Source organism: Rhineura floridana, chromosome 2, assembly GCF_030035675.1.
Source record: "Rhineura floridana isolate rRhiFlo1 chromosome 2, rRhiFlo1.hap2, whole genome shotgun sequence".
Classification (NCBI taxonomy): domain Eukaryota; kingdom Metazoa; phylum Chordata; class Lepidosauria; order Squamata; family Rhineuridae; genus Rhineura; species Rhineura floridana.
Genome location: NC_084481.1, coordinates 148,396,740 through 148,468,828, shown reverse-complemented (window position 1 = coordinate 148,468,828; position 72,089 = coordinate 148,396,740).

Sequence of the window (72,089 nt, the reverse complement as noted above, 5' to 3'; positions counted from 1 at the left end):
ATTGATGGACATATATCTCAAGGATTGGAAACTTCTCTTTGACTTTTTGTGGAAGAATAAAATGATATGATGTTAATGAGATTTGATACCAACTAAGATAACAGCTGGAGGAAGGTGATTTTATAATCTATTAAGAGACAGGCTTGTTATATATTATAGACGTATAGCTGAACTACGACAAATCGGAAGTCAATATTTTTTTTCCTTTTTTATTGTATTAGTTATTGATTTGTGTTTTTTCTTTTTGTATTGTTTTGGTTTTGAAAATTTGAATAAAAATTAATTGAAAAAAAAATACCTGTTTTAACTGTCTTGTTTGCTGCTTTCCCCCACATCCAATAATGCTGGCTTTCTTGACAAAGAAAAATGCTTTCAAACTTCTGTGCTTCCACGCTGATATGGCATTGAAACTGAACATCTAGGCAACCCTTGTTTCATTTCTAGATGTCCAATCTTAACATACCCTACTCATATAAATCCCATTAAAATGTTCCAGAAGTCAGCTCTAGCATTCGTGACATCCAAAATTGTTTTTGAAGTGTCTGAAAGCAGCCTTATCTTACTGTTTCCATAAATGTGTAGAGAAATCAAATAGCTCCTGTTACTATAGCTTTAAGGTCAACTTCACAAAAGCATTTAGAAAGCTAAAGTCTTGTTTTTTCTCTTTCTCTTTTTTAAATTTTTGAATTAGCGGGGAAAAACACCAACCAAAGTACAAAAAATATCCCTTTGATTATGACCAGAATGCAGAGTAAGAACACTGGACATAAAAATTAAGTGGGTGAACTTCATCATGTTATATTTATGTATTTATTTATTTATTTAATGTATATCCTGCCCTTCCTGCCAGAAGGAGCCCAGGGCAGCAAGCAAGCAAAAAAACCACAAAACCAACCCTAAAAACATCTTAAAAACAAAGCATCTTAAAAACATCTGTAAAACAAACATATTGAAAACACACATTAAAAATAAAACACCTTGAAAAAACATATTTAAAAATCTTTAAAAATATTTTGAAAGCAATTCCAACACAGATGCAGAATGGGAAAAGGTCTCTACTTAAGGCTTGTTGAAAGAGGAAAGTCTTCAATAGGCACCAAAACAACAACAGACACGGAACCTATCTAATATTTAACAGGAGGGAATTCCAAAGGGTAGGTGCCACAACACTAAAGGTCCACTCCCTATGTTGTGCAGAATGGTTATCTTGAGGAGATGGTATCTGCAGGAGGCCCTCATCTGCACAGTGCAGTGAATGACTGGGTATATAAGGGGTAAGACAATCTTTTATGCATCCTGGTCCCAAGCTGTATAGGGTTTGTACACCAAAACCAGCATTTTGAACTTAGCCTGATAGCTAATGGGTAGCCAGTGCAATTAATTCAGCAGTGGGGTAACATGTTGGTGATATTCTGCCCCAGTGAGCAGTTACCAGCTGCAGCTTCTGGACCAACCTCGAGCGCTGCCTCACATAAAACACATTACAGTAGCCTGGAGGTTACCAGTGCATGGACAACAGTGGTCAGGCTAACCCAGTCTAGAACCAGCCAAGCTGTCTTACCAGCCAAACCTGGTAAAGTCACTCCTAGCTATTGAGGTCACCTGGGCCTCTAGCAATGAAGATGAATCTAGGAGCACCCCAAGACTACGAACCTGCTCAGGGCCGGTTCTAAAGGGCATCCAGGTGGGGCACTGGCCGAGGGCCCCTGCAACTACAGAGGGCCCCTGCAGCTACAGGGGCCCCCTCAGCAGCCCCTCCACTCCCCTTCTGTGATCTGTGGCAGTAGCCATGGATCGCAGGGAAGGATCCGCCTGCCCGCCATTCCCTCGCCCTACCTACCTGTCGCCTGCTTTTTAGCATTGCCCTTAATGTAGATGGTGGCTGCGGTCTCACTAAGGTACTGAAGCCCCTGCCGCCATCTTAGTTGATGGCAGAGATGCGCATGTGTAGCACACATGTGTGACATCAACAAAGATGGTGGCGGAGGCTTCATCCCCTTAGCGCAACCGTGGCCGCCATCTTGATTAATGGCAATGGTAAAAGACAGGAGACAAGTAGGTGGAGGGGGCATGGGGAGTGCACCCGTGCATGCATGCCCATGCATGCACGCACACACACACCGGGGCCCAGGGCAAGCTGATGCCCAAGGGCCCCGGCATGCCTGGAGCCGGCCCTGAATCTGCTCTTTCGGGGAGAGTACAATCCCATCCAAAGCAGGCAATTAATCAATTATCTGGACTTAGGAACCATCTACCCACAGTGCCCCCATCTTGCAAGGATTCAGAGTCAGTTTATTGGCTTCATCCAGCCCACCACTGAGACCAGGCGGCGGTGCAGGGCTTGCACAGCCTCTTCTGATTCAAATAAACAGAGCTAGTATCATCAGTGTACTCCTGACACCTTGTCCCAAATCTCCTAATGATCTCTCCCAACTGCTTCATATAGATGTTAAACAACATTGTTTACAAGGTGGTTCCCTGCAGCACCCCACAGCAAGAGGGTCAAAAGACAATCACCCAATGCTATTCTCTGAAACCGACCCTGGAGCTAGGGTCAGATCCACTGTAAAACAGTGCCTCTGTTACACATCTCACCAAATCAACTCAGAAGGATACAATGGTCAGTGGTATCAAAAGCTGCTGAGAGATCAAGTAAGAATAACAGGATTGCACTTCTCCTGTACATGAATAAGTGCCATCAGCTTGCTAATATTTATGAGGCATGCCTGATAAGCTAGTAAAGGAACAATTGTAACTTGGAAGTTACAGCAGATATGCTACACATCAGTTTCCTGTTAGATCAGGTTTCCCTTAGATCAGGGATGGAGACAGAGCTTGGAAAAGTTACTTTTTTGAACTACAACTCCCATCAGCCACACCCTGCATGGCCACTGGATTGGCCTGATGGGAGTTGTAGTTCAAAAAAGTAACTTTTCCAAGCTCTGGATGGAGAACTTGATCTGGCCATCCCTTTGTCAGTCACCTGATGTCACAATGATGTTAGGTCAGCCATTTTGGTTTTTCCATAAGGGTACCACGCTTTGCAAGCCCCAACAATCAGCTGCTTATTGGAACTTCCAAAGTGAAGTGCATGGCTTAGGCTTAGATGCTAAGGGAGCATAACTCGATGTGCAAACTCTGGGAGCACAAATAGCAACAGTTACAACATCAGTACTAGGAAACATAAATGAGGTTGATGGTACAGTTTTATTTACAAAATGAGAGTAGAATAAGGAAGAAAAGGCAGTACTGATTCCATTTGATAACTGAACTGTAGCCCAATTCAGATGTAATGGAAACGATGAATTTCCACTAGGAGAATAAAGCCACAGTATATCTTGGGCTCGCACATTTATTTATTTATTTGCTTATTATGATTTATATCCTGGCCTTCCTTCCAGTAGGAGCTCAGGGCAGCAAACAAAAGCACTACAAACACTTTAACACATCATAAAAACAGACTTTAAAATACATTAAAACAAAACATTTTTAAAAAGCATTTTTTAAAAAGCATTAAAACATCTTTTTTAAGAAAAGAAAAGGTTTAAAAACATATTAGAAAGCAATTCCAACACAGATGCAGACTGGGATAAGGTCTCTACTTAAAAGGCTTGTTGAAAGAGTAAAGTCTTCAGTAGGCACTGAAAAGATAACAGAGATGGCGCCTGTCTAATATTTCAGGGGACGGGATTCCAAAGGGTAGGTGCCACTACACTAAAAGTCTGTTTACTATGTTGTGAGGAACAGACCTCCTGATAAGATGGTATCTGTAGGAGGCCCTCACCTGCAGAGCGCAGCGATCGACTTCTTCACATCCCCCTTCTCTTTCATGGCTACAGGAAGAGATCCAAAGCTTCTGTTTATGAATTTAAACTAAACACATCTTTCCATGATGTCAGAATAAGAGGAACTGTAGTTTGTTTAAATTATGTTTTTCTTTGAGAACAAGCCAAGATTTGAAACCATGGTTTGATCTTAGCTTGTTGTCATTAACTGTTTCTTAAACAAAACAGTTTCCCATTATATCTGAGTAGGGTCTGTGTCTGTCTGTTGTTGCATTATTCTGGTTGTTTTATTACATCACCAACATTACCCATTTTATTGCCAGTTCTTATTTCTTGGAGTCAGGAGCTGGTAAAAATAAGCTACCATATCTCATCTCCTTGGTCGCCTTCTGCATGGTTTTGCATACCCAGTGAGATCAGGATAGGCAATACATGCTTTCTCGTACTATTACTCTGCCACTATGAAGCATGTGGAGGGAAGAATAGAACTTGCCCAGAAGACCCTGTTTAAAAATAAAAAATGGCAGAAATGCCAGTATTACCACCCCTAAAAGTCCAAAGGCTATATTCTATTTCCAATTCACAAGAACTATTTTTGACTATATTTGATCCTGTTCACATATCCACATGTATTATTACTACAAAAAGCATGTATTTAACTTCACACATGTAAGTACCAGGACCTACAATTAAAGCAGATATCAGAAGGATGCCTTCACATAATACAAAATTCCATTGTATACTGTACCCCCAGGGAAGAGTTTCTGGGTGTTTGACATCTGAAATGCACATTCACTGCTGCACATAGACGTGTGCTGGGAAGCCATGGCCAGTCTTGATGCCTCACTTCCCTTATATATAGGGATTTTTCTCAGAGCTTGGAAAAGTTACTTTTTTAAACTACAACTCCCATCAGCCCCAGCCAGCATGGCCACTGGATTGGGCTGATGGGAGTTGTAGTTCAAAAAAGTAACTTTTCCAAGCTCTGATTTTTCAATGCATGAATCAGCTCTACGTTTCATGTGACTTGCGGTGATAGACCTGATAAATTTTGCATGAGTCTTTCCTGTTTAAGGCAACCCAATCATTAAATTCTTTTTTATTGGGCGTGGCCATCTTCAAATGGAAGGACTCCTGTTCCCAGAGGTAACTAGGATCTAGGAGAGGCTCCCTGCTGGAGGAAGATGGCAGTGGCTTTCACTAATTATCACTTACCCATGCAGACCCCAGGACCACCTCCTATAATGTTTCCCTATTATGGACTCAAGGTAATATGAACCCCATAAATATTTTTAGCAAGAATGTTTTAGGAAAGGAAAGGACAAGCCTTTTAAACACATAATGTATTGTCAAGATTAGACTTCCATGAGACTTAAACTGGGCAACTGTGGAGTTCAATGCATTCAGCTTACATTTTGAGACAGATGGCAATAACAACATTAAAATATTCTGCATCTGTGTCCACATAGATAGCACAGACAGATGCAGTGTGCATAGTGCCAATATTGCAAAAAGATTATCATAACAACACTCTGTAACAAATAGGTTAATCATTATTAATGCCTTGGGTTTCCATCATAAAATCATTAATCATGATGAATTAATTTGTCATTAAGGTAAATGCATGATTCATCATGCATGAATTACCCTTTCAGGGCCACCACCATGTTGTGCCATTCACAAAACCCAGTATTCCACAATGGATGCCCATTCAATGCTGCTGCCAACATTCATACAAGTTCATTTCACTGTTTAAATTCAATGCCATTTTACCATCTGTCTCTCCACTAACGAAGGCAAGAAAATGGTCAATCCAGTGAGTCACATGATCCCAAACTATTTGTCTGTCCCAAATGGTAAATTGCAATTGACTAATAATTGAGCTTCTATATCTGTAATTTCTTCTGGGAGACATCAGAAATATTCCAGCACTACTAATTTTGCTAAGCATAATTTAGAAAAATGCTAAATAAACCTGTCAGCTTTTTAAGATTCTCCTCCAGTTTGAATTGGAATTTAACATTAGTATAGATATCATCATCATCCCTTGTAAACGTAAGTATCACTTCATGCTCTGTGGCCAGTCACTGCACATTGCAAAACCCATAGCATAATGTGAGTGCATCAGCTGTCTGTGTTTCCTGAATTACAAGATGAATTGGAGCGATTCAGGGAAGGCACTCTTGTTTCCAAGCCAGATTGTACATAAATAAGGTGACTCAAGGTGATCAGGCACCTCCTAACTTTCCAAGTGGTTCTCTGACTTCGGTTCTGAAAGAAAGAAAGAAAGAAAGAAAGAAAGAAAGAAAGAAAGAAAGAAAGAAAGGGAATCCCGCCATCCCTACAAAAAAATGAAACCGAGATGACTGGAAAAATGACCAAAGCTCGAAGGATGGAATGGGAAGAAGTGTGTGTCTGTGTGTTTCATTGTGATAAGTCTAACTTTTAATCATGGTGATTTATTTTCCCAGGGCACACTAATCACAGTGATTTGGGGGAGATATTATTTAAAACTGTTTTTCACATGGACCTCTGCCTTCTCCTGTGAAAGTCAATAGATCTCCATTGTAATCCCAAAATCTGTGACAGAGTCCTTCCTCAGGGTGATATTTTCCCCACCCCTGTATTTCCTTGGGCTTCCCCACCTCCTTGCCATATGCAAGTCAATAGTGATATGTTACTCTACCAGGAATAAGAGATGAATAAGTATCCATAAAAATCAGCGTGGGGATGGGGGAGATAAATCTATGACCACAAAAGACCCTTGGGTACCAGGGCTCTTGTTGGAAGGGTGAAAATTTCCCCTCTCCATTGTGTTTTCCCCCCATCACTATCGCCTGTCCCATATGGTCTTTATTGTACTCATCCCAAAATAGTAAAGTCTGTCCTTCCTAGAGAACTACAGCTGCTATAACTTTGAAATTTTATAGATTTCCTTCCCTCAGAAGGGCTGGCAATGTCTGCAAATTGCATCCAATTCTGGCACAAAATGAAAAGGTTATAGACATTTTTGAATTTGGAAAAAAAATCAAATTATAGGAGCCCTGTACACACACCCACAAATCCTGGATGCTTATACTTTGGCAGGCTTAATTCACAATGGAGGGGCTCGTGCGCCTATAAATTTCATTCACTTTGGCCAAAAGGAAAAAAAAAGTAGCAATTTTTAGATCCCCCATTATATTGAGTAGGGAACACAGCTTTATTTTATACAGATTGGCTCATAAACAGAGCACAGACTGAAGTGAAGAGAACATAGTGACTTAGAAACATATTGGATATTTTTTTTAAAAAAAAATCACTTATACAGATTCAAGGTAAATCTTGGGGCTCATGCACCCCATATGTAAAGGGGTGGTAGCCATCATGATGCCTTCTAGAAGTTGCTGGGTTCAAACTCCCGTCAGTCCAAGCCAACATTGCCAATGGTCATGAGTGATAGGAGCTGTAGTGTAACAATATCTGGAGAGCATTACTTTCACTATCTCTGCCATACTATTTATTTATGCAGTTAGTTAATTTACAATACTGCCCTTTACCAAATGGTCCCAGGGCTGAGTATACATACAAAAGAACAAGAAGATTGGGTGGTATTCAGTGTTAGTCCTACTCAGAGTAGACCCACTGACATTGATAAACATGACTAATTTAATTAATTTCAGTGGGTCTACTCTGAGTAGGACTTAGTTGAATACAACCTATTAAGTACAAAATATAAAATAACTAAATATTAAACAAAGTACAAATCGTACCTTGTGCACAAAGGCAACAGGGTTAAGTACAAGATGTAAAAGAATTCTTTAAAAGTTAATAGAGTACAAAGAAACAGCATGTGGTTAAAAAAAGATATAGACCCTCTGGAATGATTTCCACCTAGAAGATGCTATCCAAAGGCCAAACATTTCCAGGAAAATTTACCCAAAGTTGCTAAAAAGTCCTTAGAAATCATATCTAAGGTCTCACTATTCTCCTTCAGCAGTCAGCTGCTTAGTTGAACGCTACCCAGTCCCTCCAGGGAAATTTAAATCTCTCAGTCAATGACAGCTGAGGATGGGGGTATGAAACCGTTGCCAGCAAAAGTCCATTATGACAACAGAGAAGTTCAATAAATGGCATCGGTTATGTATACATTTTAGGAATTGTGTATTTTATGTTGTTATTTTAATTTGGCTTTTAACTGAGTTTAAAAGCCTTTTTTTAAAAAAAGCATACAATATAGAATCACCATACAATATAGAATCACCATACAATACAGAATCAAAACCAGATCTGATTCTGATACAGTGAAAATGTAGAACATATTCATTATGATCATTCAAAACATATCTACTTCTGGGTTCAAATACATGCATGGAATTTCAGTTTGTTTCTCTCTGTTGACAGATTAAGATACTTTGCAGAACAAGATAAAGATAAATCGCTTAGTATGCACATTGATAGTGTCAATGGGAACTTCATATACTTGACACACCTGCCCACAGCAGACTACTAAACCAGTACAGAGTCTCACTCCCAATAAGCAGATGCTTCACAACTGAAATTAATTCTGATATAATGCTCAGCAATGTTCTTTAGGGTAGCAGTGTGAAATTCTGTATGTTTTTTTAAGGATACATATACAGTACTATTTAATAGAGTCCAGGGCTTTGCTTTGAAAAATGCAATGCCTTGAATTCAAATATCAGCTTCCAATGTACCCTCCCATTCTTTTTTCTACAAGCTGTAAGAGAGAGAGAGACCTGACATTCCCACCTGGAAATTGCTTGACATAAATGAAAAGAATTTTAATTACTCTGAGAAAAGATGATTGATTAGAGCTGCCTGGAGTTAATTGTAGCTTCATTCATTTAGGATCTGACACAAGTGATTATTTTTTAATTGCAAGAGCTTTAACTGTTTTTTGGAGGAAACCAAGCAGAATGGTAGGCCACCAGTATTTGTTTTATATGATTGTGCATGGCTAGCTCAAGGTATTTTGCTGCTCTAGGCAGATTAAAAAAAGCAAAAACTTCTATCCTTCAACATGCATTTTTTCCCTATGATGAGTGTAATGTTAACATCAAATGATTGTTTGCCAGGATATTATTTTATTGCAAGAAGGGAATGATTATAGAGAATAGCAGTTTTTAACATTCAAGTTTTAAACGCCACTGAATTCTTCCCCAACTACAGTGTCTTTCATTGTCCATTTAGGCTGTTATACTTGGATTCAAGCCAAATATGCTGCAATCATAAATACTTGGGAGAAAGTTGCCTTGCAAAGTGCGTGATTTATATTCCCAAAGCATGTTTGAGTATATATAAGTGGGGACCTACAACAAAATGCTGCAATATATTCGCAGTCCTGAACTTGAATACGTCATTGCTATATAATAATTCTGCCTCAAAGCATGTATTCTCCTGATCTAGTTCTTCCAGCATACTATCCTGAGAAATTCATACACGTGTGTGCGTGCATGTACATACACATGTACACATAAGATGCTTGTGTTGAGAGTCATGATCTCACCAGTGTACTGCCAGCAGGTGCCAGTGTGCCTGCCAGCACCTCCTATGCTGCCAGCAAAAGGTCTCAGTAAATATATCTTTAAAAATTCAGAATGCATAAGAGACTGTTAGTGTCACCTGCTCAGTTCATGTTTGCACTGGCTCAGCCTCTTCTACATTGAACAAACCCTCATAAATATGCCCACATTTTATTGAATGCTAGGATTGAGCCCACACCCTCTTTTCCATTCTGAACAAGGGAGAGGCTTCTCTCTGTGAATGAGTGCATTGGTGGCTGCTGTGTCTTTTTCCCCCTTTGATACAGCAGCTGATGTGGAGGTATGCCAAAACCATTTTCTGGCCCTGTCTCTTTTTCTGCCTTTTTAAATGTGGCAGCCATTTTGTATCATGCCATGCCCTCATGGCAGCCATGTTGTGTTTTGTCATGACCTCATGGCAGCCATGTTGTGTTATGCCACACCCACAACAGCCATTGGTGACTGGTACCTATGGCACTTTCTCAAAATCCTAAACATGTCCACTGGCCCAAAATGGTTGGTGACTCTTGATCACATCCATGCCTTACATTTAAAGCATATTTATATGACTTCAGCAGTTATGGATTCCCTCAAAGAATCCTGGGAACTGTAGTTTACCCCTCAGAAATCTATCATTCCCAGCACCCTTATCAAACTAAAGTTCCCAGAATTCATTGGGGAAACCATGACTGTTAAAGTAATATAAGAGTGTTTTAAATGTATGGTGTGGATATGGCTCATATTCCCCCTCAGAATAATTTGCAATAACTGTTTAAACTGCTGCCTAACAAAATCTGTAAAAGTTAGTAAAAGCTAAATCTGTTTTCAGTCTAACTTTGTCCAAGGCCTTGTTGTTCTTCCCACATCTAATTACCTCATTATCCAGTACAGAGAATTAGGCAGGCCAATAAATTAATTCCAGGGGTTAAAGGGCTGTTTAGTAGAGGCAGTGAGGGAATAAAGGTATCCACTCAGTGGCAGTGAGAATAAAAGGAGGGACTGAGTTAGCTGATCTGTTCTCCCTTCCTCCTTTCTCACTGTGCAAGCTACAGCCCATGCCCTCAGAGTAATTTTAAAACAGACATCTTTAACATTCCCCAACCATAGTCTCGGTTTTCAGACTCATAAAAGTTATTTTCAGTAGTCACCTCGGCTACATTGAATGTAATGTCATGAACTCCACCATCCCTCTTCATTCACATCCATGTTAGGGGTGTGTGTGTGTGTGCCCTAGCCAATCAGGATTGTCAATAGTATGGAGATCTCAGCATGTACAGCTCCATGCTCACTAGGGATGGAGAATCTATCAATTTCAGTTTCTCATTTTTCCACTCTTAATTTCAGGTCTCCCTATTTCCACATCAGTTTCAGGTTGGTTTTTTTTTTAAGTCCTCATGAAAATTCAGTGGCATTTTAGTGCTAATTTCTCCTAATACACACATTTTGAATGCAGCTTTTTCAAATAAACACATTTCTGCAAAGCCATTTTCTGTATTAATACATTTATGTGCACAGTTTACTCTAGCATTTTTGTACACATTACTTGGCTGGAGAACTGCATTGTAAAATTCAAAGAAGTGCAAATTTCAAAGGAAGGCTGTGTTTCAGTTTGCACATTGTTTCAGAAAGTACATTAGATAGGTTCACTGTTAAATGCAATCTGAATCAATTTTTTCCCCATCCCTAAATCCCACAGAGGCACACTGAATGTGTAGATTTGGATAATATAATATAATATAATATAATATAATATAATATAATATAATATAATATAATATAATATAATATAATAAATCAGTCTTCTGATCAGGGTGGCACTCTATTCAAATTCCAGTTCCTTCAGACCCCATTTACCATGAGGGGAAAATAAGAGCTGCTCATAGAAAACAATGGAGAAGGTTTAGAGTACACTGTGAACCTGGAAACTCTCTCTCAAACGATATGACTTACTCCACTGCTTCTTATCTTTTGTGCTTTCAAAATTCTGTTCCTCTTGGAAACTCACAGGTACTACACATTCATAAAAACCTTTTTTTTTAAAAAAAACCTCTTCTAATTTACAAATATCTTGAAGTCATTTGGATTAAACTTGTTCAACTCCCAGTACATTTGCTGACCTGAATGGAATTTTTGGTGGCTTTTTTTTTTCTGATAGACTTTGTAGTAAAATTTATCCTAACACAAAATTTGACATTACACTGGAGGTTACTCATCAGGTGAAATTTCTGAAAAAAAGTTGGGGAGAAAAAGAGTTTGGTAATGCAACAATGGGCATTTGAACATCCCTGGTAGCAGACATTTTGAGCAGAGCAATTCTACTGTGGGAGGAGAATTTATGGTAGAGAGGACCTTCCTACTTTGCTCAGGCTAGTGGGGTAGAAGGTGGGACATATCTTTTAACTTTTTTTGGAGGGGGAGACATGCTTTGCTGCTGTTTCCCCTTGCCCAAATGGAAGAGAAAGTCAGTACACCAGTTCCGGGACTGATATACTCCTAAGCTCCATTCTGTGGGGAATCCAAAGGCAGGTCCATTGTCTCTCCCAACCTAGCCCAACACAACCTGGAACAGCCCATTTTCTCCCTCTCCACTATCAGAACATTGACAACAAGGGATCAATAACACTGGACCTTCCCAACATCACTATGGGAATGCATCCAAAACTGAAATTTCCTCTCTGAGGCTGGGCCTCCCTCTGCCTGTAGAGAGGAACACCCAATGCATCCCATGATCCCTGGGATGCCCTCCCAGGAGACCACAAAACTGTCTCCTAAAATATTCAAATGATATTTCAATATCTTCTTGACTTGCACAAAACTCTTTGGTACCAGATAGATTCCATAGATGCATTTCAATGTACTTAATCTTGAAGGTTATACAGAATTTTATTTTGTGCTGCAGATTGATTGGCACAGTCAAGAATAGGTCAAGTTGTTTATTCTTTGTCACAAACAGATCTATACAATGTTTAATTTTGGCAATTTTAGATACCTATAAGGTCTGTTGGTTAATTGACATGGCCTTTAACATGAGATGCCATGGGAGGGGGTGGGAACTCTGATGTCATCTGTGAACACAATGCATGCCTCTGTTTTTATTTAATTCAGAAAATAAAAAGTAAATATTTCAAAGGAGAACTATTAATCACGCAGAATACTATATAGTAAATGTGAAAACCACCGATTAATTCTCTGAAAAAGAAAAGGCTACTTTGCTGAAGGCAGTGGAAAAAATCATTAAAGAAATGGAAGAATTACTAGAGTCACTTGAAAATACCATTTAAAAAACCCTAAGCAATTCTACAGAGACTTTATGGATTTTTACTTTATCCAATGGTTGAGGAATCAAGATCAGAAAGGTCAGTATCATAATACAAAATATGACCAGGTTTGGAAAAAAATCTGCTAATAGGAGCCATTTTTCCATATTATTCCCATATTGGCCTTCAGGATTCTATGCTTCTATAAATGGTCTTTTAAACCATGGTTTATAAAGCAACATGGAATACTATTGGTAATAATATTGCACTTCAGTTTTAAATGCATTTACTTGCAAGTAAGATTCATGCTTAACTGTCTGCCAACACACACACATTTAAAGCCATAGTCGGAAAGGAGTACAGCACATCAGTTTGACTCTTGGGCTTTTTAAATAGCGTGGAGCTGAGAATGCCTTCCTACTTTTGCAGGCCCATTTCCAGGCTACAAAAAATTGTGGGGAGTACAGCTATGTCCAGCTATTCTCTTCAGGCCTTGGTAGGGCTAGCTATCTTCCCCCCCCCCAACAGTGCCCCAGGAAATGATGTTCCATTGTGACTTGGTGTTGTTCCTGTTGGGCTACTGTATGGGAAATCTGAATACTGCTGGACTGTTGATTGCAGCTCTGCTTGATATGACAGGAAAGCGTTTTGTTAAGGAAGAAATGGGAGACAGAAACCAGGGTAATACTATTGTAACCTCTTCTTATCTCAGTATGCCTCCTCTGCATTGAGTTTTTGCCTACCTCTCAACAATCACGTTTGTAAGAAGGTGAACGTCTAAACCACCATTCTATCTACAGAAGGGATCATACTCATTAGTAGAGGAAGAATCCACATATCAGTGCTAGAGCACACATTCCTGTATACAGAAGGTCTGTCCAAGGTTCCTAATATCTCCAGTTAAAAGGACTACGTAGTGGTGTCAAACACCTCCATTTAAGAACCTGGAAAGCTGCCGCTAGACAGGACAAGAGTAGATAGTACTGAACTGGATGGACCAATTGTGTAAGGAAATTTATGTTTCTATGCAACAATAGTTATGGGCTCTTCAACACAGAGACACACAGTGAACGGACACACACACACAGAGATTCTGTCTGTCTTTCTGGATTAATTTTATTGAACTATTTTCATCACTCATCATTTGGGATGGGGGAGAGATTGGATTAAGTTTGCATTTAAAGGCAAACCTATCTAATTCGTTCTTTCTGAAACAGTGTGTGTGTGTGTGTTATGTGCCTTCAAGTCGATTATGAGTTATGGTGACCCTATGAATCAGCAACCTTCAATAGCATCTGTCATGAACCACCCTGTTCAGATCTTGTAAGTTCAGGTCTGTGGCTCCCTTTATGGAATCAATCTATCTCTTGTTTGGTCTTCCTCTTTTTCTACTGCCTTCTGTTTTTCCCAGCATTATTGTCTTTCTGGTGAATTATGTCTTCTCATTATGTGTCCAGAGTATGATAACCTCAGTTTCATCATTTTAGCTTCTAGTGACAGTTCTGGTTTCATTTGTTCTAACACCCAATTATTTGTCTTTTTCATGGTCCATGGTATCTACAAAGCTCTCCTCCAACACATTTCAAATGAGTTGATTTTTCTGTTATCCGCTTTTTCCACTGTCCAACTTTCACATCCATACATAGAGATCGGAAATACCATGGTCTGAATGATCCTGACTTTAGTTTTCAGTGATACATCTTTGCATTTGAGGACTTTTTCTAGTTCTCTCACAGCTGCCCTCCCCAGTCCTAGCCTTCTGATTTCTTTACTATTGTCTCCATTTTGGTTAATGACTGTGCTGAGGTATTGATAATCCTTGACAAGTTCAATGTCTGCATTATCAACTTTAAAGTTACATAAATCTTTTGTTGTCATTACTTTAGTCCTTTTGACGTTCAGCTGTAGTCCTGCTTTTGTGCTTTCCTCTTTAACTTTCATCAGCATTCATTTCAGATCATTACTGGTTTCTGCTAGTAGTATGATATCATCTGCATATCTTAAATTATTGATGTTTCTCCCTCCAATTTTCACACCTCCTTCATCTTGGTCCAATTCCACTTTGCATTTTATATGTTCTGCATATAGATTAAACAAATAGGGTGGGACAATACACCTCTGCCTTTCCGATTGGTAACATAAGAACATAAGAAGAGCCTGCTGGATCAGGCCAGTGGCCCATCTAGTCCAGCATCCTGTTCTCACAGTGGTCAGTCGGTTTCTCCATATTCTGTCCTTCCAGTAGCTTCTTGTGCAGAGTATAGGTTATGCATCAGAACAATCAGATGCTGTGGCACCCCCATTTCTTTTAAAGCATTCCGTAGTTTTTGTGATCTACACAATCAAAGGCTTTGCTGTAATCTATAACATACAGTGTGATTTCCTTCTGAAATTCCTTGGTCTGCTCCATTACCCAATGTATGTTTGCAATATGATCTCTGGTGCCTCTTCCCTTTCTGAATCCAGCTTGGACATCCGGCATTTCTCCAGCCAAGTAATGTGTACAAAAATTCATGTGCTAGGTTAAAGTGTGCATAACAACATATATAAGTGAAAATAGCATACAAAACTCCATTACATTAGGGGACATTGCTTACTACTACTACTGCTACTACTACTACTAGGCAGGTCACAACCATATAAAATACATTATTGAAAATAGTTTAACACAAATTACATTCACAACTAGAGGGGGTTCTAAAAATATCTATATCAAGTGTCAAGCCAGAGTGAAGAGGTGTGTCTTCAGCATACCATGAAAGCTATACAGTGAAGGTGCCAGATACACCCATGTGGGGAGGTAATTCCACAACTTAGGGGCTGCCACAGAGAATGCCTTCTTTTAGGCCTGGCAGTGCCTATACATCTGAGGGCACTGGCATTACAAAAAGGGCCCCTTCTGATGATCTCAATGACCAAGAGGGTCTGTAGGAAAGGAGATGGTCTTTCAGATATTTTGGGGCCTAAGTCATTTAGGGCTTTAAACTCAAATGTGAGTACCTTGAATTGGGCCAGGAAACAATCTTGCAACCAATGTAGCTGTTTTAAAACAGGGAATGTATGAGATCTAAATGGAACCCCAGCCAATAATCTGGCTGCTGAAATTTAGACCAGTTGAAGTTTCTGGGTCGTCTTTAAGGGCAGTCCCATGTAGAGTGTGTTGCTGTTACCATTGTACTGTGGCCAAGTCTAAGTGGGGCTGAATTTGGTGACCTATCCAGAGCTGGAAAAAAGGTACTCTTAGCCACTGAGACTATCTGAGACTCCAGTGATAAGGATGAATCTAGAAGCAAAATAAGGCAAAATTGCACACCAAAATGTATGTATTAGGATAAATTTGCACTTGAGTGCTGTTGAATGTTCTTCTCCCACTGCATGTTCCTTGACTGTTTGTGTAGCAGTAGAAATGTGTAACACATGCAAAAATAGTGAGGAGTTGGGAGAGAGGGAATCATCTGTTCATGTGATGGTACACACACGTACACACACTCACACACACACACCATGTTGATGAGGAGTTGGTGGAAATAATAAAGGGTTGGATCCAGACTAAGTTAACTGAACTTAGTTTGCATTAAAACCAAGAAACTTATTGATTTCAATGGGGCCAACTAATGGGCAGAGCAATCCTACAGGGAGGTAGCCAACATAAGTGTTTCTGGAATAAGTTACACCGGAGTGAAGTATGTCACATCGCACAGGTGGCCTGCCCCCCCATCCCCATCCCCATTCTCTGTCTGCTAGTGTTGTCTGTTCTGCAGCAGAGGCTCCTGGGAGTTGTAATCCAGGCAGGGCTGGCAGCAGGCATACCGGGGCCCTTGGGCACCAGCCTACCCTGGTCCCCAGCACCTGCATGGATGCATGCATGCCCCACCTACCTACATTTCCTTTGGTGAATGCTGCCCAAACTGTGCGTGCATCCCTGCCATCAACCAAGATGGCATCAGGGGCATCAGCCCCTTAGGGAAACCTCAACCACAATCTTGGTTAATAGCAGGATTCCCCCTCAGTGCAACCAGCATTTTCATCAAGGGAGAGGTAGGTGGAACCTGCAGGCAGGTGTCGCAGGCCTGCACAGCAGTAGGGATGTTCCTGGGAGCTCCCTCTCGCTATCCACAGAAGGGTCAGGAGCCGATGCTGCTGTGGATTGTGGAAGGGAGCACTACTTACCCACCCTAAGGAGGGGCCCTTCAGGGGCCCCTTGGGACCCAGGAGCCCTCGGCCAGGGCCCAACCTGGCTGCCCTCTGGTGGAGTCCTATGCTGCCACAAATGTGCCCCTTATGTTGGATATATATTTTATACATTGATTGTATACTGCGATATACCTTCCTCTGATATGTATTTTTGATTTATGATTCTGATATGATGGCTAAAGCCACCTAGAGTACATTTAATAGCTATAGTGCACAAAACATTAATAAATAGCATATTATAAGAATATTCTGCTGACTCCACATTTAGTTTCCCAATACCTCCCAAGATGGCTTTTATGGGTTTTAATTTGGTATGGTTTTAATTTGTATACTTGTTTTTAATTGTTGTAAACTGCCCAGAGAGCTTTGGCTATGAGGCAGTATATAAATGCAATCAATCAACCAATCAATCAGACCCCAGAATCCTTGGATGGTGTCTCCAACTTCTATTATTTATTGTATGTATTCAATCTATAACCCACCCTTCCTCCCCTAAGGAGCCCACGGAGGCAAACAAAAATGCTAAAAACACTCTAAAGTACTAAATCTGCCCAGACAACTGCTGTTAGAAACCTGCATACGGAGGTGAGTCAATGTTTGACACATAAAGACTCTGAATAGATACAGGTAAAGGGGAGAAAGTAAGAAGCTTCAATCCTGTGCATTCACAAGAAGGGAGATGGACTTTCCAATTTCAGGTGCATATAGTGCTCCAGGCTAGCGCCCTGGGGGCCCTGTGGCTCCCCTCCCCCATTGGGGCCATTGTGAATGAGCCATAGGGTGCAGCTGGGAGATGTAAGTCGTTTGGAGGGCTGGGGTGGCATCTACAGGGGGTGGGGTGTTTGAGGCTGCCTCCAATCTTCCCTGTTGTGGATGGGGGAATTCAGCCTCTCCCAGGGTGCCCCTTCTCTGACTGACCTTTTCCAGACTCCTTTGCCGATTTCTCTTGAGGGTGTTTGCTGCTGTTGCTGGCTTTCTAAGGTTTTGCTGCTGCTGTTGCATACCTGTTGGGCAGGGAAGCTTGGAAGAGAGGTGTTAGCATGAGGGCATTGTTCCCCATTTCTGAGGGGGTGGGTGGAAAAGTGCTTCAAGTGCCCAGTGTTGGTGGAGTGTGTTCCCCAAGTGCATTTTCCTGAAGTGCCCTGAGCCTCTCTCTTGATCGCTGGAACATGCTCAGATTATATCCTAATGCTGTGGTGGCACAATTAACCAGGATTTATGCCAGATCCAAAAAGCCCTTTTGGAGAGGTGAAGGCAGGGCCAGCAGGTAAGCCTGGGCCTGATCCATGAAGACTGAGCCTTCCCCACTGACTTCCATTGTGTGTTTTTACTTAGACCATGCTTTTTCTTGGCTTAACGTATGCCAGGAGTGGACTCAGGGCCATGAGGCCAAGCTCAACATGTTTAGGATGCAGTGTAGGACCCCCTCCCCTCATTTCTGTCCCAAACATCCCTTCAGAATGCTTCTTTTTTGGCACTCATGCTGGCAAGGTTTGTGCCAGTCTTGGCTGTGCTGGCTGCACTCCAGCTGTGCTGGGAGAGCAGGAATTTTCCTGGCTGCGCCATTTCTGTACCACAAAGGGGGACTTATGCCAGCATAGCCTGGTTTTGGCAGGGCCCTCCAGGACTACCACACATCCACGATATCATAATTCCCCTCAGCCTAGAGTAAATATCTATAGGATTGCACCCATAGTCTGGAGCCAAACCAAAAATATTAATGTATCCCTATTATTTTTTTCCTTTTAAAATGTGAAAAAAACCACAGTAAATTAATGTTTTCTAAATTTGTAATTGATAGAAAATGAGGAGTATATCTTTGTCTAACATGCATCACATGCTGTTTCTTATAAACACTCTTCAAAATCAGTTTGTCCTTCTTCCTCCTCAGATCATTAGAAAATGAAGCTTGGGTAGAGATTATACTAATCAGATATCTTGCTAGTGAAAGAAAGAGTAGACCTCTTCCACACTTTTGCGTGTGGCATTGAAATTAAATGAAGTGCATTACACTCACATAACTCCACCCCCCAAGAAAAAAACCATGGATGTATCTGGGAGGGAATAAATAAGTTTTTTGTTTTGTTTTTCACATCTTAACATGAAGTGGTAGAGATGGTATGGACAGGAATATGGTACTCCATGGTAGTCCAAAATGGACCCCATGCTCCTTACTAAAGAGGGACATTTTTTGCTTCTATCTATTCCTATGGCAATAACTTCTAGGAATTGTGGGCTCCTAGATTTTGAGTTTTACTAGACATAACATATACTCATGATATTTATAGAAAATTTCTATTATAAAAAGTATTAGATATGTTTACGTGTGTGTGTGTGTGTGTTCTCCACTGAGTAGAGAAATGGAAAAGCATACAAAAAGCAAGTGCATCACAGCCTCGTTCCTAAAAACATATAAATCAAATACAATCCATCTAGCTTTTAAAATCCTTTAACTTAAAATACAACTCAGTACATTAAGTTTGTTGTGAAGGGCCATTAGGGAGCTGTTTTTAATGGAAAAAAAGGTATTATGCAGTCATTATTTTGGTCTGCTAATTTTTAGAATGTATACTTAAAAGAAATACCTCCGGTATCTTGCATTCCTGAATCCTGATGATCCATGAAGAAGGCTTATAATGAATTGTCAATTGCTATTGATTACCTATAAAAGCCAATGAAAAGCATAAACTGTGTTGCAAGGTTTTCATTGTTAAGCAATCCATCCATCCATCCATGGAGGCTATGAAAAGGTCACGTTAATGCAGTCAGGCTGAGGGACAGGAACCCAGCCGCCCTGGGCTCCTACTGGGAGGAAGCGAGGGATATAAATCAAATAATAAATAAATAAATAAAATATCAAGATCCAAGAGAATAAAATTACTTTTCCCTGCCAGCAAAGAATACATGCCCAAATGGTTTCACTAATATGAGAGTTGGAGAAGGGCATGTTTATTTAAAAGGCTTTTGAGGGAAGCTTCTTTTACATTAAAACTATGATTCTAAACTAGTGAGCTGCAACTAATGGGTTGGGTCCCATGGGACAGCTACAGTAATGTCCTCAGGACGACAACAGGGCATATATTGGTGGTGTACACCAGAGACAAACTTCAATTTGTACCTGTAACTTTGGGAAGCAGACTAATCTGTTTTGGAGCCACTAATGTAGTCTTTCTCATTCAGTTTATTATTTGGGACCAGATTTGATCTGGTAAAACAAAACTCTGTTTTTCCTCTTCACGATAATGGGGAATATTAAAAAGTCTCTCTCTCTTTTTCTTTCATTTTTTTGGTCCTTTTCACTGAAATGGATGAAATTTGAGGCATATTAGCCACTCCAGAACAGATTAAGCCTGCCAAACTATAGGCAGCTAAATCCAGGGGTTTTCATGCAGGACACCTTTAAAATTTGTTTTTCTTAAACAAAGGAAATTTCCATAACTTTCTTTCTTTTCCATCTTAAAAAGGTAAAGGTGTCCCCGCACTTGTAGTGTGAGTTGTTTCCGACTCCTAGGGTGACGTCTTGCGATGTTTACTAGGCAGACCGTATATATGGGGTGGGATTGCCAGTTCCTTCCCCAGCCTTTCTTTACCCCCCCAGCATATGCCGGGTACTCATTTTACCGACCACGGATGGGTGGAAGGCTGAGTGGACCTCAACCCCTTTTACCAGAGATTCGACTTCCTCCTTCCGTTGGAATTGAACTCTGGCCGTGAGCAGAGCTTCGGCTGCGTTACTGCCGCTTTACCACTCTGCGCCACGGAGGGTCTTAATTGGGTGAATTTTGCAGGCATGGTTATCTCTTCTGGGGGGATGAAGCCTGACAAATTTCAGAATGATAGCTGGAGTGATTCCCACTACAACAGCATATTTTACCATATGGGGGTGTATACAATAGGAATTATAGGGGGTGGAGAAAAGAGCATGGATCCCCAAGAAAGACTGGAGTAGTGGAAATGCCACACCCTGCAAGGACCCTGTTACTCCAAGGGTTGTTGGTGGGGCTGGGCTTCTGCTCCTCCACAGATCTTTGGACAGTGGAGGCTGGTCCATAAGGGCAAATGGAGCATTGCCGCACCAACTGCAGTCTGCCCTTATACAGTCCCGGCCCTGAAAAGTCTTTCTGGAAAATTGATAGATCTACCAGGACATCATAAAATACTATGGGTTGTGTAGGGCTGCTGGGAAGGTGGTGGTAAAAAAATGGATGGAGACGCTAATTGAGTCTATTGGGGGGTGCACAGGGGTGGCCTTCTCTTCATGAAACTTTGGATCTAATTACCCAATGTGTCTTCATGTGTGCTCCAAGCCTCTTTTAATCCTTTCAACAAATAAGCCCCAGAAATGAAATGAAATTTTGCCATTCTCATTTTGAGAGAGAAAATTTCAATTTCAGGATATCAGTCGAAATGCTTTAGATGCCAGCTTGATTGGACTAAACATCCCCAAACTCAGGAAATAGCTTGGTTTATTCTACATCCATTTCCAAACCAAGTCAGACCTCCCCTCAGTGCTCTGCTGATAAGGCCATCAGGAGCACCAAGTCTCATTGCTTCTCCAAGCACTCCCTGTAGTTAGTCTCCAAACCAACCAATTCCTTCCTTCAAATCAACCATCTGTATGTCTGTCTCCTTCCAAACCCCTTCCCTCCCACTTTTCTTTCTCCCACCACTTACTCAGCTTGGTCTTCTGAATAATGACAAAATGAGGATTCTTTTTACTCTCTCCTGTGTCACTTGGCACGCATCATGAGCCCAGCACCAGCAATTCTGGGATATGTAGACTTCTCAGCAAACAACTGGCAGATGTGTGATACAAGGAAATCTACATTTCCTAGCACTGCTGCTGCTGTACTCCCAGCAGTAGCACTATGCTGGGTGCCAGAACAGGGAGGGGGAAAAGAACAACTATCCTCCCCCCTTCCTTTGTCTCACGTACTACCTCTGCTGGAGCAGAGAGCCCTGTAGGTGGGATGAAAAGGAGGGGATGCAAAAGAGACAGGGAGGGCGGGCTTGACCTTACCTGACTTGGATTAAAATCCAAGCTAGAATATGAAATTTGGGGACTACATTGACTACTGTGTATTTAAATAATATTTCCAAGCCAGGACATACGTAATTTGGCAACATCACTACACATGTATCATTTCTGAACTCTAAATGAGAACCTAAAGGATGGCTATGTTTGCCTCTGCATACCAGTTGCTGGGAATCGCAAGCGGGGAGAGTATTGTTGCACTCAGGTGGACTCCCAATTGACCACTGGTTGACCACTGTGAGAACAGGAAGTTTGGACTAAATGGAACGTTGGCCTGATCCAGTAGGGCTTTTCTTATGTTCTTATGGCCTATCAGGAAGGGCAACTTACCTGAAGGGTTGATAGTTTGAGGAGATGATGAATCACAACTTGTGCAATGATCAGGGAAGATTCCCCCCCTCTTTGGGAACACAGATATATTATATGCCAGCCTGGGCTCCTTTGGGAGGAAGGACAAGATACAAATTTAATAAATGTACAGATAAATAAATAAATATTAGTTTGCAGGGATACTTTAATGGTAGTGTAAATTGTTTTCTTTATTTCAAACAGAATTTCCCTTTGTTTCTAAGTGGTATAAACAGAATTTTTGGGGGGAGGGGGTTAAAATTGTACAGAGAAGCATGAATTTGAAGACAACCCCAAGGTGTGGCACAAATTACATAAGGAGAAAGCTTTTTTGTGAGTGCGGCCTGTTCGTGCTCTATAAGTTCAGTGGGGTCAAGCTAGCAGAAACTGGAAGCCAAAGATAAGGGATGACTGTGATGCAAAGTTCAGTTTATTCTGTGGTCAAAACAGAGATTCAGATAGTAAAGGATGGAAGAAGTATAAAAAAGGAGGGAGTGAATTTCAAATGAAGCAGAATATACAGTGAGAGGCCATTGACCCAAAATATATTTGAACTGATAGGAAAAAGATTCAAAAGACTCAGTAATGTGCTGTAGTCTGCAGGTATTGGCCAGGAATGTGAATAGAATATCACATAAGGAATAATAAATGATAAATATTGAGGCCCTGCCCACCAAACATGTAGGGATCTATTCTTAATCAAAGTGTACATGCAACATGTAAGAGGATTTCACTGTATACCAGTGCATCAAACTTTTGGAGAGGCAAGTGTTGTAGTCTAGTCTGTTGACGGGTGTGCGTTGTTGCATGAAACAGCATACGTTACGTTGGAGTTAAGTTGCTCAAGAAACTTCTCAGATGCATTAAATCAGGTTAAGAGTCTTTTATTAAGACATTATGGCTTAAGGCTTTAAGATCCCCCCCTCTAGGAGAGAAGTTCTCAGTTCAAAGACATTACACAGAAGACTCAGCTCAACACAGATAACTGCTAGAACTCTCCCAGTCTATCTTGATGCTGCCATGACAACAGCCTTGGCTATCCGTTCCCAGACTGGGCAAAGACATAACTTCTCTTAGCTACAGATTTCCACACTTTCAGACTTGATGGAAAAACACTCAGTGACAGTGTGGTTCAATGGTCAACAATCCCCCCTTTTTCCCATCATGTCTGTAATTCATTACAACAATTACAATAATACATTTCTACAATACATCTTGCAATACAGCTTACATTTCAGTACAGTTCAGAACATCTCTGCACATTTAGCTAAAACTTTATTCAATCAAACTTTGGCTGTACACATGTCAAATACAAAGTGTCAGGATCCATGTCCACCAGTTTATGCATTCCAGGACTGGTAATTACCCCCACAGTATATCTTTCTGGCGGTTTCCCTATGTTTACTCTTGTAGAACGTCTTAATGGCACTAGGGTTTCTGCTCTCTCTGCCCCCCCATCTGTGCTTGTGCTTGGCACAGCCTGCGCAGGAGATTCCATTTCCTCAACCTTACATTTCTTTGATCTTAGTTTCCCACAAATGAGCTCATTTAATGCATCTCTGAGAGGAATATGTGTGCCCTCCACCTTTATGTCTGGATTTGGCTTAAATGTTTGTGATTGTGTGTCATCTGACCCTGTAAGAATGACTGTTTCCCTTTGATCCCAAGGTTTTTCTGAGACTTTAATGCTTCTGCTCAGAATTAACTGCTGTGTTTCTGGACACCAAACTCTGAAATATGCATTCTGAAATCCCAAAACAAAACCTTGCAGTGCTCTGGGCGCAAGCTTGCCCCTCCTTTTTCCCTGTGGAATGTGGATCCAGCATCTTGCCCCAAATTTTTGAATGTGTTGTATTTTTGGTTTTCTGCCAGTGATTTTCTCATAAGGAGACATTCCAAGTGCACTGTGTAATACGCTGTTGTGAATATAATTTGCATAAAGAATTGCTTCTGCCCAGAAAGAATTCCCTAAACTGCAATCCATTAACATGGCTCTCATTGCCTCCTGCAGCACCCTGTTTTTTCTCTCTGCAGTTCCATTGGAAAACGGGCTGTATGGAGCAGTAAAATTCTGTTTTATTCCCTTACTCTCAATGAAGTCACTCAATGCTTTACTCGTGAATTCCCCTCCCTGGTCTGAGTGTATCGCTTTCACAGTGACACCATGTTGAGTTTCAATTCTCTTAATGAACAGCTTCAGCTTCTGTTCAGCTTCACTTTTATGCTTGAGCAAATAAAGATTCGTGTATCTAGAGAAATCATCTACCAGTACCATAAAGAATTTCGCACCTCCGTGTGAAGCATTTATTGGCCCTGATAAATCAACATGAACTAGCTGGTAGGGAGCTGTTGTGGTTCTTTCAGCCTCCCGGTTAATTGGTGCAATAGTCATTTTAGCTTTATGACAAGAATCACAATCCATTAACTGTCCACAATCTCTTAAATGCATGTCTTCACTATGCATTGGGGTTTTCTTAATCGTGTCAAGGTTTGCATGCCCCAGCCTTTGATCCCATTCATGGACACAGCCCTGATGTACCTGTGCCTCAGCATTTAACACAGCACACCCTGCTTGACTGCTCTTTATTACAAACTGTGAATCATTAAGGCTTCCCTGCAAACACACTTGATCTCCCCTCATTACATATCATTTGTCTTTGTGGAACAATACAGAAAAATCACAACTCACCAGTTTTCTGACTGACAAAATGTTATGAGCTAATTCTGGAACAAACAAACATTCTGAAAGTATTCCCAACTTGTCAAATCTCACCAGACCTCGGGCTTCCACGCTCTTTTGCAATCCATCCGCAAGTAAAACAAAGTCCTGCTCATTTGTAGACGTGTAAAACAAACTCCTGTCTTTAATTAATATATGGCTTGCCCCGCTGTCAACAATCCAGTTAACAGGTGCTAAATCTTGAGACTTCTGTTTACAAACAAAGTTCACACTTCCCTGCTTCAAGCCTCCATCCCTGGAGTTTCGCTTGACTGCACAGTCTTTCTGGAGATGCCCATGAGCCCCACAGGCATAACAAGCCTTCAGCCGTTGCTGTTCTTGCTCGTTTTCCTGTCTGCTGCTGCTTTCTTGTTTCAGCTTGGCTCTTTGCTTTTCCTCAGCACTTTTTGCCTCTTGTCTCCGCTGCCATTCCTGGGTCAGCTTTTCCTCAATAAACGCAATGTTCAGACCTCCGTCAGGCATGGCTTCGAAAGCCATGACCATATTATTCCAAGTCCCATCGAGCGAAGCCAGGATCAGATAGGTCTTCTGAAGTTCAGAGTGTTCGACACCTCGGTCCGTCAGCTCAGCAAACAAACGTCTGAATTCCGTGAGATGCTCACTCATTTCGCACTCACCCGTGAAGCGCATCTGGTAAAGCTTCTGTGCCAAACACAATCTAGATCCCGCAGTCTGTTGAACATGAATGCCTTCCAACACATCCCACATCTGTTTGGCGTTTGTAACATCTCTCATGTGTAGAAGTTGAGAGTCTGATAGAGCCAGAAGTATAAAAGCTTGCGCCTTCTGATCTCTACGCGTCCAGGGCGCGGTCAGTACCGCCGGAGGGGGTCCATCTATAATGTCCCATAAATCCTCTTTTATCAGCAAAGCCCGCATCCTCGGCTTCCAGCTGCCATAATTCTTTTCCGTCAATCTTTCCATTGGCAAGCCTCCCCCAGACAGGTTTACAGCCATGTTGCTCACCTCTGTCTGGTACGATCAATCAAGCTGCCCTCTGGAACTCCGTCTGCCATTCAGACCAGCAACTTACTCCCGTGTAATGCGCTGTGGATCTGGGCCCATAACCCTGTTGATGTGTGTGCGTTGTTGCGTGAAACAGCATACGTTACGTTGGAGTTAAGTTGCTCAAGAAACTTCTCAGATGCATTAGATCAGGTTAAGAGTCTTTTATTAAGACATTATGGCTTAAGGCTTTAAGATCCTCCCCTCTAGGAGAGAAGTTCTCAGTTCAAAGACATTACACAGAAGACTCAGCTCAACACAGATAACTGCTAGAACTCTCCCAGTCTATCTTGATGCTGCCATGACAACAGCCTTGGCTATCCGTTCCCAGACTGGGCAAAGACATAACTTCTCTTAGCTACAGATTTCCACACTTTCAGACTTGATGGAAAAACACTCAGTGACAGTGTGGTTCAATGGTCAACATAGTCAAGTATTGACATATTTATGTATGAAGCGTTGAACTTGCCAGTCTCATGCAACTCCTTAGCTCCCTGTTTTCCCTTGTGCTAATCCTTGTGAAGTTTAATGAAATGTACTATGAACATGCAAGAAAGGTGATCACTGACTCAATGGCCTCTGCACCATTTTGTCTCACTGTATATCTCTTTGTATTTCTAGTTTCTACTGATGATAACTGGCTGCAAATAATAAGGGTGCATTGGCTTTGTGTGTATTCTGACTTGCAAGGGAAACTGGAGTGATTCAGTGAAAGTTCTTGCATTTTCTGCTAAGGAGAGGACCCACTGCAGACCCCTGTGGGTGACAGCCGCCTGTTATGTCCACCTAGGATGCAGATGGGTAAGAGGCAGACATGGATGGAAGGAGATGATCCCTTACTACATTGTGGGACCCACCAGGGAGAAATGTTGCCAAGTCATCCGTGCAATTAGTTCATAAATAGAATCCAATGCAAATAGACCAGTCCATATGGTCTTTATATCTGATTTTGTGCATTAATTAACAAGACAGAAGTACTCATGACAGAAATACTCTTGATTTAAGGATTAGCTGATCCAGGTGTGCTACATGTGTGTGTTTGAATCCCCACATGTGTGGGGATGAAAAGGATCCCCCACTCACTGCAAACTCAAATGGCACCCCTGAGAGTGTAGCAGAAACTTTTGCTGGAATTAAACCTGAACATCACTCTTATGTAGGGTTGCCAGGCTCAGGGCCTGAGACTGATCCTGTATCTTTAGGAGAAGAGAAAGTCAGCCAAGTGCAGGTGTTCTTGCAACACTATAATGGGAAAAACTGCAAGGTGGAATTCTCCCTTCCCCCTGCACAACTTTTAAAGATACAGAAGACCTCTTGGAGGCCAGGCCTGACAACCAAGAGGACTTCTGTATCTTTAAAAGCTGTGCAGGGGGAAGGGAGAATTCCACCTTGTGGTTTTTCTCATTACAGGGTTGCAAGAACATCTGCACTTGGCTGACTTTCTCTTCTCCTAAAGATACAGGATCAGTCTCAGGCCATGGACCTGGCAACCCTACCCAAGCTGCATGTTGAGATGATTCTGTAGAGTGAGGAACTGGTTGGAGCCCAAGAGGTACTGCTAAACCCATGGAATCATTGCCATATATTTGTTTCTGAATGGGAGGGGAAGTGCTGACATGACAAGTGAAGAATGATAGAAGACTTTGGAATAGCAGAAAGGAGTTCTGGCTTTAAGAGATGTGTTTTCTGATAAACCCCTGTCTTCTCAGGAATGTTACTGTAAATTCCTGGTTTGGGATGATTGATTTCTTATCCCCTGAAGGTCAAAATAATATCTCAACATTTTATACAGATGGTCCCATTGTTTGTTGGAAACATCTGTTTTCTAATGATACAGAAACTCATACATTTTCCCATGGGAGTGAGGATAGTGGATGACCTTCGTAGGGAACTAGACAGGGGGAGTGTGTCCCTGTTGGTTCTCCTTGATCTCTCAGCGGCTTTCGATACCATTGACCATGGTATCCTCCTGGACCATCTCTCCGGGATGGGGCTTCGAGGTACTGTTTTGCAGTGGCTCCGCTCCTTTCTGGAGGGTAGGACTCAGAAGGTTTTACTCGAGGACTTCTGCTCAGACCCCTGGCCTCTAACATGTGGGGTCCCTCAGGGTTCGGTGTTGTCCCCGATGTTATTTAATATCTATATGAAGCCGTTGGGCGAGGTCATCCGGAGGTTTGGAGTGCGATACCATCAATATGCTGATGATACTCAGCTTTATTTCTCCTTTCCCCCAGACACTAGGGAAGCCGTCCGCCCTTTGAACCAATGCCTCACTTCAGTGATGGACTGGATGAAGGTGAATAAGCTGAAACTAAATCCAGACAAAACAGAAGTGCTCCTCGTTAGTCGTAGGACTGATCTGGACATTGGGAATTTACCTATGTTGGATGGGGTTGCACTCCCCCTGAAGACCCAGGTTCGCAGTTTGGGTGTGGTTCTGGATTCGGCTCTGAACCTGGAGGCCCAGGTCTCAGCGGTATCCAGGAGCGCTTTTGCCCAGTTAAGACTGGTCTGCCAACTGTGCCCGTTTCTGGAGATATCCGACTTGACGAAGGTAGCACATGCCTTAGTTACATCCCGATTAGACTACTGCAACGTGCTCTACGTGGGGCTGCCTCTGAAAACAGCTCGGAAGCTTAAATTAGTTCAGAGAGCGGCAGCTAGAATGTTAACAGGAGCCGACCTACGGGCCCATACAACTCCCCTTTTACAACAACTACACTGGCTGCTGATCTGCTTCCGAGCTCAATTCAAAGTGCTGATTTTAACCTTTAAAGCCCTACACGGCTTGGGTCCTCTCTATTTGTCTGGGCGTATATCTTCCTATGAACCCTCCCAGCCCTTGAGGTCCCCCACTGATCCTTCTCTTGTGATTCCCCCAACCTCTCAAGTACATCTAATGGGAACCAGAACTAAGGCCTTTTCTGCTGTTGTCCCCAGACTTTGGAATTCTTTACCGATAGAGGTGCGGTTATCTCCTTCTCTTGTTATATTCCGTCGCCAGGTCAAGACGTTCCTTTTTCATCAAGCATTTAATTTGAGCGATGTATAGGATGTTTTTATTGCTTGACAGGCTCTTGCTGCTGATATGCTTAGTTAATATTGTTTTTATTATGCTAATTTTAATCTTTATATGGGATTGTTCTTTGCTTGTTGTTCGCCGCTCTGAGTCCTCGGAGATAGAGCGGGTTATAAATGTTTTAAATAAAATTAAATAAATATCTGTGCCCCCTTGCTTCTGGCATGTACAGATAATTCACGACTCCACAGAAGGACTTGTCTCCCAAGATTCTTTGCATCTCTTAGGCTTCCAAACTTTGGTTCACTGAGGTGAATCAAAGAACAAAAAAGCCCCAACATTATAGATATCCTTTTCAACAGCTGTATTATACAGCCATTAGAGTATACTGTATCCAGCATGGATTTTTCACATTCCGCAATGTTAAATTGAAAACACCCCCATGCCATTCTGATGCTTCCCATAAGCTCATTTCAAAACAAAACCTTACAAAGCTTACAGTCCTGAACTCAGAAATGCTTGTTTAACAACCCTCTGCATTTTCATGGCAACACACAACAGTCAGACAGAATAGAGAGTTCAAAGTGTAAAAAGAGAGGAAAATCCCCAGAGCCCTTTTGGACTTTTTTCTGTCAGAGTTCTCATAATCTGTTGAAATTCATTAATAATCAGCCATGTTCACAGGGTATCTGTAATCCTATTACTGACCTTGCCCCATTCTCTGACCTTCATCTTCTGCAGTTTAAAAGTAAAAAAAAATGCCTGGCTGATTTTTAATTAATTTAAGAAAGTTTGCATTGAACTGACTGATAGTGTCAGGCATGCTCAGTAAGAACCAACTGTCAGTGTTCTAAAAGCCAGACTCACAGCTGCTGGGCTTGCCTAATCAGGGGGCCACACCCACACCAGACTTAGATTTCACTTGAGACAGTCATGGCTTCCCCCCAAAGAATCCAGGGAAGTGTAGTTTGTGAAGGATGCTGAGAGGAGAGTGCTATTCCACTGACAGAGCTCCAGTGGCCAGAGTAGTTTAACAGTCAGTCACTCTGATTGAAGGTCTATGAGGGGAACAGGGCATCTCGTAGCAACTCTGAGCACCCTTCACTAACTACACTTCCCAGGATTCTTTGGGAGAAGCCATAACTATCTAAAGTGAAATAAAGATCTGGTGTTGAGGTTACATGTGCCTGCTGTAGAATAAAAAGGTGGGGGGAGTTGAAAAGCAATGATACTGTTCACAGTGTTTTCCTTTTGGAAAGGAAAGGGGCTTTCCCTCTGCCCAGTGCCCACACCCCCCAATCTCCTACCCTTCCCCTCCCCTCCCTGCCCCTCCCCCAGGTCAGTGTTGGACTATGACCTGGGAGACCAGGGTTTGAATCCCCACACAGCCCTGGAGCTCATTGGGTGGCCTTGGGCCAGTCACTGCCTCTCAGCCTCAGAGGAAGTCATTGGTAAAACCAACTCTGAATACTGTTTACCCTGAAAACCCTATTCATAGGGTCGCCATAAGTCGGGATCGACTTGAAGGCAGCTCATTTCCATTTTCAAATATGATTGCACAGAAATAAATCCCATTGAATTAAAAAGTATGCAACTGATCAAACCCACCCTCCTTTCTCCTCCCTCCTATCCCCTCCCTTTTGCCCCTAGCCTACCCCTTCCTTTGCCCCTCCCTCCCCCTCCCCCTCCCCTCCAATCCCCTCCCCTTCTCCCCATGGTCAGTTTTACCTATCTTAAGCATGATTGCATGGGAATAAATACCACTGAACTCTATAAGCATGCAAATGATCAAACCTGCCCTCCCCTCCCCCTTCCTTTGCCCCCTCCAATCTGCTCCTCCCCCTTCCCCCTCTCCCTCCTCCTCCCCCATGGTCAGTTTTTGCTATCCTAACCATGATCCCATTGAACTCAATAAGTATGCAAATGATCAGACCTGCTTTTCCCCTCCTTCCCCTCTCATCTCCCTTCCTCCCCCCTCCCCTCTTCTTTCTTCCTCATCCCCTGCCCAATCCAGCCCTCCCTACCCCCCCTCTGGTCAGTTTTACCTATCCTAAGCTTGATTGCACGGGAGTAAATCACAAAATGCAAATGATCAAACCTGTCCTTCTCCTTCCCTCCCCCTCCTGCCTGCTCCCATCCCAGTCCTCCTCCCCCCCCTCCCCTCCCCATCTCCTGTGGTCAGTTTCACCTATCCTAAGCATGATTGCAAGGGAGTAGATCCCACTGAATTCAATAAGCATGCAAATGATCAATCCATTCTCAGCACACTTGCACAGGATCCCATTTCTTACCTTCCGGATTAAAAAGCAGGAAAATTCATTAATAGGCAAAAAACCTTGCAGTTTAAGAATGTACCTATAGCCCACATATATTTATCAAACTTTAAAAATCAGGGAAATTGGGCAGCTATATGCTCAGAGACACGTTACCAAATTATTCGAAGCTACACAGCAAGTGGATAGGTCTGTGAAAAACCAACCCAAATTGTGTTTGCATTTTGACACATTTGTAGGGCAGTACAATCTCTCAGAGAGGAGGTCAGGCCTCTTGCTCCCTTGGTGCATTCACTATAGCTGCCCAATTTCCCTGCTTTTTAAAGTTTGATAGAAATTTCTGTGGGTTATAGGTACGTTCTTAAACTGCAAGGTTTTTTGCCTAATGAATATGTGCAGCCAGACATGGTTGCACTCAGGTTCACAACATAGGGGAAATATGGGATCTGGTGCTGCGTTTTCATGCCCAGGTAGCAGTAGTGACCACAGCTTAGCCTGGAATGTCAGCTGTGCTCTTGTTTGGAGGAAGCACTCTGGCTGTAGTCATTCATGCTTTGGGAACATCCAGGCTGTAATATGCTCTATGTGGGACTCTTATCGGCCCCCAAACAAGGCATTACGTGTCCAGGAATGCAGCTGGGCTGTCCATGGATCCATTGGATCCTATGCCAGTACAGCTCCAAGTAGGGATGGATGAGAATTTCAATTCAGTTTGCAGTTCAAGCAAACTTTTAAGCTTAACATTTGACTCTAGGATTGTTCAGCATGAGAGCCCTTGCCTCTTAAGGTGTACTGGTTAGGTGACATGTAAATAAATCTGAGATAAAGGCCAATTTTGTTGTAATGGCTGTTGCTGTCAAAATGGCACAGATGGCTGATTCAGGCAGAGGACCCACAGTGTTAATCTTCTATCCAGTTCTTAAAGTAAGCCAACATGGGGGTTAGGAATGGGAGAGAATTTCTATTCAGTTAGCTTTTCAAGCTGAATCTATCAAATTTGTATTTTCCAAAACAATATGAGAACTGAAACACAGTCATCCTTTGAAATTCACACTTATTCAAATTTTGCAGTGCCATTCGCCAACCAAACAATGTTTACAAAAATGCATACATTAGGGGAAAGTATGCATAAAAACCATTATATCAGTGAAAATAACATGCAAAAATGCATTATATGATAAATGGGTTGCAAAAATTGTGTACATTAGTCAAAGCTTCCTGCAGCAATGTGTTTATTAGGAGAAAACCTCACTAAAATACTGGAGAATTTTCATGAAGCGTTTGTTTTTTTTTAAATGCAAATCACTGCAGAAATGTGGAGAATTGAATTTAAAATTGGAAAAATATGAAACGGAGAGAACTGAAATCGACAGACCCGTCTATCCCTATCTCCAAGGGAGGGGCCCAATCTAGACCCCTCTGCTGTGCCATCCTGGAGCTTGTGCCACAAAAACAATACCAAGGGTGGTATCCAACTAAGTCTCATCATAGACCCATTGAAATCAACAGATGTGACTCACTTAACTCCATTCATTTTAATGGGTCTGCTCTGAGTATGACTGAGTTAAACACAACCCAAAATTTCATCCTTGGCTGCAGAAACTGACAGGGCTTTCTATGCAGCAGCAGCTCCACACTCCAAATTCCCCCCACCCCCATTAGGATTGCCCTCTAATTGTTTTATTTAGAAAAGGACTATAGAAGCTGAAAATGAAGAAGTATTATTTAAGGGGGGGAAGATAGATGTGCCTGAGTATGGGCATCATGTTAAGGCTGACTAAACTGAACCCATCACAACATCCTGTAACATAACTTTTAAAACGTCAATAACTTTTGCTTTATTGAACACCTCTTGTCATCCATTTTCAGAAGAATTTTATTCTTGCGGTCATAGACCAGTACACAATATCAAACATCATATAAAACTGGTTAAAAATCGTACATTTGCTAACTATAATCATGGCTGTATAGGCAGTTGGGCTAACAATGTTCTGCGATGGATGATTGCCATAGCACAGAATCTTGCAACACTACACGTGATTTGAGTATATTGATCCGATAGAAGATAGGTGGTGTAAAAGGAAAGGTCCCGGCCAGGAATCAAGTTGATTATTGGAGTTATATGCAGGAGACGGAGATCATGATAAAAAGGGCAGATTAAGAGAACATGGGTTACTGTTTCAATTTGTCCCATCCCACAGGGGCATAATCGCTTCGTATGGGGAACTCCCCGACATCTGCCCTCTAAAAGAGCAGATGGGAGCACGTCGAACTTCGCCAATGTAAATGCTTTTCTGTATCTCACATTAGGGAGCGAGCTGAAGTAATGCGGGAGCGCAAAGCCCCTGGTGTGGGAAAGGGAATCATCCTTGAATGTCATTGACAATTGATGACTTTGTAATTCTACATCCATGATTCATTGTGATATAGCCAGCCATGCTTTAGAGTAGCCCAGCATGGAAATCGCGGGAGGAGAAAAGCCAAGGTTTGCAAGTTTCTCAATCAAAGACTTATGCCATTCAGATCGATAAGAGTCAGAAAGTACCAGTGGGGCCAAGCCCACGGGGCAGAACCGCAGTTTTAACCATAATCTTATTCTTAATTTCCAAATGGGGGCCTCAATTGTAGGGATACCAGCTTCCAGTCTTAGAATATTATTTGAGACACATGTCGGTGTCCCAAAAATGGATCTTAAAAATTGGGTTTGGATGGGTTCAAAGGACACAGATTTGGAGTATATCAATGCCTGGGAGCCGTAGAGCATTTGGGAGATGACCTTTGCCACGAAGACTTGTAAAGCGGAGGGAACATATTGACCTCCCTTAGTATGAAAGAATGACAATAGAGCCTTTGAGGTCCTCCGGGCATTAGTGATGGTATTCTTTGCATGAAGATGCCATGCTCCTGAGGAGTGGAAAGTCACCCCCAAATATCGATATGAAGAAACCTGTTCTATTTGAAGTCCATTAAGTTGCCAGTTGTGCCTCACCTATTTCTTGGTGAACACGAGTACTTTCGTCTTCTCATGGTTAATGACTAACCGTTCTTTGGAGCAATAATCTGCTAAGGCCTGTAGTAGTCGACGTAGACCAATACTTGTCCGTGATAGCAGGACTGCATCGTCAGCATACAGTAGTATTACTAGGGGTTTGTTGGCAAGTATAGGAGGGTGAGATGCAATCTGTGCCAAGGAGCCAACCAAAGAGTTTATATAAAAATTGAATAGGGTTGGGGCTAAGACGCAGCCCTGTTTGACACCCTCATAGGTAGAAATTGGCTTAGTTAGATGACCTGCATTGTTGCACCTAATACGCAGTCTGGTGTTCTCATAGAGACAGCGCATGAGAACTAAGAGGCGTCTGTCGATGTCAGTTGACTCAAGCTTTTCCAGAGCTTGTCTCTAGGTATGAGATCAAATGCGGTTTTAAAATCTATAAAAGCCGTGTAGAGAGATCCCCCCTTTTTAGTTGAATATTTTTCTACTAGATGCTGGAGTACTAATATATGGTCCATGGTAGAACGTTCTGCTCTGAACCCTGCTTGCTCCTTGGCCAGGATATTCTCCTGGGCCAGCCAATTTTGTAGCTTATCGAGAAAATGAGTGGCATATAGTTTGCTGACTATGTTTAGGAGGCTAATTGGCCTATAATTGGCAGGGTCAGAACGGGGGCCTCTTTTATAGATTGGGACAATAGTGGCTAGACCCCAGTCTTCCGGAACTTGAGCTGTGCGGTCGATGGTCATAAAGAGTGCTGCTAGGACTGGAGCCCACCACTCTAGATTGCACTTGAATATTTCAGGAAGGATATTATCGGGTCCTGGTGCCTTGCCCATTTTCAGCCTTGTAATGAGGGAAGATATTTCATTTGGAGATACCACAGGCCAGTCAGGGAGATCTTCAGGAATGTTCACAGTATATTGGGATCGCTCCTGCCCCCTAGTGTGGATGTTATAAAAGTACAATTCCCATGATTCCACAAAAATGTGATATTCAGGACTAGGGGGAGGTTCAGGCCAACCCCTGGCTACAAGTTGCCAGAAAGTGGTCGGGTCTTTGTTCTTTGAGGCCTGGATTAAGGTCTTCCATTGTTGTATCTGTGCCAGCCTTTTTTTTGGTTTTAATCAGTAATTTGTATTTCTTCTTCAGCACAAGATATTCCATAGGCAATGCTGAAAGGTCGAGGGCTCTGTATGTTCTGTAGTTTGCAGCTAAAAGCTTCTTAAGGTCTAGACACTCTTGGTCAAACCAAGATTTGGAATTGAGTGAGGGAGCACGAGGACTTGCTGCGTAGTTTGAGATTAAACATTTTTAAGCTCCATAGACAATTCTTGATACAATGCTAATATATCTGTCTCAGGAGTCGCAGCCATAATAGTATTGTGTAAATTGATATTACTATCTGAATTTAGAATTCCCTTTATTTCTAGCTCTATTTTGGCCGACCATTTGGTGCAGGTAATTTTCGTTGGGAGATCTATACCCACAACCGGAAGCCATTCAGCCTGGGGGGATATATTGTTGTGATCCATTTTAAATCAGGTTGGGGTTGGTCATTATTAATTATATGTTTTATGCTTTTATTGTCCTCAAACAATATGCAGTTTGCATTGAAATGAATGCAAATTAAGCAATAGTGAAGAATAAAATGACTATTATTGATTAGCTTTCCCCCCAAAGAGTTTCCCTTAAGTTTCCATTTTAGCCTTATACGATGGAGAATTTTTCTCCATTGGGATCTTTTGCTGGGGGTCCTTAAAAAAAATTGAGGACACAGGCTTGAAGCAAAAAGGTAGGCCTTTATTCTTTACAAGCATATGCAGGGTCAGCCTCCCAGAAACATCCAGGAGAGACTGCACTGGGACACTGGGTGCAGGCTCTTTTATACAGTATAGTTACAGCATGTGACAGCAGTTAACCAATCTCACGAGTTCCTTCCCACATAACATCACAGTTCCTCCTCTCTACAATCATTCCAAACCAATCAGAAAGCATTAGGAAATTCTACTCCTGATTCCAAGATCCTGTCCATTTTGTTAATATCACCATTGTTCTGCTGTCCAGTTTGATTAATGAATTTTCAAGCCAGTGCCATTGTAAATGTGCTTTCAAGCATCCCTGTACTTTCATTGTTCTCATTGTTCTAATCGGCCATGCTGACCCAGGTACACCTGGAGATATTTGAACAGGTTCCTTCAGTTAAGTTTGCCTCAACTTAGGGTGTTTGGGAATGTATGAGCACCCCCAGTTCCATTCCTTTGCCGTAAGGGTTCTTATGTCCTTATACTTTCTCAGAAATACCATTTCCTTACTGTAAAATACTTAACTGTAGAGGAAAGGTTATAATTAAGGAGCTAGAAGTTCACTTAGTTAAGAAATACACTGGGAAATTCCAAATCCAGCTCCTGTTTCTCAGTCTCAGATAAAATGGAAAAGGCAAGCTACCTTTACTCCCATTTTACCATGAAAAGCATACTTTGTAATGCTGAATTATAATATAACACACTGGATTATTTTAAAATCATTATAAAATCACACTGTTTGTCTCATTATAACTTCTAATACACATTTCATAATTTCTCCCTAGATGGAGTTCTTGCTCTACACAAGAAATCATTTCCCTGGATTAAAACCAATATCATATCAATCACTGCTTACCAGTTTAAATGCTTGCTTGAATTAGAACAATAGACCAATTAATATATGTCAGTCATGCACCGGCTGATTTGGCAAGAACACAAGAGTTCAAACTAAGTTTACTTTGCCTGCTTGCTCTACAGATTTTAGAATTCTCTGTGAGCCTGTTCTCAACAGGCCTTCAGGCCTATGCTTAATTCCTTATGATCATAAAACATATGCCTTCTTAATAACTATGATTATATATGTGTGGATATATAAAATTCCCCATTATTTCCCCCCCTTTGAAGCTAGAATAGCTTCACACAATTTTTATTCTACTTCTATTGTGCTTAGCCTTATCCATTCTTTCTTCAAAGTCTTTGCCTTGGCATCTTCCTCAGATATCCATTTTTTTACGTCTTCCCCATGATCTGTCTTCATCATGTGCTGCATGCTATTGTTTATAACACCCTTTCCTAAGTTTGTACCAATGCTCTTAACACAGCATACTCTGATTTGAAAAACAATATATACAGCACATAAGATCAACAAGACATGAAGAAGTGCCCGCAAAATGGATCCACCAAGCCCACCAAAAATGTTACTGAACCATCCTTCAAAAGACCAAAAGTCTTGCTGATGTAGGTTCTCTGTCTCGTGTTGAATCACTGATATCTGGGAGTCAATGGTGCCAGAGGCGTCTGTAATTTTTGTGCAACATTCTTTTCCTACAAGGGAGCACACCCCTCCTTTGCTAGATAATATGAAGTCTAATGCTAGATGATTTTGCAGTACCATTTGTCTAATTTCCTTCATTTCTCCTTTTATTGCCTTAAACCCCAGAGTAGTTGCATTTGCAACATTTTCCAGGGAACAGACTAGCCTTCGAATCTCTCGCATAGCTAGCTGGGAATTGCTATACCAAAAAACCTTTCTGTATCAGATTTATCTCAGTAATTTCATATGCGTCCGGCTGGTAGATTGCTCAGTACTCTCACAGCTGGAAAAATACTAGCAACATAACAGTTTCCTGACCACTTTCGTGGAAGATACTTGTAGGCTCTATCTCCACAAACAAAATAATGACCTACTATGGCTATAAAACCTTTGTTGCACCAATTAGATGTCAACCATTGTAGATAATATCCTTCAAAAGGGACGCTGGTAACTGTGGTCTGCCAGATACCATCCATATGTGCCCCATTAACTCATTTCATGGGTACAATGGCTATTTCCCAGAAACAAAGGGGAACCATTACATTGCCAACAAAATACACCCTGTCTTTTATAAGCCAAATGGATGTATTCTCCTCCCTTGATATTCACATTCTTCCATGTTGCATCAGCCTTCAAATCCAAGTAATGTGGCTCATTCATTTCTGTTACATTTAAAGGCATAGGAATCATGGGAACACCTCCTGCTGAATGTATTGGAATATGACTACACAACCAACACTCAGACAGGTTCCAATCTAACCTGATTTGATCCATAAAGGCCAGCAAGGCCTTTCCTGGTGGAAAGATGATGCTTAATGCAATTGTTATTACCAACCAAACTCTCACAGACTTCCTAGTATGCATAGTAAAACACAAGAGGCTATAAAGATTATATGCAAACTAATTATAGTGTCCACTATATAGAGGTTATTTGGCTTGCCTCTCCAGGCAATTCTTCAGATTCGATGTCTATACTCCCACCTTCTTAACTGCAGACTGCGCAATTGTAAAAATTATTGGACAGTCTCAAACTGGAAGAATGTTAGTAGATTCGCTCTTCACCCCCCCTTTGGTCATCCTTCTGCCCAGGTCAGGCATATCAGTTTTTCCTTGGTCTCAAGTTATAAGGATGAAGAGGTGGGTTTAGAAAATCAGAGCTCTGGAGATTGCTGGCATCTATGCTCTGATACCCACTATCAATCATGTCTTGCAACTGAGCGTCCACAGAAGGGTCGACCAGACTTCATTCCAACTCATCAAGGTCAGAATCATCCTCTATGGAAACTTCTAGGTAGGTCTCAAAGAGATCTGGGATTTCTCCTGTGGCCCTTACCTGGGCAATCAAGCCTGGATCAATGCTTTCTTCTGTGGAATAGAATTCTTTTCTCAGCCATTCTGCAATCTCTTCTGTCTTTTCTGGGCAGACGTCATCCCTCTTGGGCTCGGGGTGGTGGTGATGGCATCTCTTTGTTACTCAGGTCAACTGGTCTGTGAGCATGACTTGCGTAGATTCATACACTTGGGATAGCTGTATAGGTGGTCATCAGGACTTAGCAAGGGTCTCCGCTTGGCCCTTCACAAAAACGTAGTCACCTGGCTGGATAGTATGGCAGGGCTCACCAATAAGAACTAGGAGAGCGTTCTGCACCTGAGAGGAGAGACTAATGGCAATGTTGGGACAAGTATATAACACATTTATAACACATGTGTTGTTGTTTTATCTATTCTGTTTTTGCATTTGAAATTAGTGATGTTCAAATTTGGATCTTTCTATCATATATGGATTCTGATGAGCAACACTGTTCATCTGACACTTCTGGTAATAAAAAAGCAAGCCTGATATCCATTCCACCTTTTGTTTTGTTTTCCTTTCTTGTTGCATCTGCTTCATCCTCCTGTGGGGAGTGTTTTTCCAAGTATGCTGTATTGTTATTGTTTTAATTGTACTATTTTAAACTGAGGTGATTTATTAAGTGTATGTTTGAATGGTTTTAATATTGCAAATAGTTTAATTTTATTTAATTTATTGTATATTATTTATATGTATCTTTATCTGGAAGCTGCCTTGAGTTCCAGTTTGGAAAATAGGGTGGGGTAAAAATTAAATAAATAAATAAATAAATAAAGTATGGGGAAATGTCATATTCAGCAGTGAAAATGACAGGGCATTTGCCATTTGTGAACTGAAAATTCCCTTTTAAAAAACCCAATGCAAATGAAACAGGGAAAGCTTGGAAAATCTGTGGACCAAACATCCTTGAATTGAAACAGACCCATCTATATGTGGTTTTGACGAGCTAATTAATTTGCTTGGAAATATCTGTGGAAGTTTGTAAGAAGGGCTTTCAGCCTGAACTTCTCTTTATTTAAAAGGGGCTGCTTCAAGCAGTTGGGGAAAATTCATTCTGCCATTAATTTTCAATGCAGATTGCTCCCATCTCTTTTAAAGTATGAATCATTTTGCTCATCTCTGCTTAATACTTGATTTTGTTCATCTCTTCATTACCTCTGTATATCAACCTTTAGTTTCTGAAGTGAATGCAGTTTTCAGAGCTGCTATAGGAAGAAAGCAAATGAATGTTTCACTCATTGCACTTCGCTGACCCAAGCTGCTGAGGTGCATTCAAAGTTAAACATGTACTGCCGTCTGGGGTCTAAAAATACCTTGATCTCTGCAAGGCTTTGAAGACTCAATCATAGCAATCACATTTTAGCTTGTGATTTATTTATTTATTATTAAACAATCAAAGGGAATTTGTACTTAATATGAAAGGAGTTTGCAGGACAGAGTGAGGGGTCGGGTTGCAAGCTTTGAGTTCAAAGAATTATAAAAAGTAGGGTTGGAGCCGAGCCAGTGTGGTGTAGTGGTTAAGGTGTTGGACTACAACCTGGGAGACCAGAGTTCGAATCCCCACACAGCCATGAAGCTCACTGGGTGACTTTGGGCCAGTCACTGCCTCTCAGCCTCAGAGGAAGGCAATGGTAAATCCCCTCTGAATACCGCTTACCATGAAAACCCTATTCATAGGGTCGCCATAAGTCGGAATTGACTTGAAGGCAGTGCAGTTCAGTTCCAGGGTTGGAGCCAGACTAAGGGAGCAAACAAAAACACTAACAGAAAGCAGCAGGCCTTAGCTAAATGAGGAACCACCACCTCATCTGAAGCATCACCTCTTGTGGCTATCAGGGTAGAAAGGTGGGGATCTTGGATTGATCTGTGGCTGGCAGAGCTCTGTCCCCTCCCTGTCCTCTCCCCATCCCAAAAAAATGCTGCTTTTGGGGTGAATATGCTGGCTACCACTGTTGGGGGTTCTGCCCACCTGCAGTTTAGGTTGAAGCAACTGGGAGCTCCATGGTTTCAGATTATTCCCCCCCTCAGCAGAACCTGGAACAGCAGGACACAGCTGGGCAGAGGGACTTTATTACATCATTCGAATTCCCTCCAGGAAAACAGAATGGGGGTTTGGATTGCTCTGCAAATTACTTGCAATTAGCTTCCACTGAGATAAATGGGAATTAAATCATGACTAATTTATCCAATTGATTTCAGTGGGATAAATACATGCAAGGAAAATCGTTAGATTCATATGGAAGAAGGTGGTGCCTTAGATATCTTAGTTCCAAAGCATTTAGAGTTTTGCAGAGTAACACCAATGCTTTGAATTGACCCCAGAAACTAACTTGGAGCAAATAGAGTTCTTTTCATATTGACATCAAGTATTCTGCAGTCCACCCAAATCCATACTTCTTGAAAAATTTTCAGCGTCCTGGAAATTTTCAAAGGCATTCCCACCCAGAGTAAACTACAGGTCAGCAATCTAGCCTGGATCAAATACAGGCATACCCCGCTAACCATTGCTTCACTTAACGTCGCCTCACTATAGCGTACATGCTCCAAATGTCCCCATACCCCACTTAATGTTCGGGCGCTTCGCAATAACATACACTTTTTTGGCATGACACCGCTGCCATCTAGTGGTGATTGCGTGCAGTACAAGTGAAGACAATTGCTTCACTTAACGTTTATTTTAGCTTAAAGTATACTCTCCAGTCCCATTGCGAACGTTAAAGCGGGGTATGCCTGTAACAGCTTTATTTGATGGATCTGCTAGAGCTTTAGACTATCAGCGCCATTTTAAATATCTTCACAGCTATCTACAAATGAGGACTTTTTATTTCCCTCTTATCACCAGATGTATTTACTGTTTTTATAAGCAGGCCATGAATGTGACCAACAGTTGAGACAATAGTTCAGAGATTTTCTCTGAACGATCATCATGCACCTTTCGGAAGGAAGGAGAAGGAAGGACAGAAATATGTTTTTCTCCCTCTCTCATTATATTAGAACTTGGGGACATCCAATGAACCATAATGTAGGAAGGTTCAAGACAGACAAAAGAAAGTACTTACTTATTTTTATTTATTTTTATATATTTAAAATATTTTTATCCCGCCCTTATACCCTATAATAGGGTACTCAGGGCGGCTTACAAAAATAAAATCAAACATGTACATAATAAAATTGTAAACAGTAAAATCACAAAAACATTAAAATAAATTAAAATACATAAAATACAACACACAGAGACACATATAGGAATTGGTACTAAAGGGACTTGCTGTTGTTATGTGCCTCCAAGTCAACTGCAACTTATGGCGACCCTATGAATCAGCGACCTCCAAGAGCATCTGTCATGAACCATCCTGTTCAGATCTTGTAAGTTCAGGTCTGTGTCTTCCTTTATGGAATCAGTCCATCTCTTATTTGGCCTTCCTCTTTTTCTACTCCCTTGGTCTAGACTCCTGACGGCATTGCTCTCAGCTTCTTCAACACTCTCAAACCCCCTCACCACATTAAGGTGTGCATCCTAGAGCGGGACTAAAGGGACTACAAAGGTAAAATTTAATGTAGAAGGCATAAAATCAGTGTCAGGCTCTACCTTCAGTCCCTCCCAAAGCCTCTCTGGAACAAGATTGTTTTCAGAAGTCTCCGGAAAACCAGTGGGGAGGGAGCAGAGCAAACTTCTTGGGGTAGAGTATTCCAAAGCTTGGGGGCCACAGCTGAAAAAGCTCTCTCCCGCGTGCCTGTCAATCTAACATCTTTCACTCCAGGGATGCAGATGAGACCAGAGGCAGATGATCTTAAATCCCGGGCAGGTACATATGGGCGTAAGCGATCCCTCAGGTACATTGGTCCAAGGCCATTTAGGGCTGTAAAGGTCAGAACCAGCACTTTGAATTGGTCCCGGAAACAAATTGGGAGCCAGTGGAGTCGATGAAGCGCAGGGGTGCTATGCAATGCATTGTTAAACTACAGAATTCACTCCCACAAATGTTGGATGGCTTTAAAAAAAAAGAATTAGAGAAACTGATGGAGGATAAGGTTATCAGGGGCTACTAGCCATGATGACTATGTTCTGCCTCCACTGTCAGAGTCTATATGCCTCTGAACACCAGAGGCTGGGAACTGCAAGTGGGGAGAGCACTGTTCACTTAGGTTCTGCTTGTGGGCTTCCCACAGGCATTTGGTTGGCCACTATGATAACTGAGTTCTTGACTAGATGGGTCTTTGGGCTGATCCAGCAGAGCCTTTCTTAGGTTCCTGTGAGATCAAATTTTATCTGATTTGTCATGAAAAGGCCCAAGTTCTAATTACTAAATAAACAGCTAGCTTGAAATGTAGAGAAATCAGCATGGACATTTACAGGAGCCTCCAAGATTTATAAAATAATCATATAGTATAAGAAGCTTTTCTTCTAAGAATGCTGTAGTAGCTTATAAAATAAAACATTATTTTTATGTTTTCATGTCCCATTAAATCTTTTTTAAGGCAATGTTCCTTTGAATCAGTGCAGCTTTAATGTACCAAAGTAGCGGTTTGGGCTGTGATTTTTTTATAAAGAAAAATCATTATTTAGATAAGTCTCTTTCTTATCATTAATTCAGTAAACAGCATTAATTTCCCTGTTAAAATATGGCTAAGTCTATTTGGTATCAATGCAAGCTGGGATTTCAAAAACATGATACTTCATGAAGCATAAAAGTTGCTTTATTTGCACATCTGACTTCTCTTCCATTCTGCTTTTCTTCTTTTGCAGCACTGCATTTGTTCCTCAAAGATGTATTACATTACAAGGTATTGGTGTAACACATATGACTTCATTTGGGATAGTTTACTACCCCAAGATACAGTATGTTAGAAGGCAACTTGAGACAGAAAACTACTGTGTGTGTGTGTTTCCCAGATAAAAGTTAAGGAAACAAACAAAAATAAAATGGAATGTGGCTTGCTTTTTCTAAAACAAAACAAAACAGGTTGTCCAAAAGACTGGGGGAAGGGGCTTCTATGTCTGGAGAAGCCTTGGCCCCCATTCAAAAATGCCAAAACAGAGGTAACTGATGTTACTTTGAGTCCCTTTGTGTCAATGCCACATATGTCTTTAAGGGGCTCTACACAGGTCTAAATTGCTCTCTCTCTCTTTCTCTCTCTCTCTCTCTCTCTCTCTCTCTCTGTGTGTGTGTGTGTGTGTGTGTGTGTGTGTAAGTGTGTGTAAGAATCAGTTAACACAGCAAGGAAAGCTTGAGAACCTTGCAGTGCTCGCTCCCCCTCACATTTCCTTTTATTCTCAAGGAAGAGTGCCCTCTCAGCCAAGCCATACAGGGAAGATGTAGCCACTTGTTGGAATATTTTCTTTTGAATTTTCACCTTGAGTTCATGTTTGCTGTGGTGATTTTCCTGCACAGAACAAGGGGATGGTAGTTTTTCCTTATTAATTACTAAAAAATCATGGGTTGTCATCTGTGTATATAAAAAAGTTCTTTTCTGGATTTTCATTAGATGATTGAGGGTTGTCTCAGAATGAAGAATGAATTAGGAAGATGGGGATAAGGTTGTGCCAGAGTTATCATAGTGCTATGACAGGTTCACTCCCTCCCTAAATGCATACACAGTAATTTAGCAATTAAATCTTTGTGCAATACATTTATCATTGGATCCAGACTGGAGGCTCTGCTTCATGTTCCCTTATTGTTTGAAATAAGATGGGACAGACCTTTCCCCAAAGTGGTATCAAAACTTTGAAACTGGACTATCATTCATTAGAGAGCAGAGCAAAGACAGTTGTATTTCAGGTTGTTGGGGCCTTTTTTCCTCTAAGTATGAGGGAATTTTTTTTTGTGATATCACCTCAGGGTTTGTTTTGTTTACTACTGTTTTGTGAAGTAGCTTGGTTTTGCAATTGAAATACCAGTGTGCAGCAGCAGCCAGTGTGGTGGGATGAGGCAGAGATATCCTCCTAACACAGCTTATCAGGATGGTGCTGGGGTAAGGCAGGGTGGCAGTGAGGTTGGGACTGCATGGATACACCAGAAGAGCCCATCTGGCATTCTCACTGGTAAGCTCTTGTGATGCTGGGGTCAGGAGGGCGGCACTGTCCCAACACACTGACTGCTACTGCTGGTGTGGTTTTGTTTTCAATATTGGTTTTCATTAACCAATTTCTAGAGCTTTGGTTCAACAGAGAATAAATAAATAAATAAATGGTAAAGCTAGGAAGGGTAATTAAAATCCAAATAGTTGTGACAGCTCTGGCTGGCCATACATTTGAATTTACCATACCCTTTCCCGGAATTTGTTGGTGTCTAAATGTTTACTTTTCCCTTAACTTCAGGTTAAGGTCAGCCTGGTATCGGAAATAATTCTGGTGAATTACTTTCCTCATTATAGGTGACATGTATGATACTACTGCATACATACAGGAACAACAGATGCTGTTATCACTAACTTGTCACTAAAGTTGGGTGAGAATTCCACCCACTTCAGATTTAAAACTGGGTATTTCAATAATTCACATGGTTGCTGTGTGTGTGCAGTGAGCATGCTTGCCACAAACTCTAGTGCTTTTCCATAACACCAGTTGCCTTTTTGCTAGCTCCATTTTTCAATTCTGTTTTTGTGCTTTATTCAGTGTTTTTCCTTCCTCCTTCCCTCTGTCTCTCTTAGTACTGGTGAGTGTTTTCTGTTATTTTACAGCATCGCAACCTTTGCAGCCTCCACTTTACCACTTCCTTTTACCCCACCCCCTTCCTGTCTGCTCCATCCCTGGTGAGTTTGGGGGGCTCTGAACCTTGATCTTAGTCTGGCTCTGCCTGCTTCCCTCGTGTGTTTTCCCCCACTGGCTTCTGGTCCCTGCTCCTCCACCCTAGTTTTGTTTTGGTAGCAAGTTCCTGGAGTGGGGGTCTGATCCCTGCTTTGTCCCTGACTAGAAGCCTCTGCGGTGCTGCCACCATTGTATGTTTTTTCTCCTGCTTTTAATGGTGAAGGGGGAGTACAGCATTTAAAGGGTAAATACCAGAGATATAAACAGGGAAGAAAAGAGAGTCTCACCCACAATAGAAAATGTAGGCAATGCTGCCCAGGTTTCCCTCTTAATGCCTACAGTATTAACCCTTTAAATGTCCTTCCATATAATTAGCAACAGAGTCATTTTCCGAAAGGGGAAAACAAGCAGCATAGAAATATATATATTAAAAAAAATTAGGAAAATTAAAATGGCAGCGCGGAGCCAGTGGTTGGCTGGTGGGAATTAATAATGGCAAGGAATCAAGATGCAAATGCCATCCCTACTTGCCATTGGACCCAGGAATAAGGAGGTGAGACATGAGATATAGGTTGATCTAGGGCTGCATTTTATTAATATTATCTGCAGGGGAAATTAGAAGGGTGGAAAGCTAACTTGAAAATCAACCTTGGAACCCTGCTCATTCCAAGGGGCATGAAAAGGCATAGCCCTCAAACTTGGGCCTCACTTTATGGTGAGCAAGGAGACCACCCCCTCCCAGAGCCCCACAACTCCAGGCAGGTACAAGAAGTAAGCATCAAGAATGGTCCATATCTAGACTAAGGGCCCCCCATAACCTAGAGCAACTGGCCTCCAGAAATGACCTTCACCTTTAAAGATGCCTACCAATGCTCACGTCTTCTCTTATCTATGGATGGACGGAAATGCCCTTCAAGTCGATCCCGACTTATGGCAACCCTATGAATAGGGTTTTCATGGTAAGCGGTATTCGGAGGGGGTTTACCATTGCCTTCATCTGAGGCTGAGGCAGTGACTGGCCAAAGGTCACCCAGTGAACTTCATGGCTGTGTGGGGATTCAAACCCTGGTCTAATTAATCATGAAACCATATCAACCTTTTTAACAGCACCTGCCCCCAACCCTTGCGCCTCCAGAATTTAGTACAGAGTAGCTGAAAAAACCTGCCCAGCTTGGCCAGTCTGTGGGCAGGCAAAAAATCTGACTGAGCCCTGAAAAGTCTGGAAGCCCTATAAAGGAACAGAGGATCAGCTGACAGGTGAAAAATAAGCAAAAAGGGAACCATGGGGGCACGGTCAAAGCCTATGAAGGCTGCGGCCAACCGCTCAGCAAAGGTGCCAGTGAACATGTGTGCACATCAGGCAGCCTTGCCTTCCCCCTCCCCAGCTCACTCCAACAACGCTTGCAGATGTAGTGTTACATGGCTGGTAGGAGTAGACGTGTCAACTATTCACTTCTCTTGTAGCATAGAAAGAATGAAAAGCATTTATAAACCAATTAATATTTTTAAAATCCTTTAGTGGCATATAAAGATAACATAAGGACAATAAAACAGTATAATAAAAACAGCAACACAGCTTTACAAAAACAGAGAAAAACAGGAACAGGTTTTTTTAAGGAATTCAGAAAGAACAAGGCCTAATCTTATGGGTAAGGAAGAGCCTGGGCCAAAGATGCCATCTGCATGTACTGAAGGTTAATTACATAAATGGAGACCCAGTGCCTGCAGGCGGAAGGGGACCACCATCACACAAGAAAGAAGGAGAGCCGTTTGCTGCTACTGTCTGCCTGCCTGCCTGCCTGCTTGCTGCTGCTGCTGCTGCTACTCAGCTATCACCACCACCCTCTCCCTGTTGGACTTCTACTCTGTAGGTGTCATTCCTTGCAGGACCAGGCCCCCAGGTACTCAGCCAGCTGTTGCTGATATCATCCACCTGTCCCTTTCCTGGAGGGGATACATAAGTTGGCTGGCGGAGGTGGCTCCTGCTTTGCACATTGCCTGTTTTTTTGTGGGTTTTGAGTCATGTGCCTGGGAAAGAGGACTCAGAGCCAAGTGGGGAGACTTGAGGGGGCCCCAATTAGTGTAGTGACGGGTAGAGGGATGAGAACTTGCCACGTACGGGGAATGCGGCCCAGGCAGTTAACGACTGTGCCTTGTTCTGATCCTCCCCACACCTGTAGGTTTGTTGGTTGCCCTATCAGCCAGCTCTCAGGCCTCCGGATGGTGCTGCTAAATGCCAGACCAGTGCATAATAAGATCTCCCTCATTCATGATTTAATTGTGGATGAGGCAGCCGATCTGGCATGTATAACCAAGACCTGGGTGGGTGAGCAGGGAGCTCCCCAGCTATGTCTGCCAGGATACCAGGTTCAGCATCAGCGTAGACTTGAGGGTCGGGGAGGGGGGTTGCTATGGTCTATAGGAGCTCCATCTCCCTCTGAAAGTACTCTGTCCATGTGACTACTGGTCTGGAGTGTTTGCAGCTTGTGTTGGGTCAGTGGGACAGACTGGAGATTCTGTTGGTGTACCGCCCACCCCGTTGCCCAACAGACTCCCTAGCTGAGCTGACGGAGGTGGTCTCAGGAGTACTGTTGAGATCCCCCAGACTGTTGGTTCTGGGGGATGTCAACATCCATGCTGAGGCCACCTTATCTGGGGCGGCTCAGGATTTCATGGTCTCCATGACAACCATGGGACTGTCCCAACATGCCATTGGCCCAACACATGTAGCAGGGCATACTCTAGACTTGGTTTTTGCAACTGGACATGGAGATGGTGATCTGAATGTGGGGGGCTTACATCAGTCCCTCTGTCATGGACAGATCACTGCTTGCTGAAGTTTAGACTTACAGCGGCTGTTCCCCTCTGCAAGGGTGAGGGACCTATTAAGTTGGTCCACTCCCAGAGACTAATGGATCTGCATGGTTTCCAAAGGACTCTGCGGAATTTTTCGGCTGATAGGGCTGGTGCTCCTGTCAAAACCCTGATTGAACTATGGAATACAGAAATGACCTGGGCAGTTGACACGATTGCTCCTGAGTGCCCTCTCCTGTGTAGAGCTCGTACGGCTCCATGGTATACCCCAGAGCTGAGAGCAATGAAACAATATAAGAGACGGCTTGAGTGCAGATGGAGACAAACTCCTGGGGGATGCAATTACACACTGGTAAGTGCCTATGGTAAGCTTTATTTAGGGGCAGTGAGGGCAGCAAAAAAACAATATTTTGCTGCCACTATCAAATCATCAATCTGCCACCCAGTGGAGCTCTTCAGAATTGTCTGGGGGCTATTACACGCTGGCCCCAAGGACATGGTAGAACCATCTGAGGCCCGCTGTAATGAATGTGCTAGGCACTTTCAGGAGAAAATCTTTAGCATCCGCCAGGACTTAGACTCCAGTGTTATAGCAGGTGAATCAAGAGCACAGTCTTGTCCCAATTTCTTGGATGAGTTTCAGTTGGTACAGCTTGAGGACGTTGACAAGGTGCTTGGACAGGTTCGTGCAACCACTTCTGTGCTGGATCCTTGCCCTTCTTGGCTAATAAAAGCTAGCAGGGATGGAACAGCCGGCTTGGCCAGGGAAGTGATTCATGCCTCTCTGCGAGAGGGGGTGGTCCCTGGCTGTCTGAAAGAGGCAGTAGTGAGACCACTCCTGAAGAGACCCTGATACCATCAGGCTTTTGATACCATGAACCATGGTATCCTTCTGAGAAGACTGGCTGAGTTGGGAGTGGGAGGGACTGCATGGCAGTGGTTCCGCTCCTGCTTGGTGGGTTGGCTCCAGAAGGTGGTGCTTGGGAACATTGCTCGGCACTCTGGATGCTCAAGTATGGGGTTCTGCAGGGGTCAGTTCTGTCCCCCATGCTGTTCAACATCTACATGAAACCGTTGGGTGTGGTCATCCAGAGATTCGGAGTGCGTTGCCATCAGTATGCTGATGACACGCTGCTCTATTTCTCCTTTTCATCTTCTTCAGGTGAGGCTGTCAACATGCTGAACCGGTGCCTGGCTGCAACAATGCACTGGATGAGGGCTAATAAACTGAGGCTGAATCCAGACAAGACTGAGATGCTGTTAGTGGGTGTTTCTTCTGACCGGATGGTGGATGTCCAACCTGTCCTGGATGGGGTTGCACTGCCCCTGAAGGAGCAGGTTTGTAGCTTGGGGGTTCTCTTAGAACCATCTCTGTCACTTGAGGCTCAGGTAGTCTCGGTGGCACGGAGTGCCTTCTACCAACTTTGATTGGTGGCTGAGCTACACCCCTATCTGGAGACGGATAACCTGGCTTCAGTTGTCCATTTTCTGGTAACCTCCAAGTTAGATTACTGCAATGTGCTCTACGTGGAGCTGCCTTTGAAGATGGTTTGGAAGCTGCAGCTTGTGCAAAATGCAGTGGCCAGATTGGTAACAGGGACCAGACAGTTCGAACATATAAAATCAATTCTGTCCCACTTGCATTGGCTGCCTGTATGTTTCCAAGCTCTATTCAAGGTGTTGGTTTTAACCTCTAAAGCCTTACACGGCTTGGGACCACAATACCTGGTGGAACGCCTCTCCTGACACGAACCCACCCATACACTACATTCAACATCCAAGGCCAACTCTGGGTGCCTACTTGGAGGGAAGCTGGGAGTCTGGCAACAAGGGAGAGGGCCTTCTCAGTGGTGGCCCCCAAGTTATGGAATGATCTTGATTACGAGTTGTGCCTGGCGCCAACACTGTTATCTTTTCGGCACCAGGTCAAGTCTTTGCCACCACACCAAAGAAGACTTGTGACACAGAAATGGAATAATGTTATATTTATTAAAATATAACGAATATTAAACCTTAACCAATCTCAGCCAATTAACCAAATTACAACTACTTCGGGCAGGTGAGGCTCAACCTAATTGGGAGGTAATCTTCCCTCCAGTCCTGAGGGCATGTTAGTCACCGCAGACTGTAACTCACCAGTCAAGGATGTGGGAAAACTATTCCCTCCTTGCTAGTGGAGCCAGGTATGTGGTTCCAACCCCCGCATCCTGGCCCCGCCGTATAGGCGTTCACCATGATGTGCAAGCTGGTCCCACAGGGACACTCCCTGGATCCCCACCAGACATTCAGCACTGATGGTTCACTAGGGAGTTCCCCTTTTCCAAAAATGCCTCATCCTCCTCAAACTTTTCCCACTGCTACCTCACCTGCCCGAATTCCATGCCTGCCAGAGTAAGACAGCCACACCCTCCCAGAAGGTGAATTGAATCAAACCGAGCAGTGTGGAGTAGGCAAAACCAAAGGGATTCTGAAATCAGGATCCCCCCCCCCAAAAAAATCCTACTCAGCCCCAACTGGCAACTAGCAAAAGCCGGTACTGACAAGGGAGGGAGAGCGGGTGCCGCGAGGCAAAAAGGTAAAGATTGGGCTTATCAACCCGCTAATCCTTGCATCCCATTGGAGAACCTAGCCCACCTGACCCCAATTGGGGCCTTTGGGAACATTCCTGAGCCTTCTCAAGAGTGGGGGTGGCGGCAAACATGCCCCCGCACAAGGCAGGAACGCCATTCCTCTTCTCCCAGGCATTTTAGCATGTGTTTTTAAATTGCTTTTTTAAAAAATGTGTTTTTAAATTTGTATATTTGTTTTTAATGTTTTAATTGTTGTAAACCGCCCAGAGAGCTTTGGCTATGGGGCTGTATACAAATGCAGTCAATCAATCAATCAATACGTATTGATGACTGGTTTTCTAAATGTGGAAATAATAAATAAAATCATGTCATTCTTATAGCTTTGCAAGCATTTAATGGTCTACAATATTGGTTTCTAGCCAAACGTTAACTACGACTGTCATTGAGATCCTAACTTCCCATGGAGGAGGAGGAGGAGGAGAAGCAGTAGCAGCAGCAGCAGCTTGCCTAATGGGGCAGAATCACAACACTAGCTTTCCAGCAGGTATGTATATGCTACTTAGCAGGAGGGAGAGAGGAAAGGCAAGGTGGAAGGGATCTGGCATAGTGTGGGCTCACCAGCAGATCCAGTGTGCCCACACTGTACTGACTTTTCCACCCCCTCATCCTCTCCCTCCCAGTAAGTTGCAGTAACATACCTACCAGGAAGCGGTGTTGTGGCTCTGCCTCACTGGCTAAGCTGCTGCTCCAAAGAAGTATTGCAAACATATGAGCTTCCCCAGGTTTAGAAGGGGGAGGTTGCACTTAGCATCTTAAAAACTGTTCTTATTAATCCAAACGTAGAGCAAAGCTGTCCTCCAGATGAGAGCAACAGCCACAAAAGGCCTATGATGGGGAGGGCAATGATGGTAAGTCCTCTTCCCCAGGCTGCCATACATTCCAACTGTTAGTGCAGATCTAACTGTAACTTATTGCAGTTACATTTTAATATTCTTATTCCCATCTCCCACCCGAGTTGATATACTCAAAGCTTAGTTTTCACAGAGGTGGTAAACCTCTGTCTGCTGTAGCAGACTATAGAAGGGGTCCCCGTTATTGAAAGTTCCTCCATATAAACAAATAAGCACAAAAACAAATCCCAGCACATAGAAAGCTAATATGAAGAGCGATGCTTAGGCTATCATTCTTCTGCCCGATATATCATTTATCTGGAGAATATCTATATCTCTAATCCATAGACAGCTAGGTATCCTCCACATAAACAATATATGTAGAAGGATTATATCTGAATTTCTCCCCATTCCCATATATAGCTACATAAGCCTCTGCCTGCAGACTGAAGTGGTACCACACAGATATGGGTTTTCTAGGTCGGTGAAACCTAGGCCAACATCTCATAATTTTAGATCTGTTCTCATTTATGCAAAATATGATTTATGCTTTTTGAACACTGGAGTTGACAACCATCCATTCACAGTGGTATCATGGCATTTCTAAACTGATGGTTTGGATGGCAGAGTTTAAGTTTCCATGATGGTGCAATTTCTGTGTGTATCAGATAGCAATTTTCTACTAGGTCATAATTGCAAATGGTGACATTAGCATGACAGATTTGCATTAGGGTATTCTACTGTGATGGGAAATGGAGATACAAAGGCCTTTATGCTAGAAAGCGAACTCTGAGGCCAGACATGGACATTAGGCAGCACTTTTTTAGTAGATTCCATGTGTCTCCCTGGTTTAGAACAGATGCTCAGTCCCCTGCATTCACCCATGCATGCACATAGAGAGATTGAAAGGTTTCTTTATTGACATTCACGGCATCTGCAACTTTGGCACTACTTCTTATATGTTCAGGGGAAAAAAATCCTGATCAACAAACTGATGGTCTGGTGTATGTGAGAACCTTAGCCATAGGGAACACCCTGTTTGGTATTCAGGATGTACAATCTCCTTTAGAAAGTTTCAAAATGTATGTAAACTATCCAGTATCCTAAGTTTCACAACCCTTTGAAAACTACAGGCTGTGCACTTTCACTGAAAGTACCACTAAGAATGTGTCTACCTGAAGATAATTGAATTGACTTTTCTTAAGAGCTCCAACCTAGAAAAATAAGAATTTTGAAAAGAGGAACATTAGCAAAATAATAGCATTCAGAATGTATATCCAGTCACAGATTTTATTATAGACTTTACAATGGGTTTGCTTTTTTAAATTATAGTTAAAATTATTGTTTAAGTTATAATGCCAAAACTGTCCAACTAACACAATAGTTGCACCTTTAAGTGCTAAAAAGATCCTTAACATATATACTCTTCACTTCCTTTCTGCTTGCCCATCAAATTTGTATTAGGCAATCTATAGGTAGCTAAAATGTTGAGATGAAGACAGATGGTTCAGAAACATCCATTGGTAGAGAGCATGGCTGGCAGGCTTCTTCAACCTCTTTTGAACATTTTTTGCCCTCTTGTTTTTGTTGGGAAGATGAAGGAAGCTGCTCAGCTGTAGAAAACTGTTGATTGGTGATAGGAAAAATCATGGGTTAACTTGGGTCAGGCAGAGTAGTCTTTGGGCTGCTGTGCACTTGACTTGTTTCTTTCTCTTTGTTGTCCATATGTCTTGCATGCTGGGCAGCAATGTTGTTCTTCTATCTCTTGAGCTCCTGTTGTCTCCTTTCCCCCTTCCTTACAGTGACTCATAGGTAGACTTAGTCCAGGCAATGTTATGTAACAATAAATAAGAGTTTTTGTTTCAAAGGTCTATTGATACTTGCCTGTTTTCCTGCTATCCCAACACAGCACTATACTGCTACAGTGATATAGGAATTGAGAAGCCATGTACAAGGGGTGGAACTGCATGGGAAGAACTGTGCTAGTGCCACTCTACCTCGATCCAGCTACTGTTGCTAGTGTGGTTTTCCCCACATGTTCATGGCTCTCCCACACAGTAACATAGTGGCAAATTCAGAAGTGCAGGGTCCCTGATGATGGTCACAGCCACATCCTTTCTTTTGCTACTGGGTTGAGAATGAGATCCTTGTTATTGCCTTTCCCCACAACAACAGATGTCCATAGGAGCCAATCAGCATGAAAGGGGAGAGTGTTAGCTACTGAAAAGAGTCTTCTCCATGGCTAACTCACCTCCTTTCACTCTGATTGACTCCAATCAGCAGGAAAGGACAGGAAGCAAGTTAGAAGATTGTTTTCAGTGGCTAACATATTCCCCTTTCATACTGATCGGCTCGTAGGACACTGGAGATGTAGGGACCCTTCCAAAAAAGTAAAGGGTCTAAGATTCCCCAAGTCCCTGGATAACTACATGTTTGCTCCCACATTCTTACATTATTTATTATTTATTTATATATTAATGATATTTATTAGTCGCTTTTTTTCCAAAATGGAACTCAAAGCGACTTACAAAAAAATGTGCTCAAAGTGGTTTACAACAAAAGCAAACAACTACAAAAACAATTTCATAATAAAATAATACAACAGCAGTAACAAATCAATAACAAATGTCACAGCAAACACAAAAAGCTTTTCAATACTATAAGTATAACATTACATTCTTTAGCAGGCCACAAAGTTTCAGCTTTGCATCTAGAAACACCCTCACTCCTGCAGCCACTTCTTGCAAGCCCTCCAAAGGCCGGAGGTAGTGGGGTAGCTGGAAACACCTTGCTTTCTCTACTCATATGTTGCTTTTACATGTGAATATAACACCTGAATAGAGCTCATGTCAGCATGAAATCCAGTAATGGAAGAGCAGTTATGCTAGATGAGATGACTCTATTGGAAAATACACACAAGACCTTTGTGATTTTGAGGAGATAATTGAGCAATTGCTGCTTTAATGCCTACCTGGGCCTATGGAGGGGGCTGAATCTGCTTAATAATCTGCTATTATGTATTAGCCTCCTTTAAGTGATGTGTCCTTTAAGGAGTTAATTCTATGTAGGAATGATGTCATCAGAAGGTACAGCAGGAGGTGTTGTAGGCTTCAGGTCAAAGGCAGCAAGAGAGAGAAGGTACAGCTGAGGGGGCTGTAGGCTTTAGGCCAATTGCCAAACATCCTATGTGCACTAGATTAGCACAGGAGCATCTGGCTATCCCTGTTGGTTAGCTGCCCCCCCTTGATGTTAAGTTAAGTGTATGGCCTTGCCAGAATACTATAGGACCATGAGAATGGAATGTGAATGGCAAAGCTTCAGTAGGGCAGTGAAACAGTATATAAGCTTGACAGTGTCTCTGATTCAGGGAGACCCTAACTACATACCTTGAGAAGGAGAGGCCTGAAGAGGCTGCACCTTGACTGACAGGAGTTTGGAGTTGTTGCTGAACTGAGGGGAGTCTCCAGCAACTGGAAGAGCCATAAGATTATTTGCTTTAGCTTTACTTTGTTTTTTAGACCCTCACCATTGTCGAAGAGCAAACAATGTTTCTTCCATTGCCTACCTGAATCTAAGCAAGAACCATTGCCTCTGTGGCAAAACAGGGCCTCATCCACAGCACTCAGTTCACACAGGGCTGATTCTGTGTGAATAAACTGTAGTCATAAAAAAGAACTGTAGCCATCAGGGGGCTGATACTCAAGTCCATCCTATTACCTCCACTCAGATGAATCATTTGCTATCTCTTCTTAGCCCAATGGTATGTGTGAGCTTTGAAGGCTTTGAGTAAGTGTAAGAAGTGTTAACATTTTCATTCCCTCTCTGCTTTTCCCTACAAATCATTTAAAGTGGTGATGGTGACATATTCTCAAAATAATCTTCACACCTTATACAACAAAACTACCTTCCTGTAGCAGTGGCTGTGAAGGAGCATGCAATTAGGATCCTCACCCTCCTAAGAGCTGACAATGGCAGTAGAGCTTTGTACAGGTACTAAATTATACTGAATTGTAGTCAAACAGTTCTGCATTCTATTTACTTTTTAACGGACTAATTAAACACCTGAAAATGTAGAACGTCATCAGAGTGGTGTTTTAAGGAAATTTAAATAAGAGCGCTCAGTTTGCTCTGCGTTATTACTAAGAGTGAATGACAGTAAACATTCACAGGGTTGTTCAAAGATCAACACTAAAATTAATCAAACTCCCTTGATTAATCAAAATTATATATTATTCTGATTGCAATCATCTATCAAAGTATCATTTTCCTCTGTAATTTCTAAGATACATAATCAGTGGTAAGGAACCTAGAGCTTTTGAAGCATAAATGAGAACTGATAGAATTCATGCTGACAACAAAATAAAATAAAATAAAAATAGATGGACAGGCACAGCCCAGCCTGGCCCATGGGGGCCTTGCACTGTCTAGTAAAAATATCTCCAATGCCTAATTAACATATGAACTATATTTTATTGTAAATGATATGTGAACATATAATCATGGTTAAGATGTGTGGATTTTGCTAATGAAAGGGCATATTACCTTATGATAACCTAAATCCTTTTGAGTGATTTAGTTCCATCGAGTTTCACTGAACAACAAAAAAGTCAAAAATATTATTTACCTGATTGCCTAATAGCACCTAATAATAACACATTTTTCAAGTTTTCAGAGTTTTTCTTAAGCTGATGGAATCAACCAATTAAATAAACCTCCATAACTTATTTTCTGTTTCTCAGCTGTGGATAGACCCATTGTTATCATGCTCACTCAGAAAATATGTTTCTATACATTCATGATACCTCCCCATGTTTAGGAAATTATCCTTTCTGGAACACCAATTACTAAAATAATTTAGATGAAGAACTAGGGTACCTCTTTCCTCTGCAGCTGCTACTTTATTTTGCCAGAGGACAGGCTGCAATCAGTCCTGTACAGCTGCCCCAGAAATTAGGATGGTTCTTGCCTCTAATAGCATCTTTGATTCTGCTCGCTGGTATCCTCTTGGTCCTGGTGGTACCTTCCTGACCTGCGGTATACAGTACACTCCAGTTAAGCTTCTAATATTGTGTTTTTAAAGAGCTCCCAAGCATTTTGGAGGGATTTGACTGTATTGACTTTGCTTTTCAATTTTCTTTTTACCAATCCTCTCATTTTTGGAAAGTTTCCTCTTTTGAAGTCAAATGTGATTGTGTTGGATTTTCTTGGCAATTGGACATTTACAGGTATGTTTAATTTAATAGCACTATGGTCACTCCTCCGAAGTGGTTCAACAACACTTGCACCAGGTCCTGGGTGCCACTTAAGCACAAGGTCGCCACCCCTTTGGTAACTTCCATGACCAGCTGTTCCAGGTCACAGTCATTTAGGGTATCTAGGAAATTTACCTGTTTGTCATGACTGGAACACATATGTAAGCCAGTCTATCTCAGGGTAAAGTCACCCATTCCTACAACATTTCCTAGTTTTGATGCTTCCTCAATTTCATTTTTCATTTCAGGATCTCCCTGATTATTTTTATCAGGGGGATAATAGAACATCCCCAGTACTAAATTACTCTTGGGGCCCAGTTTTGAACTTGCTGGATTCAATGTCCTCTTTCACATATACAGTGATGCCACCTTGGTTTTTCCCATGGCTTTTTTTCTCTTACGGCTAGTGGGTGGGGGATATGATTCAGAGAGGAGGAGGAGGAGGAGGCAGCAGCAGTGAAGGGGGTATTGGGTGAGTGGCACTGGCCACAAACTAAGGCTGCATTCAGACATGGGGTTTATTACCCTATTCATAGGGTTGCCATAAGTCGGAATCGACTTGAAGGCAGTACATTTACATTTTTAATGGATTAAAATGGTAGCACTTCTGTTCTGATTTCTAAAACTCTGTTCACACTGCAGTACCTGTTGTGTGAAGAAACCATAGTGTTTTCAGTCGATATGCCTGCATTTTGCACAACTGTCTTTCATACTGTTGCAATGAACATCACCTTGTTTTCGCCCCTAACCCATTATACACATGCACACTATAGTTCCCCCATAATTCACTGTGCGTATTAATGTCTGTACACAGGGGTGTGTGTGGGAAAAGGAGGAACAGAATGCTGCTACCCGCACCTATGCTGGAATACTAGTACAATTTTTGTCAGGTAAAAAATGGTGTGCGCCTAAAGGATGCAAACATAGTGCATGCCAGGGTGCTTGTCACATCAGTGGCTGCACCTAGAGCAAAGCTCCCACAATCTTCCAGGTTCCCAGGCTTGCAAATGGATTTTTTCTGGTATTATTTATCACAAAAAGTAATGCCAAACTTCCACTATATTCCACTAGATTTCTGGAACTAACTTTTATGTTATGTGAAAGGTCAAATATAATGCACAAATTACTGGGTAAGACATCATGAGAATAATGGAATAAAGTGCAGTGTGAAAGCAGCCTAAAACAGAAAGAAACCACCTGTCAGTCAACAGATTGCAGTTGGACCAGCTGCAGCAAGCGGATCTTATCCCTAATTGTAAGGCTGTACCCACAGAGTGACCAGAGCAAAATGATTTATTGTTTAGGTGTTTATTGATTAGGTGTTTTGTAGCACATTTCACATGTTGTTGCTCAGGCTGGATATGGAACACCAAACATGCCAAAGTGTAAATCATGACTTTTGCATTTCTAGTTATGGAACACTGTTGTCAAAACAGATAAAATCAATTGCAGTCATTCTCTCTGAGATTTATGTTTCTCTGAATCTATCTATGTCTTGTGGGTGGAGTCTATCTGTCTTTATTTAATGAAGGTTGAACCCTATACTTGCTCTGTTCTGAGGTTCTATACTGAAAGAACTTGCCAATTTGTGAAGAAAAAAGATTAACTGGCTTTCATCCCAGCTCTGAATAAAACTGCAAAATTTCCCAAAGAAAGGAACTTCTAAACACAACCCCTGTCTTGTAAACTTTCCTAATAATCATCCCTCAAGTTCTTGCTAAGATTCATGTAAATAAATGTTTTGGTAGGAATTATTATCAGAAAACAGCATCCCATAAACCTAAAGGATAACATTTGTGGGTAGTATCTTATTTTAGGAAAGCAAGTCCCTTTCGCCTGCATTTATCAAAGGCAAATCTGGGGATATCATAAATTTTTGTTCTGCATTTGAAAGCACGATGTCACCCATACCTGGGGCAGTGAACCAATAAACATGCGCTGAGAAGACTCTCACTGATTTTGCTGTAAATATCGCACAGCCATCTGTTCTTTTATACAGGATGGAATCATTGTTCCTCTTCCTAAATTTAATTCTTCTTCATATAGAACTGCTATCTGCATTTATGATCATGGCTGCTTCTGAATCCTATGGGACAGGAAGGCTAGTGGCCAGTTTTCTTTCACTCATTCCCAAGTGTTCTGGCAACAGGGATGACAGAGAGAAGAAGAGGTGATCATGTATTCTGCCCCACCCCACCCCACTTTTTCCATTTATTCCACTGTGGCACCAGAAGACTGTAGGAATTAGTCTGTTGTTTGAAAACTCTTCCAAGTCAGGATGCTTCTTGGCAGGAGATTAAAGGAGTGTTCATGTGTTTCGTTTAATGACTGTATAATATGTATATCTGTGTACACATTAATTGAGCTGTCCATTTGTACAGTTAGTCACATGTTAATTCAACCACTGTACAGTCTCTGTATACGAGAGTTGAGGTGTACAAATCAACAAGTGTGCACTCTTTCACACACACTTGTACATATGTAGACACAATTTGTACCTGTGTCCATTGTAAAGTGTTTACATTGTTTGTGACTTGAATTCTTTTCCAAAAATAAGGCACAGTTTTTACCAGCCTCTTTACTGGAGTCTTGGGGGAGAGAGTTATTTCAGCGTGGATTCTTTGAGTCACTGGAGAGGTGGCATTTACATGGTAGTGGTGGTGGGGGTAGAACACATGAGACAATTGCGCTTCTTTCCCCCTCATTATAGTGCCACCTTTGAAGCCACTCTGATATCTTTCCATCTGCCATATTCCATGATGTAGGGACAATCTAGACCAGATGGTGGATGTGACATGGTCCTTGTGGATGGGCATGACAAAGATGCATAATCTATTGCTTGTGTGGCCCTTTCTTGAAAAAAAAGAAAATGAAAACAATTAAAGGTTGAACCAAAGAAGGCTTATTTCCCTTTTGGTTAATTCTACAAAAACAGTGCACTGTTATCTCAAGGTACTGTGGAATGACACTCCCAGTTGGAATGGTCAGGTGAGTAGAATTCCTCTTCTTCAGCAAAGGGTATGTCACCTTTCGGATAAAGAATCTTTTTGGCAGGTTCTAACTCTGCCTTCTTCCTGTTAGGGTCATATAGAGGGACCAGACAACCCTAGATATCACTGTGTCACTCTGGTTTGGGTTGGTCTGGAAGATGGAGAAAGTCAAAGTAAGCAGAATTGGTGTATGTGTGTATGTGTACTTATGTGCACTCATAGAGCCACTGCTGGTGAGGTAGATCCATGGCCCCTTTGCTCATTGAACAGGCCTCAGGATGTGGCCCTCTCTGCTAGCCTGAAGCTGGTGTAACTAATTTTCCCCCATTGGAACCAATTTAAAAAAAATCTGAGGGGGGGGAAATGGGGTAGGGAAGAAGTTTGCCCTTTCTACCTCCCACTCTGTCTGGCCTGAACCAGCAAGGCTTTGCAAGTGGTGGTTAATGCACCATTTTGTATCCCCTCAAGTCCCCCAAGGATTCAACACGTAAAGAATATTCCTAAGCACCTTTTTTCAGAAGTAAGTTCCAATGGGTCTTATTCCCTGTCAAGTGTGTTCAGGATTACATCACAGCTATCTATGATTTTTGTGAGCCTTCATTCATTTCAACTGTATTCTGAAACTGGATCTCTTAGTTATGACTCTCCCCAATGGATGATAAAAGCAGGACAAAAACAGTGGAATGTTTAAATTGTTTTAATGGTTTATGTTTACGTATTTAGTTTAATTTTTTTATCGTTTAAAACAGTTTATATTTATTCATTTCAACAAGAACCTTGATTTCATTTTATGATGAGCACCAACAGCCTCCTTAACAGCTTGTAAAATCAGGATGCTCATTTAGGTGTCTAAATACAAATGTGGCTACCTAAATTTGATTATCTGATTACATTTGATTGATGATATACATTGGTGATGACAGGCAGCCTATAATTTACACATAGAGTAATTAATTTGAACATATTTAAAATGTTCAGGTTCATATACTTGCTTAGATCATTTTATGTATAAATGAAAGGACTAGTGAAGTAACTAGGCTGCTGACACGGTGGCCTGGTTCATATGTCACAAACTGCTGCTGTTCCTATAGCCCTCTAAATGTTGGGGGTGATGTTTATTTTTAATTAATTAATTTATTCATTCAATTTTTTCACCTACCCTTCACCATACAGTCCTAGGGCAGGTTACAACAATATAATACACAATTATCAGATTATCTTGACCCATCCCAGTCTGGGTTCAGGCCTGGTTATGGGACTGAATAGACCTTGGTTGCCCTGATGGATGACCTTTATCGGGAGAAGGACAGAGGGAGTGCGGCCCTGTTATTCTTACTTGATCTCTCAGCGGCTTTTGATACCACTGACCATGGTATCCTTCTGGGCCAACTTGGTCAGATGGGTATTGGAGGAACTGTTTTACAGTGATTCTGATCCTATCTCCAAGGTAGCTCTCAGAGAATAGCATTGGGTGACTGTCTTTTGGCTCCCTGGCAGCTGTGCCGTGGGGTGCTGCAGGGTACCATCTTATCCCCCATGCTGTTTAACATCTATATGAAGCCCTTGGGAGGAGTCATCAGGAGATTTGGGGCGAGGTGTCAGCAGTATGCTGACGATACCCAGCTCTATTTCTCTATAACATCTGAATCAGGAGAGGCCGTGCAAGCCATGGATTGGTGCCTAGACTTGGTGGTGGGCTGCATGAGAGCCAATAAACTGAGTCTGAATCCTAGCAAGACGGAGGCACTGTGGGTTGGCGGCAGAGCTTGGAAAAGTTACTTTTTTGAACTACAACTCCCATCAGCCCCAGCCAGCATGGCCACTGGATTGGACTGATGGGAGCTATAGTTCAAAAAAGTAACTTTTCCAAGTTCTGGTTGGCGGTTCCCGAGTTCGGATAATTGGTCAGTTGCCTGCTTTGGATGGGTTGCACTCCCTCTGAAAGAGCAGGTCTGTAGTCTGGGGGTGCTCCTGGATCTATCTTTGTTGCTAGAGGCCCAGGTGACCTCAGTGGCTAGGAGTGCCTTTTACCAGTTTTGGCTGATAAGGCACCTGCGGCCGTTTCTGGACCGGGATAGCCTGACCACTGTTTTCCATGCACTGGTAACCTCTAGGCTGGATTACTGTAATGTGCTCTATGTGGGGCTGCCCTTGAGGTTGGTCCGGGAGTTGCAGCTAGTGCAAAATGCAGCAGCAAGACTGCTCACTGGGGCAGGGTATCACCAACATGTCACCCCGCTGCTGAAAGAACTGCACTGGCTGCCCATTTGCTACCAGGCCAAGTTCAGGGTTCTAGTTTTGGTGTACAAAGCCCTATACAGCTCAGGACCAGGATACCTGAAAGACCGTCTTATCGCTTATATGCCCAGTTGATCACTGCACTCTGCAGGTGAGGGCCTCCTGCAGATACCATCTTATCAGGAGGTTCGTTCTGTACAATATAGGAAACTGACCTTTAGTGTGGCGGCACCTACCCTGTGGAATTCCCTCCCCTTAAATATTAGGCAGGCGCCATCTCTGCTATCTTTTCGGCGCCTTTTGAAGACTTTCCTCTTTCAACAAGCCTTTTAAGTTGAGACGTATCCCAGTCTGCGTCTGTGTTAGAATTGCCTTTAATATGTCTTTTAATATGTTTTTAACCCTTTTTTAAAAAGATGTTTTTAAAGTTTTTTTAAATGTTTTAAATGTTTTTTTTAATGTATTTTAAGGTCTTTTTATCATGTATTAAAATGTTTTTAGTGTTCTGTTTGCCACCCTGGGCTCCTGCTGGATGGAAGGTTGGGGTTAAAAAAATAAAAAATATATAAAAACAGATAAAACTGTTACAAATATAAAAGAAACAAGCAAAACCATTTGAAACAGAACAGTATACATTCAATAAAACAAGTGGGTCCCACAAAACAAAATATCAGGGTAAAGAGGTGCATATTCAGCATAACAGGGAAAACTGTACAATGAAGATGCTAGATGGGGAGAAAATTCATCAGTTTCTGGGATGCCACCCAAAATGCTGCTCCTGTTCTTTAGAGAGGATGAATTTACCAGCTGGTCTCTCCCAAAGGGAAGGGGTATTTTGGATCACATGAGCATGAGTGCCTGGCTGTGTGTATGATCAGATTCCTTTTTAAGTCTGCTTCCCCCTTCATACCTCCTTCTTCTCCTTTGTACCACCCATTTTCTCTCTACAGTGTGGGTTTTGTACAGTCTTCCTGTTGAGCAGCTTAGCAGAATTTTCTGGAAGAGCCATTGATTGGCCTTTGGGGCTCCTCTTTTTTGTCTACTTCCCACTGTAGGGTTGTTGGTTGGTTTTTTATGTTTATACTTATTTGGTTTGCTTGGCATTCAATGTGGACTTTTAAGGGGAGTTAAAAGCTTAATTTACAGGTATATTGAAGCATTATTAGGTTAAGGGCATTCTTGAGAACCTTCCACAGCCTTTGGCTTGGGGATATTTTGGGATGTTCTTTAAACCTAGTGTGCACACCTTGCTGAACGTTGGACATCAGGGCCTGGATGTGCATGTTGGGTTCACATATCCAAGGCTTTCTTAGCAAGGAGTGAGAATTTTCTCCGAATCCTTGGCTATGAAGCTACAGCAAGCATCTGTTGACATGCCCAGGAGATGGGAGGGGTGTTTCCCTCATAGACATTAACCCTAAACCATCACAGTTTGGTTACTCTTTGGCAGATCTTCTATTGTTATATTGAAATAAATATGACCTTTCCACCATTTTTCTGTCTCTAAAGTCTTCTTTCTGGGTGTATTAGCAAAATCCTCACCATTCCTTTTGAAGTTGGTGGAACTGTGAAGAGACCCCCTCTATAGATCTTAACATCTGAGAACGTACACATGGGGAAGCCTGTTCTACCCATTTAGACTTCCTGCTCAATTTAGAACCCTGCCTACATGAGTCAAGTAGGCTCCATGGTGCATAATTTCAGCCCTCAATATGTAGCCAGAGATTACATGATGGTAATCACACAGGGGGAACAATAACTGAATAGGGCTAGTATTTCCTGAAGATAGTTAAAACTTAACTAAAAAAGTTAAAAGTTTGGAAAATCATCATATATCCTCATTCTATATCTTCATGTATAAGTAACACTCAGCTAGTTATATATGATAGTAAGATGTAAAATTTAAGAAAATAATCTCTCATTCTGGTCCAACTCTGTTTTCAAAGGGAATCTGATTAGACTTCCTAGATGCCATTAAATATAGCTTGAGTGAATGAATTATAATACAACTCTCAGCAGACTTCACAGATGCTGCAGGTTCTGTATCAAGAAATGCTAACTTGAAGAGTAGAATGAAATAAAGATAAATTTCATATTAAAATATATATTTACTTCCTAAAAAGTAAACCATGAAATCAGGGGAACTTGCTGTCATATGCTCTAAGGAACAAACTAGCCATGATGCTAAATACATTATTAGAAAGCATATCAGTGTTTTTCTTTTTATTTATGAGCATGAATGGGGAAATTTTCATTGTGCAGGGAGGATAACTTAACCCTTTTTTCCAGAGGCATGATCCTGACAAAAAATTTCCCCTTCACTACTATCAGTTCTTGGGAGGAAAACTTCCATTGTACCAATGGAAGCTTTTGTTCTAAGGCTGGTAGCAGATAGTGAAGGGAAGATTTTCATCAAGATTGCAATTGGGAGGGAAGTGTGTGGTTCCAATGAACCCCTGTATCTGTTTCTGCATCTTAAAAAACACTGGAGTTGTAATGACTTGTATGGCCTCACATTTAATAACAATCCTCTCTCTCTCTCTCTCTGTCTCTCATACACACACATACACACACACACACACACTCACTGCTGGAGAGCATAGTCTGTTTTCATATGACAAGGATTGTTGGCTAAGATGCATGAAATCCCTTATGTTTCAATCATCCATGAAATCTAATGCATAAGAAGTAAAGTTCACAGTAATTCCAGTTGCTGCAGGCAAATGTTTTGAAATTAGACATGAAAACAAAGATCACAGCATTTCAGGAGCCATTAGGAGCACATAATCAGTTTTCTTCTGTTTTATCATTAAGCTCTCACGATAACCTTCCCATTTATGAACCAATATCTTAAACTTAAGCATTTCTCACTCACCCATTATATTAGTATGCATTAATCATGCAAAATGCAGTATGTTTTAGTAGTAATAGTAGACCACCTCACGTCAAACCGCTACGCCACGCCCCTTTTGAGTTTGATGGGTGACGTCAGCGGAAGCCCCCCGGAAGGCCCACCCCGGAAGGCCCACCCCGCGATTTCCATTTCCCCTGGTGACCTCACCGGATATCCTGTCCCCCAGAAGCCCCAGCCCTCGTGCCCCACCCTGGAAACAGTAGCCCTGTGACCCCCCAGGAGCATGTGGTCCTCACTGGACCAATGGGTATATTTTTACTCAAAACGGGGTCCCGGATTGGTCCCTATAGGGGCATGTGACCCTTCTATGAGCACGTGGTCTCCAGGGGACCAATCTGAAGAGGTTTAAAACCCCAAAGGTGTAAACAGGGTACCGGAATTGCACCCCAAAGGGGTGCATTTCTGCCCCCTCTCCAGACTGCTCCCTATAGGGGCATGTGACCCCTCTACGAGCACGTGGTCTCCAGGGGACCAATCTGAAGAGATTTAAAACCCCAAAGGTGAAAACAGGGTACTGGAATTGCACCCCAAAGGGGTGCATTTCCACCCCCTCTCCAGACTGCTCCCTATAGGGGCATGTGACCCCTCTACGAGCACGTGGTCTCCAGGGGACCAATCTGAAGAGGTTTAAAACCCCTAGGTGAAATTAGGGTGCTGGAAATGGACCCCAAAGGGGTCCATTTCCACCCCCTCCTCTCCAGAGCAGCCCAATAGGGATAAGTAACCCCTCTACAGCTACGTCACCCAAGGGGGAGGTTTTGAATCCCTAACCAATCAGGAGAGGGGACGGAGAGACCTGGTACAGAGGTGTATTATGCATGCCCAGACACGCTCTGAGGATCGAACATGGAACCAGCATGCGAATCAGTATATGGGCTAGTAGGTTTTTCCTATCCTCCAGCCCCTTTGAAAATGCGCTTAAAAAGGCGGGTAAAGCCTCGGAGATTATCGTTTCCAACAGCGAGTATAAAAATTAGCAGTGGAAAGGAAGAATCAAAGCATTTTAGAAAAAACGGTCTGTTTCAACCCCAAACTTACCTGTAGTGGTGTTCACGGCTGGACAGTATCCAGACCCTGAAACCTCATTCCAGGCAAATTCTAGTGAATCCATGTCCGACACAGAGTGTGATTGTGGGTGTGATCTGAAGGCTCATTTCCTGAAGGAAGAACAACTTATGAAATCTGCTGAGGTTGTGGATGGAAGTGTACTTTTTAAACCCATGGTGGAAATGGAGGCTGAAGAAAACGAGTGGCTGGAAGATTTAAATGAAGGCATGGAGCAAGGGTGTCTACAGGTAGGTGTTTCTGAGCTGTATTTTTATTAGTGTGTTGTTTTTCCCAGTTTGGGGCATCCCCATTGCTAAAGTGCCTCTCTTTTTTTTTTCTATAGGAAGATGTGACGCATGATGGTGATATGGAAAATCTACACATTGAGAGTTTGCAGGCTGTTAATATTTCCTGCATTTCATGTGTCTGTCCCAAGCCTGAACCCTGAAAGCTTGAAGCAAGAGTTGTTGTTTTTTTGTACCAATAAAAATAGTTTACTTTAACCACCGGTGTCCATACCTGTATCAACCAGCAATATGGGAGAGCATGATGAAATTCTATAAACCACATATTACACACCTGAGGAGGCTGGGAGCTTTGGGGGAGTGAACCATCTATTTCAGGAGGCAAAAAAGCACAGTAAAACACTAAGAAGGAAACATGTTATGACATGGCTTTCAGACCAAGATGCTTACACATTGCATAAGCCAGCCAGAATCCATTTTAAAAGAAACAAGACTATTATGTCTGATATCGATGCCCAATGGCAGGCTGACTTAGTAGATATGCAACAATTTTCTAAGCACAACAAGAACTACAGGTACATTTTAACAGTCATAGATATTCTGTCTAAGTATGCATGGGCATTGCCTTTAAAAGACAAGACAGGCAAAGAGGTCTCTAAAGCTTTTAACGTTATATTCAGTCAGAGCGGAAGAAAGCCCCGAAAGCTCCAAACGGACCGAGGCAAAGAGTTTCTAAACAGAGTCGTAAACGATTTGTTAAAGCAGCATGGAGTTCACCACTTCGTCAGCAATAATGAAGTAAAAGCTGCTATTGTTGAAAGATTTAACCGTACTTTGAAATCAAAAATGTGGACGTATTTTACAGCTAACAATACCTATAGTTATATCGATATCCTGCCACAGCTCTTAAAAAGTTATAATCATAGTTTTCATAGAACTATCAGAGCAAGGCCTATTGATATTAACCATTCTAACGCCCTGGCGGTATGGAAAACCATTTATGGAGACTGTATTTACAGAAAAGAGGTATCAATGCTGTTCAGGAAAGGAGACCACGTGAGGATTTCTAAAAGCAAGGGGGTATTTGTCAAGGGGTATGAACAAAATTTCACCACAGAGCTGTTTATAGTGGATCAGGTCATCAGAAGAGGAAGGAAACCTGTCTTCCTGTTAAAAGATTATGCTGGGGAGCCTGTAATTGGTTCTTTCTATTCTGAAGAGTTGCAGAAGGTTAATGACAAACAGGACAAGTTGTACAGGATTGAATCAATTCTATCAACAAAAGGCAGGGGTAGGAAAAAGTATCATTTAGTGAAATGGTTAGGCTGGCCCAGTAAGTTCAACAGTTGGGTACTTGCTTCTGATCTTTGTGAACCTGCACAGAAGAATGGGGGATAGTGGTTTTTACATTACTCTGCCTAGCAATGCCTGTGTAACTGTTTTTCCGCAGAACACTAGCTCAGCTTTTACTATTCGGCTAGCAAGGCCCCTGGATCTACCAGGGGCGTGGGAAGTAGGTCTGGTAGAGATACAGTACCCACACAGCTGGAACAATCTAACATCTGATTCCCGATTTGAAATTGGTAATGGAGAAAAAACATGGGCCTATCGTCTGTGATGTGGTTATTACTCAAGCATCCCTGAACTGCTGGAAAACATGAATAGCCTTATACTAGACCAGAGCAGTGAGCACCCCGATATGGTCCTACACTATGACCAAGTGACTAGAATGGTTAGACTTAAATCAGATGATGGTTGTACGTTTAAAAGCAGCGAAGAACTAGCCCACATATTAGGGTTGTTTCCCAACATCCATGTACGACAGCTGCCTTTTACAGCAGACAGTACAGGAGGCTTCAACACTTTATACATTTACACCGACATCGTAGAGCATCAGATAGTTGGGGACTTCTATGTACCCTTATTGCGCTCTGTACCAGTGCGTGGACAGAATAACGATTGTGTCAACATTGTTTATGACAAACCACACTATATTCCTGTGAGTAAGCATCATATTGACACCATTAATGTTGAAATAAAGACAGATCAGAACAAAAACGTACCATTTCGTTTTGGAAAGGTGATTGTGAAGGTACACATTCGCCCACGCAGAGGTTTGCCATTTTAAAAATGGTGATACTGAAAACCTACGGTGACCCAACCCTTTACCGGAATTATTACAGGGCCCAGGCTGGAAATGCTCTTCCGGGGTACCATGGTACGCCTGTTATGTATGGGGCAGGAATTGGGGGGATATTCAGGAGCCTTTTTCAAAAAGCTGTACCACTTTTGAGAACAGGACTAGAGATTATTAAGCCACATGCTAAAACAGCAGTTAGGAATATCGCTAAAGATGTGGTAGGACAGGTTACTCAGGCAGTTATGAATAGAGTTAATCCACAACCCCAACAAGAGGGCTCAGGGCTGATGTATATTAAAAGGAGAAAGGCCTTGAAAAGAAAAGCATCATGGGTACAATTAACAGGCCCTCCTCGACCTTTTAAAAGAACACCGCCGTTGAGGAAAAAGCCTCAGAAGCAGAAAACTTCAAGAAAGAAGAGGCAAACAGTACCGGCCCGAAAAAGAGAGATATTTTAAACCAGCATGGCCTTCATCCATTGCAGTTCTGAGGAATGCACTAAATCTGAATTAGATCTATTCCAGATAGGGCCTACCCAGACTAGTATTGAGAGAAGCCTATTTATCGAGGTCCCTCCATTGGCAGCGCTAACAGAAACTGCACCTCTAGAATTCTACATTGCAGGAAATGGCGAAGATTATATGGATTTAAACAATACAATGCTATATGTGTGCTGCAAAATTGTGAAACATGATGGAACAAACCTGGCCAGAGATGCTAATGTGGGTTTAGTGAATTATCCGCTGGCCTCCATCTTTAGTTAACTGGATGTGACCCTGGGAGACCGTCTCATCAGTCAGAGCAATAACTGCTACCCTTATAGAGCCTTCATAGAAGCTGTGCTGAACTACAGTGATGATACGCTAGCCACACAATTCTCTGCAGGGTTATTTTACAAAGACACACCTGGAGAACACGAAACAGCAACCCTGGATGGGGATAATTTAGGATTTGTTAGAAGGGCTGCACTGACAGCTGAAAGCCAGAAAATAGACCTCCTAGGACATCTCCATGCTGATCTGTTTTTTCAAGAAAAATTGCTTTTAAACGGTGTGGATGTGAAAATTAAACTGACACGCAACAAAGACGCTTTCTGCCTGATGACAAATGATGCAAACAGACGCCACAAATTGCAAATTTTATCAGCTTCACTTTTTGTAAAGAAGGTGAGAGTGGCACCAGGTGTCCGGTTAGGACATGCAGAGGCATTGTTGACATCCAATGCCAAATACCCTGTGGATCGTGTCAGCATGAAAGTGTTTAGCATCCCTGGAGGAAGCCGTGTCAGCAATCAGGAGAATCTGTTTTTGGGCCAGCTACCCAAGCAAGTAGTTATAGGGTTGGTGGATAATGATTCCTTCAGTGGAATATACAATAAAAACCCTTTTAACTTTAAGCATTATGACATCAGTTTTGTATTTCTGTACGTTGATGGTTTCCAAATTCCCACAAAGCCTCATCAGCCAGAATTTGAAACCGGGAACTGTGTTTGAGAATACATGAGCCTGGTGCAAACAGCTGGCAAACATATGAAAGATAGGGCTCTTTTAATTAACCGCGAGGAGTTTGCAAGAGGCTACACTCTTTTTGCTTTTGACCTGTCTCCAGACCAAGAATGCGGGGATCACTATTCTTTGATCAAAACAGGGAATCTGAGAGCAGAAGTTCGATTTGCTAGGGTTCTCCCAGCTACAGTCAACATGATAGCATATGGAGTTTTTGACAGTGTGATAGAGATAAATCACAGAAGAAATGTATTGTATGACTATATGTAAACATGGACAGCATGCAGTTAACACGCATCCTCTCTTCAAACCCCTACACGCGAAAACCTTTCTATGGTGTGTTTCCCTGTGACAGACTCCCCAAAGAGAGATTACTACAAAGACCTGTGGGGCTAGTAGTCAATACCCACCCAAACAACATGCCTGGAGAACATTAGCTGGCCATCTACCTGACAGAAGATAACAGTGGTGAATTTTTTGATTCCTATGGACATCCTCCAGACCACCCGCTGATTCCCAAGACCATTATAAAATTTCTAAGGAAAAATACCTCTAGGATTGCTTTTCAACCCCGACAATTACAAGCCCCAGATTCTGTCGCCTGTGGCTACCACTGTGTATTTTTTCTACAACAGCGTTGTAAGGGTTTAACATTTAAACAGGTTCAAGAACTGTATTCTTATGATTTAGAGAGAAATGATCAGATGGTGGAACAGATTGTAAACAAGAGAAATATGCCCAGACCTTCCTCATCTGTGTTTCAACCATTCCAGAGCTGTATATCCTGCAATGATTTTCATAGCCGTGTTTCCCAATAAAGCACCCCTGAGGGTTTAAATAATTTATACTGTTGTGGTGGTTTTTATACCTGTAAAACAATCAGACACAGTCAGCATATAAGGTTAAGCACACATTTGAAAGTTTTATTTCTTTATAAAACATTCAGCAGAGATACTATAGGTCAAGCCATGCAGCAACATGTTTTTTAGAAGAGATAGAGGGGTTCTTTAACATGTCTAAAGATTCCCTGTTGGCAACATTGCCCACAACAAATGTAGGAATGTTTAGTTCAGCTAGGGCTGTCATAAAAACATCCCATCCTATGGGTCGGTGCTTTACAGAGAGGGCGCGGGACTGCGTGATTCCTTTAATCAGGTCCAATATATTGGATCCATCTATAGCGTTGCCCTTATACACAAAGACACCGTTGTCGTTCCACGTGGAAACACTCTTGTTCTGTAGCATTTTGTTTAACAACAACCTAGCATGATTCTTACATCTAGCAGGCAAACTGTCCAGTATTTCTTGAATGATTGCATCAGAATTTACAGGGGGTTCTGAAGAGGCCTGTTGGGGCTGTGGTAGAAACAGGTTTAGTTTTTCTTTCTCTGCCTCCCTATGTCTTACATGAATTAGATATCTCTGAAGCAGGGCAGCATAACGTTTGGCTTTTTCATCCTGAGATAAATCCACCCTGTGAAGAATTTCCTTCATTTCAGTATCGAGTGAATAGATAGTGGCTTTTCTGATGTCTTCCTCCTTAGGAGGGGTTCCTTTCAATTGTTCTAATTGATGGCTGGGAACCAGGTACATCTTTTCAGCATGCTCCATCACTGTTTAGTTAACAGTCCTGTTATTAGAGGCATGGCAAAACTTAGTAGTGGTGCGAGAAAACCCCCAGACTGTTTGACTATTTGTTTCTTCCTTTTTATGGAGACCCTTTTGTTGCTGAGGCTTTTGATAAGGCTGCGTTTTTTTCTTAATATATGCACCTGGCGGGGAGACAGAGGAATATTGCCTTTTAAAGTATTGAGGGCTATCTCTGAGATTGCAGCAATGAGATCATCTGATGCTGCACATAAAATGGCTT